This window comes from Littorina saxatilis, unplaced genomic scaffold (genome assembly GCF_037325665.1).
Source record: "Littorina saxatilis isolate snail1 unplaced genomic scaffold, US_GU_Lsax_2.0 scaffold_436, whole genome shotgun sequence".
Taxonomy (NCBI): domain Eukaryota; kingdom Metazoa; phylum Mollusca; class Gastropoda; order Littorinimorpha; family Littorinidae; genus Littorina; species Littorina saxatilis.
Window position 1 is genome coordinate 15,527 of NW_027128747.1, and position 72,089 is coordinate 87,615.

At 40.7% G+C, this 72,089-nt stretch overlaps 2 protein-coding genes across 2 annotated transcripts in view; both read right to left on the bottom strand.

Annotated features, from left to right (window-relative positions):
* Positions 1–15,140: 15,140 nt before the first annotated feature.
* LOC138957071 (serine/threonine-protein phosphatase 6 regulatory ankyrin repeat subunit C-like) lies at positions 15,141–18,744 on the bottom strand. Its single transcript, XM_070328244.1, has 2 exons — positions 18,663–18,744; positions 15,141–16,504 (listed from the first exon to the last, which is right to left on the bottom strand). Exons 1-2 carry the CDS (start codon positions 18,742–18,744, stop codon positions 15,141–15,143), a joined length of 1,446 nt encoding a protein of 481 aa, XP_070184345.1.
* Positions 18,745–42,370: 23,626 nt separating this feature from the next.
* The window catches only part of LOC138957072 (uncharacterized), a 39,080-nt gene continuing 9,361 nt past the window's right edge, over positions 42,371–72,089 (bottom strand). Inside the window, exons 4-6 of the mRNA XM_070328245.1 lie at positions 58,313–58,601; positions 57,574–58,009; positions 42,371–57,474 (exon numbers count right to left, since the gene is read on the bottom strand). Coding sequence (XP_070184346.1) covers positions 46,996–57,474; positions 57,574–58,009; positions 58,313–58,601 — 11,204 coding nt within the window. The 3' untranslated portion in view covers positions 42,371–46,995. The remainder of the gene's footprint in view (positions 57,475–57,573; positions 58,010–58,312; positions 58,602–72,089) is intronic.

Below are 72,089 nucleotides of genomic sequence, written 5' to 3' on the forward strand. Positions count from 1 at the left end.
CTTCTTACAAAAGAAATAGAAGGGTACTCTGACACAAAATCAGAATACATCAACATTCTGTATACAATTCTTCAGTATGTATGAAATACAAAGGTCAACACAGTTTTGCATGGTCATACTTATATTGTATTCTATCTTCAGGACTATATACACAACAATTCAACAGAGAAATTGCAAGGCATCATATTCAATGCAATTGCTCTCAAAACCTCTGTGCAAAAAGGTGGAAAAACATCATCAAATCAATTTCAACATTGTGTGTACTATTGTCAAGGTTTATTAAAAAAATTAAGGTAAAATGACCCTCTGCATAGCAACATAAAATATGTATTACTCCTTCAGCATACAAATCTCAAAACACAAAAACATACAAATAAATTGCATTACAAAATGGTATTGTCTTTAAAAAACATCCAGAGAAAATGTGGATAAAATGTGGTGAACAAAGTAACAACATAAAAACTCATTTTACAATACAACATATCTTCCTGCAGAATCAAAATCTTGCATAAAAACGCTACACTTCTCAAAAAGAAATATAAGGGAACATGGACATAAAATCAGAATACATCAACATTCTGTATACACGCCTTCAGCATGTAGGAAATACAAAGGTCAACAAAACTCTGCATTGTATTACTACCATTGTATTCTGCCTCCATGACTTAATCACATTAATAGTAAATTAAACAGATCAATCGCAAGGCAACCCAATATCAACATCAACATTATGTGTACTTTTTTCAAGGCTAATCAAATATAAAGGTAGAACAAAACTCTGCATGACAACATAAACACTGTATTACTCCTTCAGCATAAAAAATAACATACAAAAAGAGCATACATATACATCACATTACAAAATTGTGGTGTTTTAAAAAAATCATCTAAAGACATTTGATAACATATCAGCATATCCGAGTTAATATTATGGCACATTTGCTACTTCAGCGTTAACCTGCTGACAATGAGGATTTAACACACATTGCATGTCACCATAAGCACTGTATTTTCTTTCGAACTAATCCAGAGAATACCTGCACAAATGTATATCGGATATAACACTGCATTGTTAAATATGAAATAAAAACCACAGAACAATATTTACATTGTATCTGTATGTCGACTGAAAATGATTTGGAAAAAATATTGTAGAAAGCCAAGCTTGGTGTCATCAATAAATGGCAGCATTCTTTGGTGGCAGTGAATACCCCATACAAACCGTATGTGCACAAATTTGTTTGATACACAAACTAGTGTTTAAACTATTCTAATGTAGCATAAATCAAATACTATTTTGTGAACGATTTTAACAGGTTTTCACAGAGCTTTAAACCACAAATTTACATTGATGCACAAATCAACCATGAGCATGCATTAAGCAATTTCATAGGCCAAAGAAACCTTCCAAATCCGTGATTAACCTGTTTTCCTGATGAGGAAAAATAGAGACAAAAACACGTAGTCAGCATCAACTTTACTTGCATTCTCTTTAGGCTGCAAACTATCTGACAAGAAGACCACACACCAAAGTGTAGCTGAGTGAAATCAACACTGCTTGTATCTGCCTCAAGGATCCCAATAGCATGTCAAAAACATCGACATAAAATCATACATGGCTCTCTTATTATGAGCACCTTTTTGCAGAGTGAACGAAAATGTAATAAAACTGTAAACCAAAATTCATCTTACAATACAACATAATCTTACTGCAGAATCCAAAGTATGGATAATAACATAGCAGGACAAAACTAACATGGTGTACTTTCCTTCAAGACTAAACTTACACATAGGGAGGTTGTAGGTTCCCGCAGTGGGGCACTGCGGTTATGAAATTAAAGGCCCCTCCTGTTTTTGGAACCGCAGGAGCTTTCTAGTTTGCTTTTAGGTAGATTTTTGGTTCCTCTTTCCTGTCATGCTCTCTTTTTCTTCATGAATTCTTTTCTTTTTTCTGCCTTCTTGCTCATTCACCTGCATTTTTTCCAAAAATCTCTTCTCTTGCCGCTTGTCTCGCGATTCATGTATAGTTTAATCTGTTAGTGTTCTGATGTAAGTCCAGCAGTAGATAGGTTAAGCCTATTTTAACATACTGGAAACTGGTAATCTTCCAGTAGGTATTAATTTAGTTTTACTAAAGCCTGCTGGGACACAAGTAATGGGTTAGTGCATTTGTAAACAGGAATCGCTTGACAAGTGGCCCCCTTCATCCCCCCCTTCCTCGTCCTGATATGGCTCTGCGTAGTCGGCTGGACGTTAAGCAACAAATAAACAAACAAACAAACAAACAGGTTGTAGGTTAAATTATATGACACAAATGCTTCACTTCTCACAAATATAGAAGGGACAATGGACACAATCAGAATATATCAACATCCTGTATACACTTCTTTAGCAATAAACGAGAAACAAAGGTTTACAACACTCTGAATTGTATTATACACATTTTATCCTGCCTTCTTGACTAAATCACATGCAAAAAAATCACATAGAGAAATCAAATGGCATCATAATCATTACATCTTCTTCCAAAACTCTCTGTAAAAAGGTGGACAAAAATTCATCCTATCAAATTCACTATTGTACTATTATCTATTTTAAGGTTTATTAGATATTAAAGTTAAAACAACTCTGCATGGCAACATGAAAATTGTGTAACTCCTTCAGCATAAAAATTACATTCAAAAATGCATACGAAAAAAGTACATTACACAATTGTGTTGTCTTGTGAATTCATCCAGAAAAAATGTGAATAAAATACATGTATCAGCATATCAGATTTAATATTATGGCATACTTACAACTTCAGCGTTAATCTGCTGACAAGGAGGATTTAACAACAGTTGCATGTCACCATAAGTACTGTATTTTCTTGCGAACTTATAAAGAGAAAAAGTGCAACAGATATATATCGGATGTAACGCTGCATGGTTAAAGGTGAAATAACAACCACAGAACGATATGTACATGGTATCTATTTTTAGAATGAAAAAAGATTGTAGAAAAACAAAGACTGGCATGGCGTGTTCAAGCAATACAATTTCACCATTCTTTGGTAGCATTAAATACACTCATACAAACGTTATGTTCACACATTTGTTTTTATGCCCAAATTTGTTGTTTGAAACATTTGAATGCAGCAGAGAGCAAATACACTTTTAACAATAGCTTTGGGGAGGCTGGTTCAAAGCTTGAAAGACAAATTTACGTTGAGGTGCATGTATTTACCATGAACATGCATAATGCAATTTCATAAGCCAATACGACCTTCCAAAGCTGTAAGGAACCTACTTACCAGTCGCGGAATGTGTTTCTACCTATCACATAAAAGCATTGAAGTAGGATATTGGTTATTCTCCAATGGAAACCATGTTACGAAGTTAACATTTCTTTTCTCAACTAGGACATTTCAACCATACAAATAGATTTCATAATAAGAACTGCTTAAGTTTATATCCTTGGCCTACAGATAAAGAATTACAAAATTAATGCTTGCACATTTTGTTTGTCTACATTCAGTAAATTACACGGGGTTTCAAGTACGTCAACTTCGTAACATGGAAACCAAATTTTAACACTAACAACTATTTATTTTTAAAAAGGCAAACACAAATCCTATGCTTTTTTAATAATACACACTTTGCATCACAAACTCAACATACTGTCAAGTCCTGTCAGGATTAGCTGTAAGTCCTCAAAAGCATACACACACACATGGCAAGGTATGAAAGGCATTGATATTTGAGTGTGGCTTATCTTGATAGAGCTTGGCAAGCTACCACAGTTCTCCCCTTTGATATAATCAACTTGCCTAGACTTGGACTTGATTTGTGTGAAGGTAACTAACTGAATGGGGCTGCTTGCTCTGATCTAAAACGCACGTTTTACATGTTAAAATGTACACGGGTCAGTGTGTGTTTGTGTGAGTGGGGTGGGTCTTTTCAAGATCATCAAAAGCAAACTTTGCACACAAAAACACCAACAAAAAATATGTCTAACTCAACAACTTTCTTTGCAATAAGTGTGAAATAATGGTTGGTCAAATTAAACATGGCAACCTTAACATAATATCTTCCCATCAAAATGACATGATAAAACATTGCAAATACATTCATTTAATCAATAAGAACCGTTGTTGTTTGGGTGGGGGAGGGGGGTAAAGAAAACATGCACAAAACTCAGAATATCTAAATCAACATAGTGTGTATCCTCCTTTGGCATCAATGACATATTAAGATAAGTGCAAATCTGCACGCCAACATTAAATTCCGTCGCGATATAACCTTCGTGGTTGAAAACGACGTTAAACACCAAATAAAGTAAAGAAAGTAAACATTAAATTCACACTTAAACCAGATGCAGAAAAGTATATACATAGTCATACTGCATCCAAAATAGTGCATTTCTTTACAGTCATCAATGAAAAGGCTACAAAATAAAGTATACATTAAAGGTTGACAAAACATTCAAATCAAAACCAATATTCTCTGTACCTTCCTTTTAGAGTAATGAGATACAAATGATGAACTCCTGATGACAACATTTAGATTTCATCCCTCCTGCAGGATAGAAATTATATGCAGACAAATCTAATAGTTGCATTTCATTGTAAATCGTGTATTTTCTTGGAAAAGGGCACACGCATTAAATTGACAAAAACTCAGCACCTCAAAACTAACATTTGTGTGTTCTCCTTCAGGATTTATGCAATATTAAGGCCATAAAAAGCAAGCAAGGCAAAACAAACATTGCATCGTTTCCTTCAAGATTCAAGAAAGGCTCACAGGAAGTTGTATATGCACATGAGTTTTGTAATTTCTTGCAAAAAGAGATTGAACATTCTGAGGGGAAAAAACAGCATGGCAAAACCAATATTATACATATCTCCCTTTAAGATAAACATAACAAACGGTCGACAAAAAATCTGGACCAACATGTTATCTTTCTACACAATAAAAGGTGGGGTAAAACTCATCATATTGACATGAGCCCTAAGCTTAGCAAGACACAAGGTTTCCTTCCGCTAAAGTGTCACATTCCTATACAAATATGTGATTATACGGCATCGTTTGGGTAGAGTGTTGTGAAGCCTGTCTGCGCTTAGCATATACTGTTTTTTTGGTGTTTTTTTGTTTGCTTAACGCCCAGCCGACCACGAAGGGCCATATCAGGGCGGTGCTGCTTTGACATATAACGTGCGCCACACACAAAACAGAAATCGCAGCACAGGCTTCATATCTCACCCAGTCACATTATTCTGACACCGGACCAACCAGTCCTTGTACTAACCCCATAACGCCAGACGCCAGGCGGAGCAGCCACTAGATTGCCAATTTTAAAGTCTTAGGTATGACCCGGCCGGGGTTCGAACCCACGACCTCCCGCTCACTGGGCGGACGCCTTACCACTAGGCCGCCGTGTTGCGGTCTTAGCATATACTCAAATCAATATTCTTAAGTCATGCTTTAACACTACCCACTCCATGTCGTCGTCCGACAGAGAACTTGGCCAGAGCCTATGAAAGAAAAGCTTTTCAACAACATGTAAAGTATACTACAGGCTCTCTCATTTGCGTTAGTTTGCCCGAAACACGTTTGTCAAAATGGTACATGAGGGAATGAATCGTCAGTCACGCAATTCTTTAAAAAACAAAACAAATAAAACATCATAATAAAACAAAAGCACAAACACATCTCAGGACAATGTTTTCAATTCATGAACATATAGCTTCCCTTCAAACGCAAAAGTCGCTTGTTCATTTCAATGCCTGTTATTCTGTTGAAAGTGAGGAGGCCGGTCTGTCGTGACAATCACGCACTGAAGTTGTCTGTACTGAGAACATTTACTTTCATTTGATTCTTGGAAAAAAATACGGGCTTTCATACAGACTATCAAAGATTAGAATGCAACCACTCTTTTACATGTTCTTTTGGGCATTTGTTGTTTATTAGCAAGATCTAGATGTGGCACTTTTCAGGACCTGTAGGAACCTGAACGGGTTTCTAGTTTTTACGTCACGCGTTTGCCAAGATCTGCAGCCTTGGTGGGAACAAAACAACCTATGCATTTGGAACATTTGGGAAAAAAGCGAGTCACGTACACGAACAGGTTTTTGCTACATGTTCGACCATTTAGAACACTGTATTGTCTCAAGAACCCAGGTTGGTATGCGAGACCAACTTACCACAGTTAATTTCTTTTGACTTTATAGCAAGAATGTCAGAAAAGAAAAAAACCCGTTAACATTGAATTTTGTTAAGAGCAAATGTAAAATGGTCATTCCATAGTTTTAACTGTTCTTTCTTATGCACGTTACATTTACATGTTGCAGTTGTCAAACAATGGTCTACTGATCAATTCTCAAAGCTGTAAGACGGACAGCTTTCATAACCCCTTGCTCAATGGTACACAGCAGTTATGTTATCAATCTAACGGTAAATCCTCAATGCTTGAAGGCGGACAGCTTTCCTCAACACCTGCTTCATGGAACATTGCAGTTATGTTATCCAGCTGTTTATTCCTTGCCAAATGGTACGCCGTTCTCCCCGCATTGTCCCTGGTGGTGGGCCTGACACCATGTGACAACAGCAGCTTCACTACTTGCTCTTGGTTGTTTGTGCAGGCTATGTGCAGTGGTGTTTGGCCACGGTTGGACGCAATGTCTGTGTCTGCTCCTTTCTCCAGCAACATCTTGACAGTAGCCACTCTTCCTTGCCAGCATGCTTTGTAGAGGGCAGTGTGTCCAGCTGGATCTGTCTTATCAATATCAATTCCTTTGTCAATCAGCATCGATGCTACTTTGGCGTGTCCCTGGTTACAAGCACAATGTAATGCATTTTCGCCAAACATGTTTACAACGTTTGTGTCAGCACCTGTTTCAAGCAACATTTTGACTGTTTGCTCCTGTCCATACTCGGAAGCTCGGGTTAATGCAGTTTCTCCATCCAAACCTTTCCCATTAATATCAACTCCTTCACTGATCAGCATCAGCGCCACTTCGGTATTCCCTTCACCACACGCTTCCACAACGTGTCCAGCTTCTTTGTCAGCACCCTTATCAAGCAACAACTTCACTGTCTCAACATTCCCTTTACTGCATGCAAAGCTTAGAGCACTTCTCCCAAAATCGTCTTTCTTATTAACGTCAGCTCCGTTGATGAGCAGCTTCCTGGCCATGTCAGTGTGTCCAAGAGTACAAGCATACATTAATGAGGTTTTACCTTTTTGATCCTGTATTTGAACTCCGGGAAATAAGGACTGAAAAGGATTGTAATTGTACGTGTCAGCAGCATTGACATCGACACCAGTCTTAAGCAACAGGTCAAGCACAGTGTCATTGCCTGTAAGACATGTCCAGTGCAGTGGGCGACGTCTGTTGTTACCCTCTGCCTCAACATCAGCACCAGCAGCAACAAGTACAGACACCACTTTGTCATGGCCATTCATGCATGCCAAGTGCAGAGGGAGATCTTTGTTTTTGTCTTCTGCCTTTATGTCAGCACCAGCAGCAAGAAGTACTGACACAACCTTATCATGGCCCATTAAACATGCAAAGTGCAGTGGACGGTGTTTGTCTTTGTCTTCTGCCTCAACATCAGCACCAGCACCAAGAAGCACAGACACCACCTTGTCATGGTTTTTCATACATGCTAAATGCAGCGGTTGTTTTTTCTCTTTGTTCTCTGCGTTGATATTGGCTCCAGAATTGAGAAGTACGGACACCACCTTATCATGGCCATTCTCAACGGCACAGTGCAATGGGTGGTTTTTATCTTTGTCCTCTGCCTTGATATCAGCACCAGCATCAAGAAGAATGGACACCACCTTGTCATGGCCTATATAACATGCCAAGTGCAGTGGGCGACGTTTGTCTTTATTCTCTGTCTTAACATCAGCACCTGCAACAAGAAGAACCGACACCACTTTGTCATGGCCATTCATACACGCCAAGTGCAGAGGGAGATCTCCGTCTTTGTCTTCTGCCTTAACTCCAGCCCCAGCAGCAAGAAGCACAGACACCACCCTGTCATGGCCAATTAAACATGCAAAATGCAGTGGGCGACGTTTGTTTTTGTCTTTTGCCTTAACATCAGCACCAGCATCAAGAAGTACAGACACCACCTTGTCATGGCCACACAAACATGCCCAGTGCAGTGGACGGCGTTTGTCTTTGTCTTCTGCCTCAACATTAGCACCAGCACCAAGAAGCACAGACACCACCTTGTCCTGATTTTCTACGCATGCCAAATGCAGCGGTTGTTTTTTCTCTTTGTTCTCTGCGTTGATATTGGCTCCAGAATTGAGAAGTACGGACACCGCCTTATCATGGCCATTCTCAACCGCACAGTGCAATGGGTGGTTCTTCTCTTGATTTTCTGCCTGCATGCTTGCGCCAGCAGCAAGAAGTACAGACACCACTTTGTCATGGCCATTCATGCATGCCAAGTGCAGAGGGAGATCTTTGTCTTTGTCTTCTGCCTTTATGTCAGCACCAGCATCAAGAAGCAAAGACACCGCCTTATCATGGCCCATGAGACATGCATAGAACAGTGGGCGGAATTTGCCTTTATCTTCTGCTTCAATGTCAGCACCAGCACCAAGAAGTACAGACACCACCTTGTCATGGTCATTCTCAACGGCACAGTGCAATGGGTGGTTTTTATCTTTGTCCTCTGCCTTGATATCAGCACCAGCAGCAAGAAGTACAGACACCACCTTATCATGGCCACACAAACATGCCCAGTGCAGTGGACGGCATTTGTCTCTGTCTTCTGTCTCAACATCGGCACCAGCATCAAGAAGCACAGATACCACCTTGTCCTGATTTTCTATGCATGCCAAATGCAGCGGTTGTTTTTTCTCTTTGTTCTCTGCGTTGATATTGGCACCAGAATTGAGAAGTACGGACACCGCCTTATAATGGCCATTCTCAACCGCACAGTGCAATGGGTGGTTCTTCTCTTGATTTTCTGCCTGCATGCTTGCGCCAGCAGCAAGAAGTATAGACACCACCTTGTCATGGCCTTTCATGCTTGCCAAGTGAAGCGCGCGGTTTTGGTATTTATTCACTGCCTCAACATCAGCACCAGCAGAAAGAAGTACAGACACCACCTTGTCATGGCCCATCTTACATGCTAAGTGCAATGGACGGCGTTTGTCTTTGTCTTCTGCCTTAACATCACCACCAGCAGCAAGAAGTAATGACACCACCCTGTCATGGCCTTTCATGCATGCTAAGTGAAGCGCGCGGTTTTGGTATTTATTCACTGCCTCAACATCAGCACCAGCAGCAAGAAGTACTGACACCACCTTGTCATGGCCACACGAACATGCCCAGTGCAATGGACGGCGTTTGTCTTTGTCTTCTGTCTCAACATTAGCACCAGCACCAAGAAGCACAGACACCACCTTGTCCTGATTTTTTATGCATGCCAAATGCAGCGGTTCATTTTTCTCTTTGTTCTCTGCGTTGATATTGGCACCAGAATTGAGAAGTACGGACACCACCTTATAATGGCCATTCTCAACCGCACAGTGCAATGGGTGGTTCTTCTCTTGATTTTCTGCCTGCATGCTTGCGCCAGCATCAAGAAGTACAGACACCACATTGTCATGGCCCATCATACATGCATAGTGCAGTGGGTGGGATTTGTGTTCCTCCTCTGCCTCAACATCAGCACCAGCATCAAGAAGTACAGACACCACCTTGTCATGGCCCATCATACATGCATAGTGCAGTGGGTGGGATTTGTGTTCCTCCTCTGCCTCAACATCAGCACCAGCATCAAGAATTACAGACACCACCTTGTCATGACCTTTGATGCATGACACTTCTAGGACGGTAAGATATTCTGGCTCATCCTCCTCATCCTCATCGTCTTTACATATTTGTGATAGTATGGGCTCAGCAAGGTTCTTTCTTGCGCACTTTAAAATTAAGCTGTGTAAATCGAACTTTGCCTTTACATCTGTAGCTGCGCCTTTCTTTATCAGAAACTGGACCAAGTCCGCATGCCCCTCTTCACAAGCTATATACAGTGCCGTCTTGTCTGTATCGTTTTGTGTTTGTGTTCGTTGAATGTTTATGGACGCATTCGCTCCGGGTTCCATGTACAGAAACGGACACTGCAGTAACAGTTGAAGAGATAATGGCTTCACTTTATTGTTTGGCTTCTAGGCCATCTTGGCGGTAACATCGTACAACCTGCGCATGTCTCGCGCGTACATTCACACACATAATAGTGACGTAGTTCACAGTCTATTAATATGTATCATGTGACGATCACATGATAGCAATATCGACACATCCCCTTTTCTTTACATAAACAAGTCCAAAGACTTTTACTGTCCAAACTTCACGGGAAAATGAATTCTCTGCACATAAAATTCTCATTCTCACCATAGTCCAATAGGCTGAGATTATTTTTACGCCTAGATTAATTTCACACATTCACACTGACTGGACATCTTGACTAGAGCATCATTTCACAACTCCAATAATAACAACACATTCTCTCTCTGGACAATGAAACTTTACTGGACAATAATTCAACGCCTTGAATTAAATTTATCACATTCGCTCACAACGCGGGACATAAACAATACCACCAAATGTTTACTTTCTTCACTGTCTATCTTTTCTCTTCAAACAAAACACACAAACAACAAATACTGAACTGTCTCCTACAGTCTTCAGTCTTTAGGTTTTGACATAGTCATTCAGGTAAGCTGGTGGTTTAACCTGACGTCCACGAGAAGTGATTTGACTTTGACCTGTGTCTGTTTTACCTGCGGTTTGTGACTTCATGAACTTGACTTTGATGCGTTCAGTTTTCTTTTCATTTGGCTGAATCTTCACAGGTGTTTTATTTTCAGGTGTGTTTGTCGCACTCACAGGAGTACTGACTTTGGTCACCTGAGTCTGACTATCAGCTACTGCTCTGTAGTTTTTCACTGCTTGGTCATTTAGCTGTCTCTGCCTATCAAGGTCTGTTTTTCGAGTGATTGTCTCCCTTGGACCAGTGTTGGTCAGTGTTTCTCCAGTTGTTCTGATTTGACGCCTGTTGCGTCTGTATGCTTTACCATTTTCTGTGTGCAGTTTGTAAGACCTGACATCTACCTGTTGCTCTACTTTTGCTTTTGTCCAAGTTTTGCCTAACTTCACCCTCACGGTTTGACCTGGTTGTAGGGTTTCTAGTTCTGCTGTACCTTTGTTATAGCACTTTGTCTGTTTTTCTTTTCTTTTGATCAGATTGCCAGTCACGTTTGTGCACGTCTGCGGTTTTAGCAGAGTTTTGGCTGTAGGAATTCTGGTTTTGGTTCTTCTGCTGAACAGTCTTTGCACTGGAGAGGTTTTCATCACCTCCGATGGTATGTTCCTTAACTCTAGTAGAGCCAAGTACGGATCTGTTTTGCTTTCTACAGCTTTCATGATCAGAGTTTTTGCTTGTTTGACCGCATTTTCTGCCTTTCCGTTGGATTGCGGATAATATGGCGAACTGGTTATGTGTTCGAATCCCCAAGCCTCAGCGAAATCTCTGTATTTGTCTGAGCTATACGGCGGACCGTTATCAGAGATGATCTTATCAGGGATTCCATGTCTGGCTAAATGGGCTTTTGTCTTGTAGATGACTTCTTCTGCTGTTTTGTTCTCAAGGCGATCGACTTCAAAGAAATCAGAGTAGTAGTCTACCACTACCAGGTACGACTTCTCTTGAAAGTCAAAGAGATCACACCCTAGCGTTTCCCAGGGCCTTTCAGGTATTGGGTGGGAAATCATGGGCTCTTTCTGTTGGTTGCTTTGGTGTGTCTGACAAGTTGCACATTTGCTCACCAACTTTTCTATGTCTGCGTTCATTCCTGGCCAATAGACCAGTTCTCTTGCCCTTCTCATGCAACCCTGAATCCCAGTATGAGCCTGATGGAGCAAGTGTAGGACTTTCTCCCTCATTTCTGTTGGTACAATGATCCTTTCTGCCTTGAAACAAAGACCGTTCTGAGTCGATACTTCCTCTCTGAATGGAAAGTAAGGTTGAAGACCTAGCGGTAAGCTTTGTCTCGACTCAGGCCAACCTTCTTGTGTTATTTGCATCAGCCGACACAAATCTTTATCACGTTTTGTTGCCTCTTTCAACTCTTCGAGTCGCCCTTCAGACACGGACACATGCGCGGCCATGTCAATGCTCTCGATTTCCTGCTCTATTTCTGTCTGGAAAATCTGTTCGCTCTTCATTTTCCCTGCTTTGTGTGACCTGACCACAGCTCTGCTGAGCGTGTCAGCGAGATACATCTCTGTACCTTTCTTGTACACCACAGTGTAGTCAAACTTTTGCGTTCTCAGCAACATGCGTTGCAGACGTTTTGGCGCTGCCAACAAGGTTTTGTTGTGAATGGGAATCAACGGCTTGTGATCAGACTCCACCTCAACATGTCTACCATACACATAGCGCTCGAAACGTTCCAGCCCGAAGAGAATCGCAAGCATTTCCTTCTCTATTTGCGCATAGTTGCGTTCAGTTTGGGTCAGCGCTCGCGACGCGAACTGTACCGGTTGTCCATCTGACAACAAACACGCCCCCAGACCGAACTCAGATGCATCACACTGAAGAGTAGTTTTCGCACCAGGGTCAAAAAATCGCAAAACCGGTGGTTCAGTCAACATGCGCTTGATCTCATCAAACGCTTTCCCGTGCAGGTTCTCATCCCAGCGGAAATGCACGTCTTTTTTCACCAGCTCACGCAGAGGCGCTGCGACCTCCGACAGACGTGGTGCAAACTTCTGGAGATACCCTACCATCCCCAGAAGTCTCTGAACCGCCGCTTTGTCTTCTGGCTGCGGAAACGACTTGATTGCATCGACTTTCTTCATGTCACACTTCAACCCGTCCTTTGAGATCACGTGACCCAGATACGAGACCTCAGTTTTCCTGTACTCGACCTTCTCTTTGTTCAGTTTGATGTTCTTCTCGCGACATCTCTGCAAGAACAACCGAACGTTCTGGTCATGGTCTTTTGCTGCTTCTTTCTCTGTGTCTCCCGACCCCCACACAATGACATCATCATGGACTGCGAACACGCCCGGCAGTCCGTTCAGCGCATCATCGACACGGCGCTGAAATTCCTCTGGACATACCGACGCACCGAACGGCATTCTAGTCCAGCGAAATTTTCCGAAAGGGGTTTCAAACGTTGTCAAGAGACTGCTTTCGTCGTCCAGGACAACGTGCCAGAAGCCATTGCGCATGTCGAAATGCGAGAAAATCTTTGCGCCTACCATCGACTCTAACGCGTCATCAATGCTCTTCATGGGGTAATCATTTCTTTTCAATGCCTTGTTCAAGGGTTTTGGATCTATGCACAACCTAGCCTGACCATTGGGCTTCAACGTCACAACTACGCTGCTAATCCAATCAGTTGGTGTGTTCACCGGAACGAGGACCCCTAACTCAAGCAGACGATCAATTTCTGCTTTGACCTTCTCTTTGACAGCTATGGGCCACTGACGACATGGAAGCTTCACTGGAGGAACCGATGGGTCTGTTTCAAACGTTAGCTTTCCGTCCAGAGCCCCAACCTCCCCTTTGAATACGTCATCAAACCCTGTGAGAACATGCTTATCCCCTGTGCCTATGGCTGAAATGTTCTCGACATTGACCGTGATCAACTGCATGTGTTGGCTTGCTCTACAGCCCAAGATATCCTTCACTTTGGCGTTCACTACCACAAAGCGCACTTTGTAGCTTTTGCCGTTCTTTGGATTGACCACAGGCAGAATACGCTCACCTAGAGGAGTTACTGGTCTTTTGTCATACATCAACAAGCGTTTGTTGCTTTTGGTCAGCTTTGTCAACGCTACGTCTCCCGTCACAGTCTTGTACGTCTCTACGGACAAACTGTTGATAGTGGCTCCACTGTCAAGTTGCAACGATGTCGTCACTCTGTCATGTCCAACAAGCATTTTTGCATGCACAGATTTATCAACATCATCAACAGACAAAACATGTTCATCATCATTTTCACTCATCGTCAGAACAAAATGACCATCATCATCATCACTCTCATCATCAGACATTTCATGCACTTGCCTATCTGAGCTTTGTTTGCACTGACGAGCAAAATGGTTTTTCTTTTTGCAACGATTGCAAGTCTTGCCATATGCGAAACAGTGTTCCTTGCCTTTCTTGTGCGATTTGCCACAATACACACACGCTTTCACACCACTGTCTCTTTCGCCCATACCTCTACCATCATGACGATCATGCTTCGACTTCGGGGTAGCACCCTTGTCCTTCTGACTGTTTGTCTTTTTTCTCACATGCACACCGACACGATGTAGGGCTTCATCACCAGCCATACTCTTGGCCTGCTGGGCTGCTGCCTCACTCACTCTGCAGATCTCAATGCACTTTTTCAAAGTTAGACCTGACTCTTGCAAGAGTTTTTCCCGAACCGTGTCATCTGACAGTCCAATAACGACTTGATCGCGTAGCATCCTTTCTTCGAATGTCTTGAAGTTACAGGAGCTAGCTAGTTGTCGGAGTGCTCCGATGTACGTGTCGATCGTTTCCCCCTTCTCTTGCTTTCGCTGGTGAAACTTGTAAGTCTCGTAGACTTCTGATGTCTCCCCCACACAGTAGGCTTCGAACAAGGGAATTATCTTCGTAATTTTGTCCTTGTCGTCTGCAGCCTCGAAAGGCAAACCTTCGAACACGTCCCTTGCACCATCACTGAGACAAGTCTTGAATACTGCGGCTCGATACTTCTCATCCTGAGAATCAAGACGCGATGCTAGTTCGTATGTCTCCCACGACCGCTTGAACTTGCGCCAAGTCGCCTCCAAACCTTGTGCTGACAGCTCAAGTCTCTGAGGTAACGGAACTTTGACGGTTACCGACCTCGGCTGCGCTGCTACTCCGTCTTCTGCCATGATGATTCTGACACCATGTATCGTTTTGTGTTTGTGTTCGTTGAATGTTTATGGACGCATTCGCTCCGGGTTCCATGTACAGAAACGGACACTGCAGTAACAGTTGAAGAGATAATGGCTTCACTTTATTGTTTGGCTTCTAGGCCATCTTGGCGGTAACATCGTACAACCTGCGCATGTCTCGCGCGTACATTCACACACATAATAGTGACGTAGTTCACAGTCTATTAATATGTATCATGTGACGATCACATGATAGCAATATCGACACATTGTCAAGCTTGTCTTTTGCTTCTAAGCTAGCTCCATACTGCATCAAGACATATGCAATATCAATACAGCCATGAAAACAAGCAGTGTGCAGAGGTGTTTTTCCATCTTGGTCAGAAGCATGAGGATCAGCCCCACTTTGCAGCAGCATCTTGACAGTGCCAAGCTGCCTTGATGTGCACGCAACATGCAGTGGAGTGTCACCGGTAACTGTTGGTACGTTGACTGCATTGTTTGACTGTGTCGCATTATTTGTGATCAGTAACTCAAGGATGCCAGTATGCCCTTTGCTTGCAGCGAGGTGAACTGCAGTCCAGCCATCCTTCTCTGCAACATTTATATCAGCTCCTTTCTTCAGCAAGAAACAAACAACATCCTTATGTCCCATAGAACTGGCATAATGCAGGGCCGTGTGCATCCGGAAATCTACTGCGTTAACATCTGCGTTCCAAGCCACAAGGATTCTCGCAACCTCCACGTTTCCACACTTGCTGGCCTGGTGCAGGGGATGGTTCCCATCGTCGTCCTTAGACATGGCGCTGACTCCGCGGTGAAGCAAGTCACGAAGACTGTCCGCATCACCAGCCTTAACCGCGTTCATTAATTCGTCAACACGTGCTGGAGCATCATGTTCAACATATGGTGTTGACATGACTGAAGTTCCATCCGTGAATATGTCCTTCAGCAATACATTTGTATCAACACTTTGAACGAAGTCTTTGCAGCATTTTGGGAACATATGTTTGCTCGTGTCAACCACAAGAATATCCTGTAAAATCGATTCTGTCAGCGTCTTTCCTGCTTTGTGGACGTGTTTCTCGAGCATATCACTTTTTTCAGTTGCCGTCAATGCATCTGATTTTTTCAAGTCTAAGACAGGCGAATCTGTAAACTTTTCTTCAAAGTTACATTTTTCTTTCAGTTCAGTGATGACAGTATCGTGAATGGTAATGATAGCAATGCATTTTTTCTGCTCGCAGAACACTCTCAGAACTGTAAGTGCTTGCGACCATTTCTTATACCGTTTATATAGAAACTCTCCATCCCCAAAAATGTCCTCCAACAGGATTACCTGCCTGCGGTCCCCTCCCACGTGCTGTCTGAACTCACCGTAGCGGTGAAGAACGAGGGGCGTCCTGTCCTGCTGCTGGTAGTGACGCAGTAAGGCCGTGGCGATGGATGTTTTACCGCTGCATGCAGGTCCTGTGATGAAGAGCAGTCCACTGACTTCCAGTAGCTGCAAGGCATGCCTGTAGGCTGGAGTAGATATGAACACACTGGCTTCGTGGTCGATCTCCACTTTACTCTGATCTGAACAACAAAACAATAATCTGTTTCACAAGAGATTAAAAAAAACGCCTTTGAAACCTTCAGATACAGAGTGAAAATTAATTAAATGACTACATGTCAATATAGGAGTTTGATACAGTCATTAAATTCATGCTGATCCCTAACCTTGCAATATAACACCAAAAGGAAAAACATTAGTTAAGATAAAAAAAAAAAGAAATTTAAACATCTGTTTCAAAGCTTGGAAAACACTTTTTTGTGCGCAAAAATGTTCCTTTTATTACAAGGGTGGATGGTGAGGTTTGTGTGTGGCTGTTTGTCTGTGTGTATGTAAAGCACACGTGCCGTTTTTCTCAGATTTTTCATAGGGCTTGTAAAATGTTGTCATATTTGCTCATTTGCAAAAGTTGAGGCGGCAATGTCACGAATACATCTTTGTTGTCAGACAGTCTCTGGCTCGGTCCGGACTGTGGGATTGCATTTCAGATTGGTACCTTAAACATTCGTTTATGGAATTATCATTCAAAATGTGCCGATTTTTTCACTTTTTTTGAAATTCAGATGTTGAATCAAAAAAAAGATATCATTGTACTCCTTGTTGCCTCCTGTATCCGAAAGTAAATAGTTTTGTTGTGGTTGATTGAAAAATGGGCTTACATTGGAGAAAAAAACACCAAATAATCGGCAGGTTCTTTGTTGTTGGAGGAAAACACATAACATTATCAAATCTATTGTTTTGTTCTTCCTTTTTTCGTATTTTTTATAAACACATGTTTACAAATATACATTGGCACATACATATAGCATACATATATTTCATTTATATGGGCGACGGTTTGTGAACAGAGAGAGGGGAGTAAGAAAAGAGAGAGAGACAGAGACAGAGAGAGAGATGGTGGTGGTGGTTATCTTTATTTCTCTATTTCTTAAAATTTGCCAATTCCAGTGTTTAACGTTGAAAACATGCTTAAAAGGAAGAAATTTATTGAAAAGGAATAAATGCTTCAAAACTTTGTCTTCAAAGCTCTAGCTGTTAGGGTTTACCCGACGAATAGATAAGACACCGTCATATCGAGTCTGGAACACACTCCAAATTCACTAACTCCGGAAAAGTATGTGTGTGTGTGTTTGTGTGTGTGTGTGTGTGTGTGTGTGTGTGTGTGTGTGTGTGTGTGTGTGTGTGTGCGCGTGCGTACATGCGTGCGTGCATGAGTGCGTGCGTGCGTGCGTGCTTGTGTGTGTGTGTGTGTGTGTGTGTGTGTGTGTGTGTGTGTGTGTGTTTGGAAGGTACACGAGAAGCGGACGTAATTCAGTTCAACTTATTGACATAAGCGTTCTTCCTTCCTTTTTGTGTATCGCAGATGATAGTATTCCATATTCCAATATTCATATATATATATATATAAATCTTAAGCCGACTTAGGTCAACCAAATGTCCCCATTTTACAACACTTTCGATTTAGGGCGACCAAAAGTCGGTCGCCCTAAGTTTTGGCGTCTTTTCTCCAATTCTATTGGCCGGACAACATTGACCACATGCGCTATCGAGGAGACAGTGCCTAACGTTTCTTGCTTGTAAATCGCACGAAGTTGGGATTTACCGTTTGAGCACAAAATTGAATAAGTGATTTTGAGACTTAGGCCGTCCTTTGCAAAAAAGGGTCTTTAGACAACCACGATACTTATACAAATATTTTTTTAACTGAGTGTAAACATATCATCATCATTAAGGCGACGATGTTAAACACCTATATCTTAATCTTGACTGATTTTTACAGTCAATTCTTGACTGTTGGGTGTAGGTCACTTAGCAAATGTAATTACAAAATTTAGTTAATATTGCTTTAATTAAAAACAACGGATATAGCACTGGTAGCCATAAAACCCCTTTTTACAATGGTCGCCCTATAGGCGGATTTATATATATATATATATATATATGAGATGAAAACAACAATTGTTGTTTGAGAGAAAAACATCCAGTAAAAGATTGTCTATTTGTATCTTTGAATGAGTCAATCCCCTTTTGTTGTTTACTGGTGAGACTTGTTTGTTTGATTGTGTGATTTGAAAAACAGTCTCTTCAATGATCATTGATCTGAATGTTTGGCTCAAGATAAACTTACCCCCCTCCCCCCCCCCCCCCTCCAACCCCTGACCCACCTTGGAGTTCACTCACCTTTTATCTGTGTATAACCGTCATCCATAGTCAGGTTGTGATACACTTTCATTTTTGCTGCAACATGAATGTTGCCCGCCATCTTGGCAGCTAAGCCTGCTGGCAAACACAAACAGTACAAATTAACAAGGTCGAAGGTGCCTTGTAAAAAAGGGGCAGATTTCAAATCTGTATCAATGCCCATTTCCCTGCCCAGTAGTAAGTAGTTCATAAAATTATGAAAATGAGAACCATCCAAGGGAAAATCACAATTTGCTTACTTTCTCAAAAGTATTCTCACCTGCATGGAATGTGTATTATAATGTTAGTTATGCTTCAGGGATTTATTAGACATAAGTTAAATCTTTGTAAGCAAACACTTTGAGATGCAACCCCCCCCCCCCCCCCCCCCCCCCCCCACCTGATTTCATAATTCGACGACAAGACTCATGGATAACAGTGATTCAGATGAAACATTCTCATTCATGAACCGTGTCTGTGGTCATGTAAGAACAGTCAGAATACAGTCACAACAACTGCATTGTTTTAAGGCCTGAGGTAATGGTCTTGCGGCTGGAAGGCTGTAACCTCCGATCCAGCTATTCGTCTTAAGCATATATCGACTACCACTACGGTGATATCATCCTAAAGGGATCAGACATAACGCACCTAATGTGTACGTGACAACTGACCTATAACCATGGCCTGTACTGAACGCGCAGCTTTTCATCTATATTAATTTGCCATTGCTGAACTGCTCTGCCTTTGTCTGCCTGACTCTCTCTCTCTCTCTCTCTCTCTCTCTCTCTCTCTCTCTCTCTCTCTCTCTCTCTCTCTCTCTCTCTCTTTGTCTCTCTCCCCTCTCTCTCCCCCCCTCTCTCTCTCTCCCCTCTCTCTCTCTCTCTCTCTCTCTCTCTCTCACTCTCTCTCTCTTTTTATGTTCATCTGTCCATTGTTGGCATTTTCAAACGTAGAACTGATCTTGAAGATGACAATGTTGAATGCCAAAAGACCCAGATGATAAAAACGCTATTTTTCGACGAGAAAAGTTAAAATTGAATTTGGAACTTATTGAAAAAACAGAATTGCACAGCGCCCAGACAAGATCACGAGTAAAATGGATCGAAGAAGGAGAAACAAATACAAAGTATTTTCTTAACTTAGAAAAATCACGTGCACATTCAAAATTAATGCCAAGATTAGAACTGGAGAATGGTGAAGTCATTACAGATCAATTTGATATACTGGAAGCTCAGAGAGAGTATTTTCAAACTCTTTATTCACGAAAAATACCTGATGAAAATTTAGACAATAATATTACAAGATTTTTTGCAAAATTGCGATGTTCCTCAGTTAAGTGATGAGGAGAAGGCAGAGTGTGAAGGAAATGTAACGGTTGAAGAGGCATCATCGGCACTTAAATTGAAAAACGGTTCCTCACCAGGCATGGACGGCCTTACCACAGAATTTATTAAGTTGTTTTGGTCAAAGTTAAGAATTCTTATTGTTGATTCATTTAACAAATCATTTGAGAATGGAAGTCTGTCCTTCACCCAAGCATCGGCGGTTATTACCCTGATCCACAAAGGGAAAGACTTATCAAAACACAGTTTATCAAACTGGAGACCAATTTCTTTGACAAATACAGACTATAAGATTTTAGCTAAATGTCTAGCAAATAGGCTAAGCCCAGTTATTCAAAACATAATACACAAAGATCAAGTTGGTTTCATTAAAGGTAGAAACGTCTCTCATACGCTGAGAACAATAGATGATGTTATTGAACATTTTAGATTACAAGAAAAACCTGGTTTGGTACTTGCTTTAGACTTCAAAAAAGCATTTGACAGCATATCGAAAGAGTTTATGTTATATGCCTTTAAGAGATACGGATTTGGAACAGATTTTTTACGTTGGGTAGAAGTATTGTTCAGTAGCACAAGAAGCTGCATTGGATACAACGGTTGGCTCTCAAGTGATTTTGAAGCCAGCTGTGGGGTGCGACAAGGTTGTCCTTTCTCACCACTAGCTTTTGTTATTGGAATTGAGCTGCTTGCAACCCGATTTCGAAAAGGTTCTGAAGTAAAAGGTTTGGAAATTGAAACTGACGATTCAGAAGAATTGCATATGTTTAAAAAGATTCTGAAGGCACTTCTGTATGCCGATGATGTTACCATGTTTCTGCGTGATAAAGATGACATTAAAGTTGTTTTGGGGATATTAGACGAGTTTACAATTATATCCGGTTTGAAGATAAATAGACTAAAATCAGAAGCAATGTGGATTGGATCAAAACGGAATAGCAACGAGGGAGGATACGGATTAAGATGGGTTAAACGAATGAAGATTTTGGGAATATATTTTTGCAATACATCCAGTGCCTCCCTCGTGGATGAAAACTGGACACAACGAATTAAGAGTATTAAACAGGTGATTTTAAACTGGGAAAAACGGAATCTTGGCATATTTGGTAAAATGTGCGTAATAAAAAGTGTTTTGATTTCTCAGTTCGTTCATGTTATGCAGGCAATATGCATCCCTGAACCTGTGTTGAAAGAAATTAATACGTTATTGTTTCGTTTTCTTTGGGGGAAAATTAATTGTAATAAGAAAGCGTTTGAGAAAGTGAAGAGAAGTGTTATGTGTAGTGGAATAGGAACAGGAGGAATCCAAATGATTAATATGCAAATATTGCAAGAATCTATTCTGTGCGGGTGGCTTGCTCAGCTTTCGAATATGAATAACAATAGTACATGGACTTGGATTCCTAGATTATATTTCCGTAATTTTGGAACAGATTTATCATGTTTTAATTCAATTATTGGTCCTAAAAAGTTTAAAGGGTTAGATAGTCTTCAGTCCTCCTTCTGGAGCAAAGTACTGCGAGTCTGGTTGGAACATAATACACTGCACTCTTCTTCATCTCTGAAGATGGCATGCATATGGAATAATGTCGATATAAAATATCAAAATAATGTAATTTATTTTGACAACTGGGCAAAAAAAGGAATAACACATGTCAATGACCTTTTAGAAAACAATTCCATTTTGTCATTTCAAAATGTACAGAACCTAATTGGTACTTCACCAGAACTCTATTTACAGTACATTGTTGTTCACTCGGCGTTGTCTCGTTATTTAAAGAACAATACGGATTATGTATATGCTGTTACTGAAGAATTTTCGAAATTGTATTTTAATAATAAAGTGATGTTAAAAGCTAGAGATTTTCGAAATTTTATGACAGATATGAAATATAGTCCACCCTGCTGTGTTCGATTTTGGCTGAACAAACTTGGTATTAATATTGAAGAAAAAGTTTGGCTTAATGCAAAAGAGACAACAACAGAAACCAGACTAAAAGAATTACAGTGGAAGATATTACAAAATATATACCCAACCAATATTCTTCTCTTAAAAATGGGACTCGCAAATAATGATAAATGTCCATATTGTATTGAACAAGTTGATTATATTGAACATTTCTTTTTCTATTGCAGTAAAATTCACCATTTGTGGAAGCATGTTGAAACATTGTTCTACAATCGATATAACATAGCAATTATTTTACAAGCAACAGATGTGCTGATTTATGTGCGAGATAAGAATGGTTTGACACATGAAATGTTTAAATATCTTACCCATCTAATCTTGATTGGAAAAATGTGTATAAGTAAATTTAGATATGGGACACCCCTTGAAATATTAATTATTTTTCAAAGGGACTTAACCCTCAGGGGCCTGGTATAAAACAAGTGTATGTTTAAGTTATGATTATTTTTATTTATTTAAACATATTAGTTTACTGATAAGGTTTATTGATTTAAAAATTGTACACATTTGAAAAGAAAAGACCTATGAAGAAGGTTTGCCCCAAGCCACAAAAAAAAAATTAAAAAAAATAAAAAAATTAAAAAAAATATAATAAAAAGGCAAAAAATAATCGTAGTAGCAAACCTGCATGCAACTGAGATTAAAAAAAAAATTTAAAAAAAAAGACAATGTTGAATGCATGTGGGTGGGACTGAAACATGACAAATCCTCTCCCTTGCTTATTGGCTATGTGTATCGCAACTCTGCTGAAACGTCAAGGTGGATTGATGATTTTGTTTCCATGATGGACAGAGTGAAAACTCGTGACGAGAATGTTGTATTGCTTTGCGATTTTAACATTAACCTACTCAGGCTTCAAACAACTTTGTGCTCAACCACTGCTCTCTTTGGTCTTTATCAGCTGGTTAAAACCCATACAAGAGAAACAAATACTTCATCAACCCTGATTGATCATAATTATACTGATAGTTATGTTATATGAAGTCTTATATCGCGCGCGTATCTCCAGACTCGGACTAGGCGCAGGGATCTATTTATGCCGTGTGAGAATATCGTTGCAAATGCGCAAGAAGTGCATTTCAGTTTTAATGACCATCATTCTGGTTTTTGCTCGATTTCTCTTAGATTGCCAAAATCACGTCATAAAGGCCACACAACAATCGAATACAGAAGTTTCAAATATTTTGATGAATCTGCCTTTTTTGGATCTTAACCAAGCCCCGTTTTATAGCGTATTCAATTGCAGTGACGCAGAGGGCGCTTGCAATGTTTTTAACGTTTTTTTATGTTCCAAAATTTATAAACACGCACCACTACGTCAGCATAGAGTGAAACACCCCCAGCTCCCCCCTTGGTTAACCACAGACATTATCGAGGCTATGGCGATGCGTGATTATTTTAAAGAGCGCAACATAAAAACAGTATAAACTGCAAACAAATAAAGGTTTGGACACAGTGAGATACGCAAAGGCAGAATATTATAACAAACTGATTTCTGATAACAAGAATACAGCTGCAATCTGGCGGGCAGTAAATGAAATTATTGAAAAATCTAGGAAGGGATCAACCAATTCTCATTCACAAATATCTCCAAGTGATTTTAACAGACACTTCATTTCGCTTGCAGACAACCTAAAAACTTGTCTCAATAAGAATGATTCCCTCCATAGGGATGATTGTTTTGAAAAATTAAAAACATTCTGTGGACAAAAGTTGACTCAAACTGACACGTTTTCTATTCCTCCAATCTCAGTGCACGAGGTTGGAAAACTGGTGGAACAAATGGCGAATAAGAAGTCGATAGGTGCAGACAAGATTCCAGTCAAGTTGCTAAAACTTGCTTAACCATACATTGTTGATTCCCTAACTTATGTTTATAACCTAAGCATACAACAAAACGTGTTCCTGTTAGGAAACGCTGCCGTTGCTGAGCTTTGGTTCGGTTTTGTGTGTTGCATGTAGTTGACTTATTTGTACTTTGTGGGAAAGTACCGATATTATATTTTGTAAACACAATATTTATGTTTGGACAAGAATGCAGGTGAACTTTCTAGTCCTGTCAAAACAAGTTGTTTACCACGTGTTTTGAGTCGTGGGTTCGTGGCGTTCGCTCGGATTAAGTGCGTCGGCGCTTTTGATGTACGTCACAGAGAATGTCACTGTTCTAGTCCATGGACGGTTCCTATAATGTAGTTCTATCATGTTCGGTCTAGAATATTCTCGAGATTGAGTACTTACTATATAGGCCAGCGCGATTTGTATGTTAAAAAGCTTCTACTTTGAGTTCTGCTACGATGTGCAGTTGTATGTATGGAATGCTAAATAAATCCTCGAACTCAATTTGACGAGTTGTTTTCTGCTGCTGCGAAGACGGGCGACGTAGAATAAAAGAACACAACTATACGACATTTGAGAACTTGTGGCAATCTCAAGTGTCGTGTAACAGTTCCCTTCTATTTTAAAGTGTGCAAAGGTGTTACCACTTCCAAAAAATAAGGATCTTACAGACCCAAACAACTTTAGACCTACTTCCCTCTTACCTGTTCTATCTAAACCCTTAGAAAAGCACATACAAAAACACCTACTGCCATATATGGAACAAATGAATCTATTTCATCCTTTTTAGTCTGGATTCCGCTCTAAGCATTCTTGCCACACCGCCTTAAGCTCTTTATTCAAGACTTGGCTGTTAGCAATAAACAAAGCAGAAATAACGAGAGCGTTGTTTCTGGACTTTAAGAAAGCATTTGACCTTGTAGATCACTCACTTCTGTTAAAGAAATTAAAGTGCTTTTTAAAAAACGACTCCGCCTGTGCCTTTTTTTAATCGTATCTTTTAAAGCGGACACAGTATGTATCCATTAATTGTAAAACTTCGTCAAACGAGTTTGTCAGGAGTGGTGTCTTTCACGGGTCTGTATTAGGACCTATCTTGTTCTGTATTTATATAAATGATGTACCCCTTTCTGTGTCAGATGATAAAGTAAGATCTGAGTTTTTCGCGGATGACTCTTCTGTTCACACCAGTCAAAAATCGTTGAAATCCGTCAACTCTTTTCTTCAAGTAAGTGTGGATGAAATCACTGAGTGGTGCGTTTCTAATGCAATGGTTATTCATCTGATTAAAACAAAGAGTATGGTGATTACCACGAGACAAAAACATCAATTAAGTCCTTTGCAATTACAACTGTAGGTTGGTTCAGCTCAAGTGCAGCAAGTTAAGAAACATTGGGTCATTGATCAAGAGTTGAAATGCCAAACTCATTTGAGTAATATTTGCAAATTAGTGTAAAAGAATCTGTACCTGTTATCAAAATTATGGCATTACGCAGATTCTGAAGCACTCAAAATGTTCTATTATATAAACTTCGCTTCGACATTTTGGGAAAATTGCAGTGATGTTAATTTAAAAAGACTCAATTCCATGCACCGCCGAGCTGCAAAACTTGTTCTGCATGAGTCAAATAGTAATTGGAAGGTGTTAAACAGCAAGTGAAAAAATATTGTTTTCGTGCAACTCATAGGAGCACCAGGAGGCCTTGCATGTCAGAAATTGAGTTACGTCACGTCACTATCACTTCTGGGTAATGTCAAATCTCATCAAGCCCCCCGCGGGTTAGGGGGAGTCCCATATTGGTTGGGACGAGAAAAAATTTACCCGATGCTCCCCAGCATGTCGTAAGAGGCGACTAACGGATTCTGTTTCTCCTTTTACCCTTGTTAAGTGTTTCTTGTATAGAATATAGTCAATGTTTGTAAAGATTTTAGTCAAGCAGTATGTAAGAAATGTTAAGTCCTTTGTACTGGAAACTTGCATTCTCCCAGTAAGGTAATATATTGTACTACGTTGCAAGCCCCATTTATCTCGGGTAATGGTATCATATTTCATCTTTGAAGACTCCGATTAGTGGGCATTACATCATTCCGTCCAGATGCTTAGTGGAAGTGATTATATTTCAACAACAAAACACATACCGCACACACTCACAAAAGCATCCCATTATATATAAGATAGTATAAGATAAAATGCTGCAGACCAATAAACATTTATAAAACAAATATGTTGCATACAACAACCTGGGTTCTGTTTATCATATCTGGGGAAGAAGCTGATTGCAAGTGGGCGTTGACTGAGACAATTAGGTAGTGCTTAAAATTTACGATAATTCCCAGGTACAGTACCCGGCGAAAGAAACGCAACTTATTCGCGCCCACTGTTGCATGTGATCTATGCTCATTTGTTGGAGTATTAAACGCTTTGGCGAATAATTCTAATTAAATGATCTTGTTGAGAAATGAATTGCCTACACAAGTGTTAAAACCTTGTTAGAAAATATGCATTTTTACGATTTTTGTAGCGTGTTGAAGTGACACGTTTGCCTGCAATCACCACTCGCTTGACCCCTACCCTGTATAACACAGTTTATGAATAAGTAAAAAACAAAAACGATTAAATAATTTGCATTAATCCTAGAGCCAGTTAATTATCCTCCACGTTTCTGATTTTCTGTTTGATTTGACCTATTTGGTTAATATTTTACGACAATTTAAAAATGATGAAAATCACTTGCAACAGTGGGTGCGAATAAGTTGCGTTTCTTTTGCCGTGTACTGTAAACTACCTTGTATACGCCCAGTATCGAGTAAACGCCCACCCCCTACTTTGGGCCGAGAGCTGTGCATATGGCATACTACCTAGTAAACGCCCATCCCCCACTTCTTGATTAATGATGTCACACACACACACAAAATCAGTGTTTGTAAACTTCCGCATGCAGTACAGAGTATTCATCCGAGTGTATAATGCCAAGATGCTGTTATAAAGGCATACCGTTGATTACTCTCACCGCAGTGCAGCTGAGTAATACAAGAGAGTTGAAATGTTCAAAGCTCTTCTGAAGTTTTTGATCACGATATTTGTTTCAAGAGATTGTCCCTCGAATTTGATGGCTTGAATCGGTGCAACTGCAGACATGGGTCAATCTTTTCAAGTTATAAACTTGTTTACAGACGATAAACCAACTCGATTTCCTTTGTGGTTTGCTTGCAAAATCCCTTGTGTGTGTGTGTGTGTGTGTGTGTGTGTGTGTGTGTGTGTGTGTGTGTGTGTGTGTGTGTGTGTGTGTGTGTGTGTGTGTGAATGTGTGACACAAGTCACCTAGAAATTAGATGAAGGCCACTCAAGTTTGTGTACAAGCTAGGAACACAAATTGCTTTATGTATGTCATATAACAAGCAAACACAAGCAAACGTGCAGCTAGTAGTACTACATAAAGCTTGCAACACAAAACGACCTCTTTTTTTTTTAGACATCGAAGGGGTAATTAATTTCTGACGTTAAAATTTCAGCTACCAACAGTTGGGTCCCTCCCAGCAGATATCCAACTGTAAATATTGACCATTACCAATGACAACAAACATGCGCGAAGCAGGGCCGGACTAGGCGAAGAGGAGGGGAGGGGGGGTTGCCAGTGGTGGCCCAGGGGGATGTCCCCCGTGGCGGCAGGGGCGGATCAGTTCATTTTATGGGTGTTGTTTTTCAAAAGTATATTGTGAAGATATGGGTGTGAAGGCGCGAAGCGCCGAGCCGACGGCGCGAAGCGCCTAGCTTGCTAGGGGGGTCCGGGGGCATGCCCCCCCGGAAAATTTTGAAAAAAAGGATGCAAAATGGTGCAATCTGGTGCATTCTGAGGATGATCATTACCAGTTTCAGGCAGCAGATTTTGTCACTGATTAATACCCCAAAAATTGAAACTCAATGTAAAATAAAGAAATGCATACCTCATTCAATATTTTTCTTTTTTGGCTGGGGGGGGGGGGTCCGGAAACCCTAGAACCCCCCCCCCCCCTCGTTGTGGGGGTCAGGGGGCAAAGCCCCCTGAAGCTGATGGGTAGGTCATATTCTGAGATAGAAAAATGGTCGCTCCTTGCATGAAACGGCATACAATAAGCAATAATAAAAAAAAATTAAATAAGTAAGGTACATGTTTAGGCTAGGGGGGGGGTTGCGCAACCCCCATAACCCCCCCGGTAGTCCGGCCCTGCCAAGAACTCCTCATGACTAGTCTGAGTTTAAATGCAATGACATTTCTACTCATGCACTGACATTTAAACACAACATTTATTGATATCATATAACCAAAGGGAAGTAATCGCTCTTTATGCATACGACATGTGGTAAGCGAGAGTTGTACGGAACCTTATCTCCTGAGATTCTAAACGACATTTATTGATAATGAATTATAATACTTTCCACCAACTCGCATGAAAAGAAGTATAGTAATTCTTCAATGCAGCACAAACCATCGACCCATAATCGACCCTTCATTATCAGGAAGATTGAAAGCTTGTAGACGAGCCATCAAAAAATACTAATTGTTACGCTCACATTTAGTTTTTGGCTCACGTAAGTGTAGCCTATGCGATCGTAACTTTGTCTGTCTGTGCGTGCGTGCGTATGTGCGTATGTGCGTGCGTGTGTATGTCTTTGGTAGAAACTCTAACATTTGAAGACGTCACATTACATTGACGTCACATTATGACGTAAGAGGGTTAGACGTCACGCGAAGGAAGTACTGAAAGTCTCGGTCATTATTATTTTGAGCGGGCCGAGACTAGTTGGCAGTCGTGTCCCTGTAAGTAGGCTACATGCAGACAAACAGATCTAGATCTAGTGTCTCGCTTTCTTGCACAGTTTCACCTATGCTCTTTCTGTGTGTATCGTGTGTGTGTGTGTGTGTGTGTGTGTGTGTGTGTGTGTGTGTGTGTGTGTGTGTGTGTGTGTGTGTGTGTGTGTGTGTGTTACTGTTTGTCGATTTCTTACGTGAGCCTTGAAGGCTTCGCCTCTTGTTTTCAATGGACTTGAATACCCTTCATTTGGGCAATGTGTGAAGAGCTTTCATAAATCAGAAAGGCTTTATTATAACTCCTGGCAGTTAAGCTTGATGTTTTTCATTTATTTTTTCTTTCGCATACGATGTCTGTGTGTAGCTGGCACACTTTTCGGATCAAAGATTTCTGTTGTAGGTATCACGTGATGGCTGCCGAAATAAGGGTACCCCCAAAATCAGGTACCGATTACAAAATCGACAAAAATGTATAATAGGCGCGACTTGGCAACCTGTTAAACGAGGAGAAAGTCAAATAATTTATCTATCGAGAACAGGTTTTGCTATCTTACGTATCTCTTCAGTTCTGTCATTTCTACTGATGTAGGTGTGCCGCGCACAAGCAGTAGAAAACGAGAATTTTTTGCGTTAATTCACAGGGTACCATGACAAAAAGCTTAGTATTTCAGCGATGACTGAATGGATTGCTTCGAAACTCTCAGGATCTCATGCCTCTATACGAGACGTACTTCCGGTAAAGTGGTTGCAATTGAGAAGCTTTTTTCTCTCCAGAAATCCTCGATCCCAGAAGCATGCCAAATTGCCAAAACAAGCACCTTTGAGGGAATAGAACATTGTTGTTTAATAAAAGGACTATGGTCTTTTTGTAGTTGAGGCACACATATTTTGCATTTTTTTGTGTTTTTGCCAAGTTTACCTTCTTTCACATATAGGCCTAAATATTTTAAAAAGTAGACTGCGCACATTTGGTCCACAAACTTGTTCTGTTCTGCGCTTTCTTACATTTTGCTTTGTAGGATTTTTCACCAAAGAACTAAAGCAAGAGCAAAATCATGGTAAGAAAGTTCTGCGTGCATCAGCATGCGTGTATTGATACGTGCATTGCGTATGTTCCAATGCCAACCGGAGTCTCAGTCGGTTTCCTTGAAGGATTCTAGATTTTGAAAATGTACAAGTAGGTTGATTCAAGTTGTGAATAATAAATAAACACAATTGAAAAGGAAAGGAGAAAGAACTGAATGAAATAAGCATAACTAGATTATTTCATCTAGGTTCCAGGTTTATATACTAAATGAACAGTAAGTGCGGAGAAATGGACTGAATGAGTACTAACCTGACACACAAAACGTCAGTCTTCAATCCTTTAAGGACGTCTTAGTGGTTAGGTTGCCGTCAAATCCACAGCTGTCCGCAGTGTGGTCTCTTCTAGAAGGTACCCGATTGATGTTTACCTTTGCCAATGGCAACAGACATGTCCCAGCGCCCTTCGTGACTAACATTTAATGACAGGTTCTACTCATGTACTGAGATCAAGCCACAACCGTCATTGCACAGCCAGGAGGTCTACTACTTTCCACGGGTTCGTATGCAAAGAAATCTTTAACATCAAACGCATGAATACTCCCCTTTGTATTATTACCACAGATCAGAATTTGAAAAGGTTCTCTTGTAACTCCCAAAAATAGTGACGCTCAGGTGGGTTTTTTTTACAACTCATACAAGTTTGTTATGTACACAGTGCCGGTGGTGTGTTGACATGAATCGAGATAGGGATTGGCAATACTGACAGTTAGGAATAGAACTGTGTACCAGTACGAATTCTCACACCGGTTTTATTTCGGTTTTCTTGGGCCATACTGATTTTTTGTACGGGTATAACAAAATTGTATCATGAGGTTCTGGCTAGGTAGCTTTCAATAAATACCGTGAAGTCATACATAGCCCCAATGAGACTGCTCCCTTCATGTTTTTCTCGAGAAAAATGAGTCTTCCTGTTCTATCAGTTTTCACTGATGCTTTCTGGTCTGTTAAAATGTCCTTAACAGTGGATGATGCACACTATAATTGCACGCTATGATTGCACACTGACTCGTTGCAATTCCTGTATTCGGGTATTTCTGACAAAAGCTACACAAATGCACAAGGAATACCGGTTCAAACGGTATGGAGAACGTGAACCGGCATCTTGTCTTTTCATTGTCCAGCTTTAGCAGTACTTATAATATAATAATAATAATAAATGAGCATTTATATAGCGCAACATCATAACTTTACAATTATGCTCTTTGCGCTTTACACATTTAAAATTAAAACACAGTTATACAAGCATTTACATCTACATTCATAGTCAACAACGCTTAATTAAAAGCATACACCATCAAACATACATTACAATGAATCTTTGTCCCAAGACGAGCGCGAAGCTTAGTGGACAGAACGTCATTCTTCCATGCGGAAGGTTCGGGGTTCGAATCACCGCCGCGCTTGGTGGAGACTGTTTTCCGATCTCCAAAGGTCAACTTATGTGCAGACTTGCTGTAACTATCCCCTTCCTGTACACGCAAGCACAGACCAAGTGCGCATGGAGCAGATCCTGTGATCCTCGTCAGAGTTCGGTGTGTTATAAAAACACAAAAACTCCCAGCAGGCATTCACCGGAATATGAATACGACTACCGAAATGGCGGGGGAAAAACAGGCATACACATCAAAGCCCACTCGTGCTTAAACGTGTATGTGGGAGTCGCAGTCCACGAGCGCAAAAAATACCACCCCCATCACCATGGTTCCGAGCTATTCTCAAACAAAAACAAACACGGCAAACCGGCTGCCTGCTAATAAAGTCCTTCGCGGTCTGTTCCTCCACAACTCCACATAATTATCGGCAAAGCTTTTCTCAAGCGTTGAATCTGCGTTATTTTCACTGCTCCATAATGTTTGTCATAGAAAAAAACACCAGGCTGATTGGTTTCTCTGTATATTATGTTTGTAATAACCTGAAGGCGTATAATTATGCTAAAACTCAGGTTATAGCTAGAAAGGAAATTCATTCACCTTAGTAGAACAGACACCCCTGAATTCACAAAAGTCAAGCCCCCCCCCACACACACACACAAGTCTGAATAGACTTAATCCCAGAAGGGTTGAAAACTTAACAGGTTTAACATGTCAATGTAAATAACAAAACATTTCAAAAAGGTCCATTCTGGTGTGCGTCTCGTCTAGCAATAATGCTATTGCGTGCTGAACGATGGTGGTGTATTTCTTGTCAGAAGTCACACAAGGCAACAAGGCGCAAGTCACCTCCCCGCTCCTCTCTCCTATCTAGCTCTCTCTCTGTCTCTCTGTCTGTCTGTCTGTCTGTCAGTCTGTATGTCTGTCTGTCTCTCTCTCTCTCTATCTATCTCTCTCTCTCTCTCTCTCTGTCTGTCTCTCTGTCTGTCTCTCGGTCTGTCTCTCTGTCTCTGTTTCTCTCTCTCTCTCTCTCACTCTCTCTCTATGTCTGTCTCTATGTCTGTCTCTCTGTCTCTGTCTGTCTGTCTGTCTGTCTCTCTCTCTCTCTCCGAGTCTCTCTCTCTCTTGTGTTTGTTTGTGTTTGTCAGTGTGTGTGTGTGTGTGTGTGTGTGTGTGTGAGTTTGACTCGAGCAAAGTCATTTTAAATACGAATCCCGCACAGCGCAATTCATAGACCTTCACTCAACCCTACAGTGTCAAGATTCAAATGTTGCACAGGTTGGGTGTCAAAAGAGACTTCTCACATTCACTTTTGACTTCTTTTACCCGACTGAATAGGCTTTTATTTTCCTGTTCAATGTGTTAACAGCATTCAATACTGAATTCTATTGTAACCCCCAACTTGTTTCTTTGCATATATTTGGCACACAGTCCCTTTGGTCTGCAGTAATAAATTGACATGGGGATTACACAAATATGGCTTGTTTGTGCCAGGACAAGTTTTTTCCCTGACAAGCAAAAACAACAAACACTCCAACAACAACAACAACAACAACCAAGAACAACAACCGACCACGTCCATATGTGGCCCTTCGTTTTCTTCTTCTTCTTCTTCTGACGTTCTGTGTTCGTTTAGCCCGTTTCTAAATTTGCAAAGATTGGTAGTGTAACTAAGAAGGGAGTAACATAAACTATTCCAACTGAACTGATCTGTTGAACACCGCATGTTGCAGACAGCTTTGATGATATCCAAACCGTGGCTGTGTTGGCTTACTGGTAGAAAAAACTCTATATTATTAATGGTCGTTTCTTTGAATCTGTCTGAAACTTCTTATGGCTTGTTTTGCTCGTGATAAAATAGTTGTAAAAATGTTTCACCAAGTCTGTATATATTATCAAGTTAACTTTAAATGTACCCTTCGTTCGCCATTCGCCTCGGTCAAAACAAATGAAACAGAAAAAAAAGAAAAAGAGAATGCTTCATGTCCTACAGGCTAAATGTTTCGCCTCACAAGGACTAGATAATTATATTATAATTTGAGTTTTACGCCATCACGGTTTTGATGAGATACACAAGTGTATGCGTGTTTAGGGGGTATCAGCCATCTGCATTTATGGCAGAATGACCGAGGTCTTTTACGTGCCATTGTGGTGACACGGGGGTGAGATATGGCTTCCATCTCTGGGTCTCTCCGTTTCTCTCTCTCTCTTTTTTTTTTCTGGCAGTCCAAGAAAATTCTGTCTGTCTGTCTGTCTGTCTGTCTGTCTGTCTGTCAGTCTGTCTCGGTCTCTCTCTCTTTCTCCCTCTCTCTCTCCCTCTCTCTCTATCTCTTTCTTTCTCCCTCTCTTTCTCCCTCTCTTTCTCCCTCTCTCTCTCTCCCTTTCCCTCTCTTTCTCTCTCTTTCCCTCTCTCTCTCTCACTCTCTCTCTCTCTCTCTCTCTCTCTCTCTTTTTCTCTCTCTCTCTCTCTCTCTCTCTTTGCGTGCACACGCGCGTGTGCCTGTTCGTGTGTCTGTGTGTCTGTGTCTGTGTGTCTGTGTGTGAGTGAGTTTGAGGAAAGTCCTTTTGAATACGAAACCCGCACAGCGCAAACCATCGACCCTTCAATGTCAAGATTCACATTTTGCACAAGTTGGGTGTCAAAAGAGACTTGTCACATTCGCTTTTGATTTCTTTAACCCGACTGAATAGGCTTTGCTATACTCAACGTGTTAAGAGCATGCAATACCATATAGAGTTCAGGTTCTTCTGTAACCCCCAACGGTTAAAGCCAGAGTCCTCCCCGTAAAAACAGTTCCGTTTACCGCACATCCCTCCACTTGGACACATACCTTGATTCAACAGCCTGGCTGTGTAGAGTTGGATTAATATTTGACTCACGTTTGAAACCCCCGACACAGGTTTTGATCTAAAAAGCACTGGTTGCTAGTGCAAAAGCCTGCCGGGCGATTTCAGTGGCGAACGAAAACAGTGACGCAGATCCAGCTACTTGGCAATGGGAAAAAAATCGCACCATCACCGACCAATAGAGTGAGATGCTGTAAGACAGATAAGGACTTGCTCATCGATATCATACCATTTGAAACTTCGAGGTAATGATTGTGGATAGGTGCCCGACAAAAGCCGAATTGAAGACCGACGGAGATAGAAAAAAAATTGTAATCGTTTTTTGTCTTTAAAACCGGCACCTATATATTTATGCAATAGGGGCCTTAACTGCGAACGTGATTTTAAGATGTGAAAGAACTTCTTGAGACAACGTATGTCTATTTGGTAGGCGTCTCAGCTTACTTCTTGAGGTCGCCGGAGTGAACTGAAAAGAACTTTGTGAGCGTGAATAGAACTAGTGCCAATTCTATTCATTGTTCGTCAAACGAGACGCGACGACCTCACCTAACACAGACGCATTACTAACGACAATTTTGAGTATCTGCGTGAAACAATAATATTAGTGTAATTCTTCCTATGTCCTCAGCGAAGTAAATACTATGCAAAGTAGAGGAGAGCGGAATAAGTTGTAATACCTTTTACTCTAACCTATACTTGACTGAATGTATAAATCACTCTATGTGCACAAGAACGCAAAGCATTCAATTTGAACCTCACCAACATAGTCATACAAGTTAGTACCACCTGGAACCGTTGATAAGGAATTATCCCATGACCTGCCTCTTTGTCTCTGTTAGCTGAGGAGGTGATTATTCTGAATTATCCATCACAACCATATGGATAACCCATCACAACCGAGTTTTGATCTCAACTGTCATTGGTCATTGTCTTTGATTTCAGAGTACAATTGAATAATTTATAGAGGTCATCTGCATTATTCAGAGTTTACAGATGGACTACTTTTTTCAACATACGACTGAAATATGTTATGGTGTCAAAGTCAATATCACGTATAGGTACAGGCCTACATGTGTCAATATTGAGAAAATAAAGAATACTTCATACGATACGCACATTCTGCATGGATTTAAAGAGCGGAGTCGAGATATTTCGCTGGCTGAAGCGACTGCATGGTCAAAGGCATGTTCAACGAGTATCGCGAGTGGGATCAAGGGACGATACTCCCTAATTTTTACACAGACAGCCATCTACACAGAACCGTGAGAGAGAGAGAGAGAGAGAGAGAGAGAGAGAGAGAGAGAGAGAGAGTGAGTGAGAGAGAGAGAGTTGGGAAGAGCACATTGTGTTCATAAAAAATGGGGGGGGGGGGGGGGCGGGGGGTGAATAACTAAAAAAAATCTAGTGTTAATACTGTCGAGTTCTAGTTGCCTGACAGGCACGGCTTCTACCTGTGAAAGGGCGTGTGCCGCACATGTCACGATAAGAATGTTAGAACCTAGGAAGGCAAATAATGCGGTAAACGTCCATAAAGTTCTTCCACTGACGCTGTCACGCCACTGATAACAAACCAGTGCATGTTTTATTTTAAATTCCATCCCGGCTGTTGCATTTCAGTCCAGAATGTGTGTGTGTGTGTGTGTGTGTGTGTGTGTGTGTGTGTGTGCGTGTGTGTGTGTGTGCTTTGTGTTTTCACGTTCAGTAAGAAGGGAAGTAACTTGTCCTTTGCCCGTGAGAATAAAGACATCCGTGATTATCGTCCCTGATTCTTGCTGGGTTGTTCATGCCCTTGGCAGGCCTTGGTTAAAGTCGGTGACTGGCCGGTGTTAAAGTTTATTGATTTGTAGAAGTGTTGTGTTAATTAGTGATTGGGATTGCAATACCGGTACTAACTGAATTTTGTTTGTTTGTTTGTTTGCTTAACGCCCAGCCGACCACGAAGGGCCATATCAGGGCGGTGCTGCTTTGACATATAACGTGCGCCACACAGAAGACAGAAGTTGCAGCACAGACTAACTGAATATTTTATTGGACTCTAATTGATTATTCCCAAGATGTCCGCTATCTATCTGGTGACGCGAGAGTGGCAAGCTTTCTCAGGACTAACTAAACTTTCCTTTTTTCTAAAAGACATAGGCCTATTCTGTTTACGGTCATGAAAAAGATCACCAAAGGGAGAGAGGGAGTGACAGAGAATACAAGTTTTAAATGTATGTATTAGGACTATGCAAAATTAAAAGATCGCTGTTTTCCCATATCGCATTTTTTCCGTATCCATTTACTTGCACCAGTATTGTAAAAATCGAATAAGACTCAGTGTGCAACCGCTGCTATTTTATCGTTAACTTTGACATTGTCAAACTGTTGGAGTACTTACCTTCTGAATACGTCAGTGCAAAGATTAGTCAGGTGTCAAACACAAACACACACACACACACACACACACACACACTCACTCACACACACAACACACACAACAACAACAACAACAACAACAACAACAACAACAACAACAACAACAACTACAACAACAACAACAACAAGTACATTGGTGTACTGGGATAAACAAGCAGGACAAACAAAGCTGTGTTTCTTTTGTTTGTTTTAAACCCTTTGTCCATTAAAAAAAATGCTTCTGTTCCTTCGTCTTATAACTGATTTTGTACAAAATAATGTCATCTTGAACAAGATGCCTGCAGTTTCGTTTTCGTATTCCAGGGCCGGACCCAGGGGGGGGTTCCAGGGGTTCCGGAACCCCACCCCTGGAAAAAGCATGTACCTTGCTTTGAGTGGTTTTTTTGTTTTTTTTTTACTAGTTTTAGCACCAAAACAATGCTGCTCTTAAACCCTCAAAACAAGGCCCAGAATGCACCAGATTGCACAGATTTTAACCGTTTTTCAAACATTTTCCGGGGGAGCATGCCCCCGGACCCCCCTAGTTCGCGCGCCTGCGCACTTGTGGCTTTGCCACTTCGCTGATTTGCCCCCCCAAAAAAGGAGGACCCCCCCCCCCCCCCTTACAACTCATTTGGTCCGGCCCTGTATTCAAACAAAACGTAGCGCGCGCGTGTGTGTATGTGTGATTGGGTGTGTGAGTGTGTGAGTGCGTGTGTGCGTGTGTGTGTGTGTGTGTGTGTGTGTGTGTGTTTGGGTGTGTGTGTGAGCCTATGTGTGTGTTTGGATGTGTGTGAGTGGATGTGTGTGAGTGGGTGTGTGTGAGTGCGTATGTGTGTGTATGTGCGCGCACGTGTGTGTGTGTGTGTGTGTGTGTGTGTGTATGTGTATGTGTGTGCGTGTGACACACAGACGGACAGATACAGAAGGACAAAGAGAAACAGATACAGAGACAAAGAGAGAGAGACATACAGACAGAAAGGGAAGAGAGATAGTGACAGAGAATATAAGTCATGGTTTCAGGGCAGGTTTTAAATTGATAAACTCTTGACTTCGCAAAAGTAAAGATCAATGTATTCAGTATGCAGTGAGTGGTTTGCTTTGTATGTATTATGTATGTTTGTCATTGTAAAGCGCTTTGAGAATGTAAAGCGCTCTATAAATCTCCCATATTATTATTATTATTATTATTATTAAGGAATAACGAGTGATGTATGCGAATTTGCAGATGCACGATTTTAAACTGGTTGAAACATTATTGCGACACTTTTTCCCACATCAAAACTTCACATTTCATTCAAACTTTCTCTGTCTTTGAATGCTCTTGACGTGACTATCTTGCACAACTTTTTTGGCCAAAGAGGTTTTTCACAAGGGCCATATAGAACACTTGTTTAAATGAGGGTACCCATAAAATCGACCCGATGAAAATGTCAGGTAGCAATTACATTTAACAAGTCCACCAAAAAAGTGTCGAAACAGTTTTTGTTTGTTTTATTTTGTTGTCGAGTTTAGTTGCTGATTCCTGCCTAAAATTTCGCATATTAAAGTATGTAATGCCGATTTCGTGACATGACATTTCAGAAAACCACGACGAAAGAGAACTGTAGAGAATGGCATAAGGTGTATGGATGGAGACACACACATGACATTTCATAAACAACGCTCACCGTGGTAAATAAGCAGTATATTTTATTGCTGGAAAAAAGCTATAACCTTCACAGCTGGTCAATCTACAAACAATACGCTGGTTTAGTAATAGTGTCCGCATAAACATGTTCATATACAATCAAACAGTGTAAAATAATATACAGTTCCTTGTACTAAACTTAGGCACACTCTGTTTTGACTTAACATCAGATCTGGCCAGGCGTTTACATGAGCTGAGATAAGACCACCCCTCCACTTGGTCACATACTAAAAATGAGAAAAGACCACCCATCTTCTTGGTCACATGTCAAACATGAACAACCTGGCACGTTCTCGTGAAGATTTGGAATTTGTTGATGGATGAAATTCTTTGAAAGCCACTATTGACTTTTACGACATTAACTCTTATCATTTAGCCTTATCTGCTCAAAGAAAATCCAGACAGTTGAGTTTTGGTATGTGTTTACGTGGAGGGAGGATCTAATTATCTCTGGCTAGGTCTGAGGTAGTCAGCAAAACTGTTTAGATGAGAAGGAGTTTGCCTTTAAGTAACCTTTAATCCCAAAACAACTTGATACCAGAGAATCATGTTTTTAGGTACTTCAAGCCTTTCTCTTGGTAAATGCTCAGACCTTCAAAATAAACTTTCGCATTTTGATATCACGGAATCACATATTCAGATGATATCCGCTTTTCTCAGATTGGTCACATGGAGCTTTAAACGTACCATCGTTCCCATGAATACTATCGCTGTTCGTGCCTTGAATGATCACGGTATACGAGCATCCATCCACTTGGACAGGTACCATAATTAAACATTCCAAGTTCTTCTTGTGCAGAGCGGGATTTATTTCAATGAATGAATTTTGCAGATTGACACTCGTGTCAGTTGTGAAATTAATTCATACATTGAATATCAAATATTTAATTTAATTTATAAAGAATTCCCACCCTGCAGAGAAAGCAGACAGGAAGTTAACTTTTAATGGTGTGTGACCAAGTGGAAGGATGCTCTTATCCCATGTAAAAGCCTGGAGATGAGATGTTAGTTTTAATGGTGTGTGACCAAGTGGCAGGAAGCTCTTATCCCTTGTCAAAGCCTGGAGATGAGATGTTAGTTTTAATGGTGTGTGACCAAGTGGCAGGAAGCTCTTATCCCTTGTCAAAGCCTGGAGATGAGATGTTGAAAAAGAAGTTAAGAGTGATTTCGCACCTCCGAATTCATGCTCACAATGCGTATAATTTATTCCCGAATATTTGCCTGTGGTTGCTGGAGTTCTTTGAATGTCTTCATCAATAATGGTTAGGCTGTTTTTGGTCTTTGTCGCAGCAAACAAGCCTGAATTTCCAATTATCAATATATTTTAATTTTTCTTGTATTAATGTAGACAACGTATTATTGAACTTGTTTCGAAAATGTTGCTGAAGTACAAGGAACGGCCTAGGGCATAGTGTGCTCTATTTTAAATAACCCCACTACACAAACATTCTCATTGACAAAGGGGAAAAACGGCGACGGAATGGTTATGTTCAGAGCACTAAAATGCATTAGACTATAATAAGCGCTTTATCATACACAAGGGAAAAACATTAACGTGAGTATGCAGCAACAACAAAAACTCAAGCCAATAAACTCTAACTAATATCTTTTACACAGACGTTTGAGGACATATTCTGAATAAAAATCAATTTATATAAATGAAAAACTGGTTAGGTGCGTTTCCCAGGCAGTGGACAGTGAAATTCTTGATTTTCAGTCGCGGTCCATGTACTTGAGAGAAAATGTTAATACAGGAGACAAGTTCTAACTTTCTGTAAAAGTAGAATTATTGTTGTAGTTTTACCTGTACAGTGGACAACCCTAACTTTTCTTCGACAAAGGATATTCTTTTCTTTCCCTTTCAGAGAATCCGTGACGTCAGTTGGAATCGAGCTACAAAACTCAGTGATGATCAGAGGGAAGGGTATGAAATGAGTCAAAGAGGCTCTGTGTGGGTTGAGAGAAATGGCATCTTGGGTCAGCTAACTTGTGCGGAGCTTAAACGGAATGTGCAGATAATGTGTCAGTGAAACAAAAAGACCCGACCTCTTGGACATACCATTTTCTTAGAGTGGTGCCAAAACAAAACAAGACCCGTTGTAGTCTTGTAAATCCAAATGTGTTACTGTCCACACCGTTGGAAATAGAAAGATATACACATTCAAAACAAGCTATACAAATAAGATGTATTCCATAGTACAATTTAGAGGAGCGTTAATCGTATTTTTAAAATATAATTTTTCACACAAAAACTGAATAAACACAATACGATCATATAAAAGATTATTTGATAAATAATGTAACTAAGATTGTAATGAGAAGCTATCCAGTCTCTGGGAATGTCTTCAGAGAGGCTTTCGCTGCTTTTTATTTCTTTCTTTATATGTAACACATATAGAAATCATAAACAACATAAACCACACAAGTTAAATTAATCCCATGATACAAGCCAGAGAAGTGCTAAACTATTAAAAGGTAAAACATTTCATACATAAGCAATATAAATTTCCTTTCTCAATAACAACATAGTTTAAGTCATCGAGCAGGAAACAATCAAATACCTTTTAGAATATTCAAATGTTAAAACAGAGGTTAAATACATGCATATTAATGAACTGCAAATAATCAAATGATTTTTTGTAATTGCACTTAAAAGAATTAAAATATACATGAATAAAAGAAGCAGCAGAATATCAAAACATCACTATTCATCACGTTTCATCTCTAAACGATAATGAAATACAAAATAACATCAATGAGAACTGTCCTGCTCTTAATTACAATGTTTTCTGGCAGCAGATTCCAACAATATACTCCTCACCAAAAGACACTCGACGAGTGCTTTTGTGAAGACCTTTGCTGTGGTGCAAATTACACTGTAACAAATGTTTATAACAAATTCCGATTCACAAATAATCGACAGGCTGAAGTCAACCTTGAACTGTTCTGATGATTATTTGCTATACTGCAAACAACATAATCAATAAAATACATACTCTTTTTTTGTTGCAAGAAAGTGTTTGTCTCAACCATAAGACCAAGGGCATGTCAAAATGTCTAGCAAGTATATTCTTTTTGTTGCACAATCAAATAACGGTATGACAAGAACTAGACAAAAAGGCACATAGTCAGCGTCAATTTTACTTGCATCCTCTTTAGGCTGCAAACTACCCGACAAAAAGACCTCACACCAAAGTGTATCTGGGTGACATCAACACTGCTTCTATCTGCCTGAAGGATCGGAACATTATGACAAAATCATGGACATAAAATTATACATGGCACTATTATTCTGAGCACCTTTTTGCAGAGTAAAAAGCAGAGTAAAAACAAATTAACAAAACCGTAAAACCAAAATTCATTTTACAATACAAAATATCTTCCTGCAGAACCAAAGCATGGATAAAAACCTAGCAGGACAGGAAAGCTTTCAGATACAGTATATGGCAAACTAACTCCCCTTCTTACAAAAGAAATAGAAGGGTACTTTGACACAAAATCAGAATACATCAACATTCTGTATACAATTCTTCAGTATGTATGAAATACAAAGGTCAACACAGTTTTGCATGATCATACGTATATTGTATTCTATCTTCAGGACTATCTACAAAACAATTCGACAGAGAAATTGCAAGGTATCATATTCATTGCAATTGCTCTCAAAACCTCTGTGCAAAAAGGTGGAAAAACATCATCAAATCAATTTCAACATTGTGTGTACTATTGTCAAGGTTTATAAAAACATTAAGGTAAAATGACCCTCTGCATGGCAACATAAAATATGTATTACTCGGTCAGCATACAAATCCGAAACACAAAAGCATACAAATAAATTGCATTACAAAATGGTACTGTCTTGAAAAATCATCTAGAGAAAATGTGGATAAAATGTGGTGAAAAAAGTAACAAGATTATGAACTAAATGTTATTTTACAATACAACATATCTTCCTGCAGAATCAAAATCATGCATAAAAACGCTTCACTTCTCAAAAATATAGAAGGGAAAATCAACATTCTGAAAATACACTCCTTCAGCATGTAGGAAATGCAAAGGTCAAAAAAACTCTGCATCGTAATACTACCTTTGTATTCTGCCTTCATGACGAAATCACATTAAAAGTAAATCAGACTGATAAATCGCAAGGCATCCTAATATCAACATCAACATTATGTGTACTTTTTTCAGGGCGAACCAAATATAAAGGTAGAACAAAATCCGACATGGCAACATAAAAATTGTATTACTCCTTCAGCATAAAAATCACATACAAAAAGAGCATACAAATAAATCGCATTACAAAATTGCGGTGTCTTGAAAAATGATATCAGCATATCCGAGTTAATGTTATGGTACATATGCTACTTCAGTGTTAACCTGCTTCCAAGGAGGATTTGACAAAAATTGCAAGTCACCAGGAGCACTGTATTTTCTTGCGAACTCCTGCACAGAGAATACCTGCACAAATGTATATCGGATATAACACTGCATTGTTAAATATGAAATAAAAACCACAGAACAATATTTACATTGTTTCCATTTGAAGGCTGAACATGTTTTGACATTTTTGTGTAGAAAACCAATCTTGGCGTCATCAAGAAATAGCATTCCCTGGTGTCAGTGAATAACCTATACACACGTTATGTTCACAAATTTGTTTGATACACAAACTATTCTAATGTAGCATAAATCAAACACTATTTTGTGAACGATTTTAACAGGTTGGCACAGAGCTTTGAACCACAAATTTACATTGATGCACAAATCAACCATGAGCATGCATAAAGCAATTTCATAGGCCAAAGAAACCTTCCAAATCCGTGATTAACCTGTTTTCCTAATGGCGAAAAATAGAGACAAAAACACGTAGTCAGCATCAACTTTACTTGCATTCTCTTTAGGCTGCAAACTATCTGGCAAGAAGACCACACACCAAAGTGTAGCTGAGTGAAATCAACACTGCTTGTATCTGCCTCAAGGATCCCAATAGCATGTCAAAAACATCGACATAAAATCATACATGGCTCTCTTATTATGAGCACCTTTTTGCAGAGTGAACAAAAATGTAATAAAACTGTAAACCAAAATTCATCTTACAATACAACATAATCTTACTGCAGAATCCAAAGTATGGATAATAACCCAGCAGGACAAAACTAACATGGTGTACTTTCCTTCAAGACTAAACTTACAGGTTAAATTATATGACACAAATGCTTCACTTCTCACAAATATAGAAGGGACAATGGACACAATCAAAATATATCAACATCCTGTATACACTTCTTTAGCAATAAACGAGATACAAAGGTTTACAACACTCTGAATTGTATTATACACATTTTATCCTGCCTTCATGACTACATCACATGCAAAAAAATCATATAGAGAAATCAAATGGCATCATAATCATTACATCTTCTTCCAAAACTCTCTGTAAAAAGGTGGACAAAAATTCATCCTATCAAATTCACTATTGTACTATTATTTATTTTAAGGTTTATTAGATATTAAGGTTAAAACAACTCTGCATGGCAACATGAAAATTGTGTAACTCTTTCAGCATAAAAGTTACATACAAAAAAGCATACGAAAAAAGTGCATTACACAATTGTGTTGTCTTGTGAATTCATCCAGAAAAAAATGTGAATAAAATACATGTATCAGCATTTCGGAGTTAATATTGTGGCATACTTACAACTTCAGCGTTAATCTGCTGACAAGGAGGATTTAACAACAGTTGCATGTCACTATAAGTACTGTATTTTCTTGCGAACTTATAAAGAGAAAAAGTGCAACAGATATATATCGGATGTAAAGCTGCATGGTTAAAGGTGAAATAACAACCACAGAACGATATGTACATGGTATCTATTTTTAGAATGAAAAAAGATTGTAGAAAAACAAAGACTGGCATGGCGTGTTCAAGCAATACAATTTCACCATTCTTTGGTAGCATTAAATACACTCATACAAACGTTATGTTCACACATTTGTTTTTATGCCCAAATTTGTTGTTTGAAACATTTGAATGCAGCAGAGAGCAAATACACTTTTAACAATAGCTTTGGGGAGGCTGGTTCAAAGCTTGAAAGACAAATTTACGTTGAGGTGCATGTATTTACCATGAACATGCATAATGCAATTTCATAAGCCAATACGACCTTCCAAAGCTGTAAGGAACCTACTTACCAGTCGAGGAATGTGTTTCTACCTATCACATAAAAGCATTGAAGTAGGATATTGGTTATTCTCCAATGGAAACCATGTTACGAAGTTAACATTTCTTTTCTCAACTAGGACATTTCAACCATACAAATAGATTTCATAATAAGAACTGCTTAAGTTTATATCCTTGGCCTGCAGATAAAGAATTAGAAATACGTGCACGTTTTGTTTGTCTACGTTCAGTAAATTACAAGGGGTTTAAAGTACGTCAACTTCGTAACATGGAAACGAAATTTTAACACTAACAACTATTCATTTTTAAAAAGGCAAACACAAATCCTATGCTTTTTGAATAATCCGCACTTTGCATCACAAACTCAACATACTGTCAAGTCCTGTCAGGATTAGCTGTATGTCCTCAAAAGCACACACACATGGCAAGGTATGAAAGGCATTGATATTTGAGTGTGGCTTATCTTGATAGAGCCTGGCAAGCTACCACAGTTCTCCCCTTTGATATAATCAACTTGCCTAGACTTGGACTTTTTTGTGTGAAGGTAACTAACTGAATGGGGCTGCTTGCTCTGATCTAAAACGCACGTTTTACATGTTAAAATGTACACGGGTCAGTGTGTGTTTGTGTGAGTGGGGTGGGTCTTTTCAAGATCATCAAAAGCAAACTTTGCACACAAAAACACCAACAAAAAATATGTCTAACTCAACAACTTTCTTTGCAATAAGTGTGAAATAATGGTTGGTCAAATTAAACATGGCAACCTTAACATAATATCTTCCCATCAAAATGACATGATAAAACATTGCAAATACATTCATTTAATCAATAAGAACCGTTGTTGTTTGGGTGGGGGAGGGGGGGTAAAGAAAACATGCACAAAACTCAGAATATCTAAATCAACATAGTGTGTATCCTCCTTTGGCATCAATGACATATTAAGATAAGTGCAAATCTGCACGCCAACATTAAATTCCGTCGCGATATAACCTTCGTGGTTGAAAACGACGTTAAACACCAAATAAAGTAAAGAAAGTAAACATTAAATTTACACTTAAACCAGATGCAGAAAAGTATATACATAGTCATACTGCATCCAAAATAGTGCATTTCTTTACAGTCATCAATGAAAAGGCTACAAAATAAAGTATACATTAAAGGTTGACAAAACATTCAAGTCAAAACCAATATTCTCTGTGCCTTCCTTTTGGAGTAATGAGATACAAATGATGAACTCCTGATGACAACATTTAGATTTCATCCCTCCTGCAGGATAGAAATTATATGCAGACAAATCTAATAGTTGCATTTCATTGTAAATAGTGTATTTTCTCGGAAAAGGGCACACGCATTAAATTGACAAAAACTCAGCACCTCAAAACTAACATTTGTGTGTTCTCCTTCAGGATTTATGCAATATTAAGGCCATAAAAAGCAAGCAAGACAAAACAAACATTGCATCGTTTCCTTCAAGATTCAAGAAAGGCTCACAGGAAGTTGTATATGCACATGAGTTTTGTAATTTCTTGCAAAAAGAGATTGAACATTCTGAGGGGAAAAAACAGCATGGCAAAACCAATATTATACATATCTCCCTTTAAGATAAACATAACAAACGGTCGACAAAAAATCTGGACTAACATTTTATCTTTCTACACAATAAAAGGTGGGGTAAAACTCATCATACTGACATGAGCCCTAAGCTTAGCAAGACACAAGGTTTCCTTCCGCTGAAATGTCACATTCCTATACAAATATGTGATTATACGGCATCGTTTGAGTAGAGTGCTGGTAAGCCTGTCTGCGCTTAGCATATTATACTTCAAATCAACATTCTTAAGTCATGGTTCAACACTACCCAGTACAAGTCAGCATCCGACAGGCAACTTGGCCAGAGCCTATGAAGGAGAAGCTTTTTAGTAACCTGAAAAGTGCACTACATGTTGCGTTAGTTTGTCCGAAACACGTCTGTCAAAATGTTACATGAGGTAATGAATCGTCAGTCACACAATTCTTTTCAAAAAAACAACAAATAAAACATCATAATAAAACAAAAGCACAAACACATCTCAGGACAATGTTTTCAATTCATGAACATATAGCTTCCCTTCAAACGCAAAAGTCGTTTGTTCATTTCAATGCCTGTTATTCTGTTGAAAGTGGGGAGGCCGGTCTGTCGTGACAATAAGGCACTGAAGTTGTCTATACTGAGAACATTTACTTTCATTTGATTCTTGGAAAAAATACGGGCTTTTATACAGACTATCAAAGATTAGAATTCAACCACTCTTTTACGTGTTCTTTTGGGCATTTGTTGTTTATTAGCAAGATCTAGATGTGGCACTTTTCAGGACCTGTCCTGTACGGGTAACGTCATCAAATCTAGTTTTTACGTCACGCGTTTGCCAAGATCTGCAGCCTTGGTGGGAACAAAACAACCTATGCATTTGGAACATTTGGGAAAAAAGCGAGTCACGGGTGACGCAATATCTACACGTACACATACAGGTTTTTGCTACATGTTCGACCATTTAGAACACTGTATTGTCTCAAGAACCCAGGGGGGTATGCGAGACCAACTTACCATAGTTAATTTCTTTTGATTTTATAGCAAGAATGTAAGAAAAGAAAAAAAAACCGTTAACATTGAATTTTAAAGCAAATGTAAAATGGTCATTCAATAGTTTTAACTGTTCTTTCCTATGCACGTTACATTAATTTACATGTTGCAGTTGTCAAACAATGGTCTACTGATCAATTCTCAAAGCTGTAAGACGGACAGCTTTCATAACCCCTTGCTCAATGGTACACAGCAGTTATGTTATCAATCTAACGGTAAATCCTCAATGCCTGAAGGCGGACAGCTTTCCTCAACACCTGCTTCATGGAACATTGCAGTTATGTTATCCAGCTGTTTATTCCTTGCCAAATGGTACGCCGTTCTCCCCGCATTGTCCCTGGTGGTGGGCCTGACACCATGTGACAACAGCAGCTTCACTACTTGCTCTTGGTTGTTTATGCAGGCTATGTGCAGTGGTGTTTGGCCACGGTTGGACGCAATGTCTGTGTCTGCTCCTTTCTCCAGCAACATCTTGACAGTAGCCACTCTTCCTTGCCAGCATGCTTTGTAGAGGGCAGTGTGTCCAGCTGGATCTGTCTTATCAATACCAATTCCTTTGTCAATCAGCATCGATGCTACTTTGGCGTGTCCCTGGTTACAAGCACAATGTAATGCATTTTCGCCAAGCATGTTTAAAACGTTTGTGTCAGCACCTTTTTCAAGCAACATTTTGACTGTTTGCACCTTTCCATAGTAGGAAGCTTGGGTTAACGCAGTTTCTCCACCCAAACCTTTCCCATTAATATCAACTCCTTCACTGATCAGCATCAGCGCCACTTCGGTATTCCCTTCAACACACGCAGCCACATTGTCTCCAGGTTCTTTGTCAGCACCGTTATCAAGCAACAACTTCACTGTCTCAACATTCCCTTTACTGCATGCAAAGCTGAGAGCGCTTTTCCCAACAGCGTTTTTCTTATTAACGTCAGCTCCGTTGATGAGCAGCTTCCTGGCCATGTTAGTGTGTCCAAGAGCACAAGCATACATTAATGAGGTTTTACCTTTTTTATCCTTTATTTCTACTCCGGGAAGGAAGGACTGAACAAGATTGTCAGCAGCATTGACATCGACACCAGTCTTAAGCAACAGGTCAAGCACAGTTTCATTGCCTGCAAGACATGTCAAGTGCAGTGGGCGACGTCTGTTGTTACCCTCTGCCTCAACATCAGCACCAGCAGCGACAAGTACAGACACCACTTTGTCATGGCCATTCATGCATGCCAAGTGCAGAGGAAGATCTTTGTCTTTGTCTTCTGCCTTTATGTCAGCACCAGCAGCAAGAAGTACAGATACCACCTTATCATGGCCCATTAAACATGCAAAGTGCAGTGGACGGTGTTTGTCTTTGTCTTCTGCCTCAACATCAGCACCAGCACCAAGAAGCACAGACACCACCTTGTCATGGTTTTTCATACATGCCAAATGCAGCGGTTGTTTTTTCTCTTTGTTATCTGCGTTGATATTGGCACCAGAGTTGAGAAGTACGGACACCGCCTTATCATGGCCATTCTCAACCGCACAGTGCAATGGGTGGTTTTTATCTTTGTCCTCTGCCTTGATATCAGCACCAGCATCCAAAAGAATGGATACCACCTTGTCATTGCCTATATAACATGCCAAGTGCAGTGGGCGACGTTTGTCTTTATTCTCTGTCTTAACATCAGCACCTGCACCAAGAAGAACCGACACCACTTTGTCATGACCTTTCATACACGCCAAGTGCAGAGGGAGATCTCCGGCTTTGTTTTCTGCCTTAACTCCAGCACCAGCAGCAAGAAGTACAGACACCACCTTTTCATGGCCCATTAAACATGCAAAATGCAGTGGGTGGCTTTTGTCTTTGTCTTCTGCCTTAACTCCAGCCCCAGCAGCAAGAAGTACAGACACCACACAGTCATGGCCAAACCAACATGCAAAGTGCAGTGGACGGCGTTTGTCTGTGTCTTCTGCCTCAACATCAGCACCAGCAGCAAGAAGTACAGACACCACCTTGTCATGGCCATTTGAACATGCAAAATGCAATGGACGGCGTTTGTCTTTGTATTCTGTCTCAACATCAGCACCAGCAGCAAGAAGTACAGACACCACCTTGTCATGGCCCTTTGAACATGCAAAATGCAATGGACGGAGTTTGTATTTGTCTTCTGCATCAACATCAGCACCAGCATCAAGAAGAACCGACACCACTTTGTCATGACCTTTCATACACGCCAAGTGCAGAGGGAGATCTCCGTCTTTGTCTTCTGCCTTAACTCCAGCCCCAGCATCAAGAAGTACAGACACCACCCTGTCATGGCCAAACCAACATGCAGAGTGCAGTGGACGGCGTTTGTCTCTGTCTTCTGTCTCAACATCAGCACCAGCACCAAGAAGCACAGACACCACCTTGTCCTGATTTTTTATGCTTGCTAAATGCAGCGGTTGATTTTTCTCTTTGTTCTCTGCGTTGATATTGGCACCAGAATTGAGAAGTACGGACACCACCTTATCATGGCCATTCTCAACCGCACAGTGCAGTGGGTGGTTCTTCTCATGATTTTCTGCCTGCATGCTTGCGCCAGCAGCAAGAAGTAATGACACCACCTTGTCGTGGCCTTTCATGCTTGCCAAGTGAAGCGCGCGGTTTTGGTATTTATTCACTGCCTCAACATCAGCACCAGCGTCAAGAAGTACGGAAGCAACCTTGTCATGGCCCATCAAACATGCCAAGTGCAGTGGATGGCTCTTGTCTGTATTTTCTTCCTCGACATCAGCACCAGCTTTGAGAAGAACGGAAACTAATTCCCAATGGCCATTCTGACATGCAAGGTGCAACGTATGGTCTTTGTCTTCATTCTCTGACTTGATATTTGCACCAGCATCAAGTAGTACGGACACAACCCTCTCATGGCCCTTTATACAAGCCAGGTGTAACAGGTGGTTTTTGTATTTACTGTCTACCTCACGGCCAGCGACAGCAAGAAGTGCAGACACAACCTTGTCATGACCCAGTTGACATGCAATGTGCAGTGGATGGTTCTGTTCTTGATTTTCTACCTGAAAATCAGCGCCACCATCAAGAAGTATGGAAACCAACTTGTCATGACCTTTTATACATGCCAAATGCAGCGGGTGGTTTTTATCTTTGCCTTCTGCCCTAACATCCGCACCAGCAGTAAGAAGTACAGATACAACCTTGTCATGGCCCATTATACATGCTAAGTGCAACGGGTGGTTTTTATCTATGCCTTTTGCCTTAACATCAGCACCTGAATCAAGAAGTGCAGACACCACCTTGTCGTGGCCCACCATGCATGCTACGTGCAGTGGGCGGTGTTTGTCTTTGTCTTCTGCCTCAACAACAGCACCAGCACGAAGAAGTACTGACACCACCTTACCATGGCCCTTTGAACATGCAAAATGCAATGGACGGTGTTTGTCTTTGTCTTGTGCCTCAACATCAGCACCAGCATCAAGAAGTACAGACACCACCTTGTCATGGCCCATTCGACATGCAACGTGCAGTGGGCGGCGTTTGTGTTTAGCCTCTGCCTCAACATCAGCACCAGCACCAAGAAGTACAGACACCACCTTGTCATGACCTTTAATGCATGCTAAGTGAAGAGGCCGGTGTTTGTCTTTTTCTTCTGCCTTAAAATCAGCATCAGCATTGAGAAGTTCGAGCACACACCTATCATGGCCAAACCAACATGCAAAGTGCAGTGGGCGGTGTTTGTCTCTGTTTTCTGCCTCAACATCAGCACCAGCACCAAGAAGCACAGACACCACCTTGTCCTGATTTTTTATGCATGCCAAATGAAGAGGTCGATTTTTCTCTTCGTTCTCTGCGTTGATATTGGCACCAGAATTGAGAAGTACGGACACCACCTTATCATGGCCATTCTCAACCGCACAGTGCAGTGGGTGGTTCTTCTCATGATTTTCTGCCTGCATGCTTGCGCCAGCAGCAAGAAGTAATGACACCACCTTGTCGTGGCCTTTCATGCTTGCCAAGTGAAGCGCGCGGTTTTGGTATTTATTCACTGCCTCAACATCAGCACCAGCGTCAAGAAGTACGGAAGCAACCTTGTCATGGCCCATCAAACATGCCAAGTGCAGTGGATGGCTCTTGTCTGTATTTTCTTCCTCGACATCAGCACCAGCTTTGAGAAGAACGGAAACTAATTCCCAATGGCCATTCTGACATGCAAGGTGCAACGGATGGTCTTTGTCTTCATTCTCTGACTTGATATTTGCACCAGTATCAAGTAGTACGGACACAACCCTCTCATGGCCCTTTATACAAGCCAGGTGTAACAGGTGGTTTTTGTATTTACTGTCTACCTCACGGCCAGCGACAGCAAGAAGTGCAGACACAACCTTGTCATGACCCAGCTGACATGCAATGTGCAGTGGATGGTTCTGTTCTTGATTTTCTACCTGAAAATCAGCGCCACCATCAAGAAGTATGGAAACCAACTTGTCATGACCTTTTATACATGCCAAATGCAGCGGGTGTTTTTTATCTTTGCCTTCTGCCCTAACATCCGCACCAGCAGTAAGAAGTACAGACACAATCTTGTCATGGCCCATTATACATGCTAAGTGCAACGGGTGGTTTTTATCAATGTCTTTTGCCTTAACATCAGCACCTGAATCAAGAAGTGCAGACACCACCTTGTCGTGGCCCACCATGCATGCTACGTGCAGTGGGCGGTGTTTGTCTTTGTCTTCTGCCTCAACAACAGCACCAGCACGAAGAAGTACTGACACCACCTTACCATGGCCCTTTGAACATGCAAAATGCAATGGACGGTGTTTGTCTTTGTCTTGTGCCTCAACATCAGCACCAGCAACAAGAAGTACAGACACCACCTTGTCATGGCCCATCTTACATGCACAGTGCAGTGGGCGGTGTTTGTCTTCAGCCTCTGCCTCAACACCAGCATCAAGAAGTACAGACACCACCTGGTCATGGCCCATCATACAAGCTAAGTGCAGTGGGCGGAGTTTGTTTTCAGCCTCTGCCTCAACATCAGCACCAGCATCAAGAAGTACAGACACCACCTTGTCATGACCTTTAATGCATGCTAAGTGAAGAGGCCGGTGTTTGTCTTTTTCTTCTGCCTTAAAATCAGCATCAGCATTGAGAAGTTCGAGCACACACCTATCATGGCCAAACCAACATGCAAAGTGCAGTGGGCGGTGTTTGTCTCTGTTTTCTGCCTCAACATCAGCACCAGCACCAAGAAGCACAGACACCACCTTGTCCTGATTTTTTATGCATGCCAAATGAAGAGGTCGATTTTTCTCTTCGTTCTCTGCGTTGATATTGGCACCAGAATTGAGAAGTACGGACACCACCTTATCATGGCCATTCTCAACCGCACAGTGCAGTGGGTGGTTCTTCTCATGATTTTCTGCCTGCATGCTTGCGCCAGCAGCAAGAAGTAATGACACCACCTTGTCGTGGCCTTTCATGCTTGCCAAGTGAAGCGCGCGGTTTTGGTATTTATTCACTGCCTCAACATCAGCACCAGCGTCAAGAAGTACGGAAGCAACCTTGTCATGGCCCATCAAACATGCCAAGTGCAGTGGATGGCTCTTGTCTGTATTTTCTTCCTCGACATCAGCACCAGCTTTGAGAAGAACGGAAACTAATTCCCAATGGCCATTCTGACATGCAAGGTGCAACGGATGGTCTTTGTCTTCATTCTCTGACTTGATATTTGCACCAGCATCAAGTAGTACGGACACAACCCTCTCATGGCCCTTTATACAAGCCAGGTGTAACAGGTGGTTTTTGTATTTACTGTCTACCTCACGGCCAGCGACAGCAAGAAGTGCAGACACAACCTTGTCATGACCCAGCTGACATGCAATGTGCAGTGGATGGTTCTGTTCTTGATTTTCTACCTGAAAATCAGCGCCACCATCAAGAAGTATGGAAACCAACTTGTCATGACCTTTTATACATGCCAAATGCAGCGGGTGTTTTTTATCTTTGCCTTCTGCCCTAACATCCGCACCAGCAGTAAGAAGTACAGACACAATCTTGTCATGGCCCATTATACATGCTAAGTGCAACGGGTGGTTTTTATCAATGTCTTTTGCCTTAACATCAGCACCTGAATCAAGAAGTGCAGACACCACCTTGTCGTGGCCCACCATGCATGCTACGTGCAGTGGGCGGTGTTTGTCTTTGTCCTCTGCCTCAACATCAGCACCAGCACCAAGAAGTACAGACACCACCTTTTCATGGCCCATCATACATGCATAGTGCAGTGGGTGGAATTTGTATCTATCCTCTGCCTCAACATCAGCACCAGCATCAAGAAGTACAGACACCACATTGTCATGGCCATTCATGCTTGCTAAGTGAAGAGGCCGGTGTTTGTCTTTGTCTTCTGCCTTAAAATCAGCATCAGCATTGAGAAGTTCGAGCATACACCTATCATGGCCAAACCAACATGCCAAGTGCAGTGGGCGGTGTTTGTCTCTGTTTTCTGCCTCAACATCAGCACCAGCACCAAGAAGCACAGACACCACCTTGTCCTGATTGGTTATGCATGCCAAATGAAGAGGTCGATTTTTCTCTTCGTTTTCTGCGTTGATATTGGCTCCAGAATTGAGAAGTACGGACACCACCTTGTCCTGATTGGTTATGCATGCCAAATGCAGCGGTTGATTTTTCTCTTTGTTCTCTGCGTTGATATTGGCACCAGAATTGAGAAGTACGGACACCACCTTGTCCTGATTGGTTATGCATGCCAAATGCAGCGGTTGATTTTTCTCTTTGTTCTCTGCGTTGATATTGGCACCAGAATTGAGAAGTACGGACACCACCTTATCATGGCCATTCTCAACCGCACAGTGCAGTGGGTGGTTCTTCTCATGATTTTCTGCCTGCATGCTTGCGCCAGCAGCAAGAAGTAATGACACCACCTTGTCGTGGCCTTTCATGCTTGCCAAGTGAAGCGCGCGGTTTTGGTATTTATTCACTGCCTCAACATCAGCACCAGCGTCAAGAAGTACGGAAGCAACCTTGTCATGGCCCATCAAACATGCCAAGTGCAGTGGATGGCTCTTGTCTGTATTTTCTTCCTCGACATCAGCACCAGCTTTGAGAAGAACGGAAACTAATTCCCAATGGCCATTCTGACATGCAAGGTGCAACGGATGGTCTTTGTCTTCATTTTCTGACTTGATATTTGCACCAGCATCAAGTAGTACGGACACAACCCTCTCGTGGCCCTTTATACAAGCCAGGTGTAGCAGGTGGTTTTTGTATTTTATGTCTACCTCACGGCCAGTAACAGCAAGAATAACAGACACAGCCTTGTCATGACCCATCTGACATGCCAAATGCAACGGATGGTTTTTATCTTTGTCCTCTGCCTTGATATCAGCACCAGCATCAAGAAGAATGGATACCACCTTGTCATGGCCTGTACAACATGCAAAGTGCAAAGGGCGACGTTTGTCTTTATTCTCTGCCTTAACATCAGCACCTGCACCAAGAAGAACCGACACCACTTTGTCATGACCTTTCATACACGCCAAGTGCAGAGGGAGATCTCCGTCTTTGTCTTCTGCCTTAACTCCAGCCCCAGCAGCAAGAAGTACAGACACCACCTTGCCATGGCCCATAACACATGCTAAGTGCAGTGGGCGGCATTTGTCTTTGTCTTCTGCATCAACATCAGCACCAGCAGCAAGAAGTAAAGACACCACACTGTCAATGCCTCTTATACATGCAAAGTGCAGTGGGTTTTTTCTTTCTTTATTCTCTGCCTTCACGTTAGCCCCTGCACCAAGAAGTACAGACACCACCTTGTCATGGCCATTCATGCATGCTAGGTGCAGTGGGCGGTGTTTGACTTTGTCTTCTGCCTCAAAATCAGCATCAGCAGCAAGAAGTACAGACACCACCTTGTCATGGCCATACATGCATGCTAAGTGCAGTAGGCCGCGTTCGTATTGGTCTCCTGCCTTGCTGCTTGCACCAGCATTTAAAAGTAAGGACAACAACAGATCATGGCCCTTTATACATGCCAAATGTAGTGGTCGGTGTTGGTATTGATTCTCTGCCTCGACAAAAGCGCCTTTATCAAGAAGTACTGACACTACCTTGTCATGACCGTTCTTGCATGCCAAGTGCAGTGGGCGGTTTTTGTTTTTGTTTTCTGCCTCAAAGATAGCACCAGCATTGAGAAGAACTGACACCACCTTGTCATGGCCCACCAAACATGCTAAGTGCAGTGGGCGGTTTGTGTCTACATTTTCTGCCTCGATGTCAGCACCAGCTTCAAGAAGTCTTGACACTACCTTGTCATGGTCCATTAAACATGCTAAGTGCAGTGGGCGGTTCTGGTTTTGGTTTTCTCTCTCAAAGATAGCACCAGCATCAAGAAGAGACACAACCTTATCATGGCCATTGCCCACCAAACATGCTAAGTGCAGCGGGTTGGTTTTGTCTTTATTTTGTGCCTTGATGTCAGCATCAGCTTCCAGAAGTTTTGAAACCACCTTGTCATGGCCCATTAAACATGCGAAGTGTAGGGGCTGGTTTTTGTCTTTATCCTCTGCCCTGATATTAGCACCACTTTCAAGAAGTACAGACACGACCTTATTATGGCCCATTTCACATGCCAAGTGCAGTGGTTGGGTCTTGTCTTTATTTTCGACCTGAACACTAGCACCAGCTTTGAGAAGTTCCAACACCAACCTAACATGGCCAATCCAACATGCCAAATGCAGTGGGTAGTTCTGGTTGTTATTCTCCACCTCAATATCAGCACCAGCATTTAGAAGTACGGACACAACCTTGTCATGGCCCATCCAACATGCCATGTGAAGAGGGCGGCTTTTCTCTTTGTCATCTGCCTCAATATCAGCATCAGCTTCAAGAAGCACAGGCACAACCTTGTCTTGGCCCATCAAACAAGCGATATGCAGTGGATGCCTTTTTTCTTCATTTTCTGTCTTGCTTTTAGCCCCGGCATGAATGAGTACGGACACCACCTTGTCATGGCCCATCTGACATGCCAAATGCAGAGGGTGGTTTTTGTCTTTATTTTCTGCCTCAACGTCAGCGCCGGCTTCAACAAGTACGGACACCACCTTGTCATGGCCCATCTGACATGCCAAATGCAGAGGGTGGTTTTTGTCTTTATTTTCTGCCTCAACGTCAGCGCCGGCTTCAACAAGTACAGACACCACCTTGTCATGGCCCGTCTTACATGCTAAGTGCAATGGTTGTTCATAGTCTGTATTCTCAGCCTTAACATTAGCATTAGCTTTGAGAAGCATGGACACTACCTTATCGTTGCCTATCGCACTTGCAAAATGCAAGGGGAAGTTCTTGTCTTCAGTCTCTGCCGCAACATCTGCATGAGCATCTAGAAGCACAGACACCACCTGATCAGGGCCCAGTCCTACTACACCTTCTAGCAGGCCGCATTTTGTTTTCTCCTCTACTTCAAATTCAACAAGAGCTTCAAGAAATAAAGACACAAACTTGTCATTGCCTGTTCCAAATGCACCTTGCAGTAGGCTGAGTTTCTCTTCATCCCCTTCCTTAACCTGAGTAGCAATATGACGAATGTTGGATACCAACTTGTCAGGATCCATCGCGCATGCCAAATGCAGTGGGCGGAGATTGTTTTCAACTTTTGCCTCAACATCAGCACTTGCACGAACAAGCACAGACACAACCTTGTCATGGCCCATCATACATGCCAAGTGCAGTGGACGAAATCGGTTTCTAGGCTCTGCTTTAATGTCAGCACCAGAATCAAGAAGGACAGACACCACCTTGTCATGGCCCGTCGAACATGCCAAGTGCAGTGGGCGTAGTTTAAGTGCTGCACTCTGTGCCTCATATTTAGCACCAGAATCAAGAAGTACAGTTACCACCTTATCATGGCCCATCTCACATGCCCCGTGCAGTGGGCGGAATTGAAGTGCATTCTCGGCTTCAATATCTGCACCAGCCCTAAGAAGTACGGACACCAATTTGGCATGACCCATCGTACATGCTAAGTGCAGAGGGCGGGTTTTGTTTTCCTCCTCTGCCTCAACATCAGCACCAGCAACAAGAAGTACAGACACCACCTTGTCATGGCCCATCTTACATGCTAAGTGCAGTGGGCGGTGTTTGTCTTCATCCTCTGCCTCAACATCAGCACCAGCAGCAAGAAGTACAGACACCACCTTGTCATGGCCCATCAAAGAGGCATAATGTAACGCAAACAAATGTTGGTTTTTTATTTCATTATGTACAGCTGTTTTCAACAGAACAGACACTACCTTGTTGTGACCTTTGATGCATGCCAATTCCATTGGGGTAACATGATGCAGCTCAACCTGGCCATCCTTTTTAAACGTCTTTGACACTAAGGGCTCAGTCATTTTCATTTTTGCACACTGCAAAAGCAGGCTGTGCAAATCCAACTTGGCCTCTACATCTGTAGCTGCACCTTTATCAATTAAAAACTTGACCAAGTCGGCATATCCCTCTTCACAAGCTGTATGCAGTGAAGTCCTCTCAAACTCGTCTTTTGCCTCCAAGTCAGCTATGTGCTGAATGAAGACTTCTGCAATATCAATACACCCGTGAAAACATGCAATGTGCAGAGGTGTCTTGCCATCTTTGTCTGAGGCATGAGGATCAGCACCATTGTCCAGCAGTGTCTGCACAATGTCAACTCGCCTTAAAGTGCATGCTAGATGGAGTGCAGTGTCACCACTGACTGTTGGTTTATTGATTGCAGGTTTATGACCAATCAGTAACTCAAGGATGTCAGCGTGTCCTTTGCTTGCAGCAAAATGAACTGCAGTCCAGCCATCCTTCTCTGCAACATCCACATCAGCTCCTTTCTTCAACAACAATTGTACGGCATTGATCAGTCCCAGGGAACTAGCATAATGCAATGCTGTACAGTTGTGACAGTCAACTGCGTTCACATCTGCTCCCGAGGTCAGTAGGAGCAAAACAACGTGCATGTTGCCAGACTTACTGGCCTGGTGAAGGGGAAGGTTTACATCGCGGTCATTAGACTCTGTACTCACATCACGCTTCAGTAAGTCACGGAGTTTATTCAAGTCATCAGTCTCTACAGCCTTCATTAGTTCCTCAACAACACCACTAGGTTCATGATCAGTGAAATGCTTTGACATTCTAATTTGGAATACATTCTTCAACAGGATGTTAGGGTCCTCATTCTGAGCATACTCTCTGCAACAGTTTGGGAACATATATTTGCTCTTGTCAACGTCCCGAATATTCTGTAAAACTGATTCTGTCAGCGTTTTCCCGGCTTCGGTAACGTGTTTTGTCAGAATTTCAGTTTGTTCAACTTCTGTTAATGCCTCCGACTTTTCTATTTCCAAAAAGGGGGAGTTTGAAAAGACTTCCTTATAGTTGCATTTTTTCTTTAGACCAAGATAAACAGTGTCTCGGATTGTAATGACAAAAAAAAACCTGCCCTTCTCTTTATATCCCTTCAATAAATCAGAGGCACGTGTCCATTTCTTATACCGTTTATACAGAAACTCTTCATCCCCAAAAATGTCCTCCAACAAGATTACCTGCTTCTGTTCCTTTCCCAAATGCTGTCTGAACTCATTGTAGCTGTGAAGAACGAGGGGAGTCCTACCCTGCTGCTGGTAGTGACGGAGTAAAGCAGTGGCAATGGTTGTCTTACCGCTGCCGGAAGGTCCGGTGATGAAGAGCAGTCCGTTGTCTTTTAGAAGCTCCAAGGCGTCCCTGTAGGCTGGGGTAGATGTGAACAGGCTGGCTTCACGGTCGATCTCTACTTTACTCTGATCTAAAACAAATATTAAAAAAAACTTTACACAACAACAAAGGCATCTTTAACAAAAAACAAGTCGCGTGAAGCCATATAAAAACATTTAGTCAAGCTGTCGGCATCAAAGTAATAACAGATAAACACAATAAACAGTCATCGCCGAGACTATGTTTAAAATAGTCTCGACTAACCACACCCCAAAATACCCAGTCAGCACGGAGTATTGAGGCAATGTTGTCTCAACATTGGTTTATTGTTGGATATCAAGCTCACTCTCACAAACGGTGTTTCTTCCATCGCCACACCGCGATCGGCAATCTCTTGCTGCGCCGCGGGCGCAGCTGTCACCGAGTGTTGCTCGATCGAGACAGTAAACGTTGGCTCACAGCGAATTGCAGGCTCGCGCAAGATTGTGATGTCAGACGACTTTCGACGCATGCGCCAATCAAGGAAATCGCCAATCTCTCGTGCAGCCGGTCCCTTCTGCGGGATGGGTTACACCTTGGAGTAGCGTGTTCGGCGGATGGGTCGGGCTGCACGTGAGAGGGGTCCTGTATCGTGTGGCAGTTGTGTGTGTAGGGCCTATTGAGTAAAATATTCCTACGCCTAGATATGTGATTGTCAGCTTTTGTACACCGGCGTAGCAGCAGCAAAGTTTTTTGCCAGCAAAGCTGACTTGAACATTTTTACTCAGTTCTTTTTACTTCAAAAATTGTATACGCAGCAGTGCAAAATGACTGACAGAGACAGTTCCAAATTCAAGTTTGACAAGTGGGTAAAACAGCTCCCTTCTACGGTGGCAGAAATTTTGGTGGAGGCCGGTTTTGACACGCACATCGCACTGGTAAATGCCACGAGGGCCAGTGTGACTGAACTCAAACTAAAGCCGGGCCACCATGTTGCTACTTTGGCTCTGATACGTGAACTTCAGGGCGACGATGGGCCACTGTCAAGAGAGCAGGCAGCGGCGACATCACCGGCGACGACAGCGGCTACGGCAGCAACGTCCCTCGACGAGTTATTGCAGAGGTCAACGACCGGCACGGGCGCCGCGACGCCGCTGGACGGAGGCCGTGTAGACCTGGATCCTACAGTTTTTCTGAACACACAGCGTGTGTGTGATGGGGTCGGGGGTGTCTGTAGCTTTCCCATTCCTGAATTAAATTGAACCTTGAAAATCGACTCTTTCTACATACACGAAATTATATAAATTTAAGAAGGCTATTAAAATTATACTGCTCATTGATCTGAATACGGTTCTTAAAAATTGAGTGAGACTTGCGTGTGTGCTTGATAGTATATTTGAAGGTGTGTTTTCTGGAATATTGTATGTGTATTTGAAATGTTACATGCTTGTGGTTATATGCGTGCATGTGTGAGGCCTCGTGAGTATGTACGGGTTTGTGTGTTGGTGTGTGTGTGTGTGTGTGTGTGTGTGTGAACGTCGCTAAAGTACTGACGCCTTCCCTGTCAATTATTTGTTATATTTTTCACCACGTGTTGTCCATAGTATGAATGAATTCTTGACACACACATTCAACTTTTCAAATGCCGGATGCAAATGCAACACATTTGAAATAGTTTTAATCTTAAAGAGTATGTGAATAGGTTTTAAAAGTTATATAAAATGCTAGGGGCAATATTGGTGCAATGTTGTGATAGTGTTGATAGTATTTGTTTTCATTGACATGCTCACAATTAATCCTGTGAAAAAAGTTCATTTTTGAAAGAACAAAATAGAATGAACTTTTTTCACAGGCTTAATTGTGAGCATGTCAATGAAAACAAATACTGTCAACGCTATCACCATATTGCCCCAACATTGTCTCAACATTGAAATCCAACATTGTTCCAACATTGAAATCCAACATTGATCCAACATTGATTGTTCCAACATTGAAATCCAACATTGTTCCAACATTGAAATCCAACATTGATCCAACATTGAAATCCAACATTGATCCAACATTGAATTCCAACATTGCCTCAATATTGCAAAAATGTGCACTTCCAATGTTGATCCAATATTGACTTTCAATATTGAGCCACTGTGACCGGCAATGTTGCCTCAATATTAGGGCAATGTTGATGTGCTGACTGGGTAGAGACGGGTCACGCTCGTCTCCGCGTAGCGCGCGAACGCAGTACTTACTTAAAGCCATATGTACTCGATGACTATACACGCTAATTGCTTTACCAACAGCTGGAGACATGCTAAATTAAGTTCCCTGCAAAATATTGTGGTCTAGGACCCCTTCAATGTTGAGATATGTTAATTTTCATTTTGATCTGGATCGTCCTATTTATAGATTTGCCAACAGAGGTAGCGTTGACGCAAGGGAAATAACTCCGCGTCTTTGTTTACATCCAAAGTTTTTGAGACTCTAAAACAAGCTGTAATGCATGTATATGGTCCGCGCATGGCGACATATCGTCATTACATGGTCTTATGGTGCGTTTGACATCGATTATGGGCAAACTACACTTTGTAAACACGGGAGCGCGTACATATGCCTTTAAACCTATTTTCTGTCATTCTGAGCACAGTTTTAGAGTAAACATGACATATGTATATATTTTTGAATTCAAGAGAAATTGAGGAACACGATGCACTCATTTGTACATTTGTTGGTGAAAATTCGATTGTAATGACAACTTTAATGTGCAAACTAATTAAATAGTTTTTAAGCCTCCAAGCTGAAATGCAATACCATGGTCCGGGAATTGTCGAAGATTACTTCACCAAACTTTTAACCAATTTGGTGGAAAATGAGGGCGTGACAGTGCTGCCTCAACTTTCACAAAAAGCCGGATATGACGTCATCAAGGACATTAATCGAAAAAATGTTAAAAAAAAGGCTGGAGATATTATACCCACGAACTCTCATGTGAAATTTCATGAAGATTGGTCCAGTAGTTTTCTCTGAATCGCTCTACACACACACACACACACACACACACACACACACACACACACACACACACACACACACACACACATACACACATACACATCCACCCTCGTCTCGATTCCCCCCGTCTATGTTAAAACATTTAGTCAAAACTTGACCAAATGTAAAAACGATTTGAACCTTCAGATAGACATAACCAAGCTAAGGAAAAGTCACTCTCGCGGAAAATCGGGAGTCCCGAAAACAGTGATACAATTAAATAACACGCTTTCACCTTGTGCAGTCAGGCAATTCAAACGTGTCTTTTGTGTTGTTTTTGGTGTTAAAAACTGACCTACGATTAAAGAGCAGATATCGGCTTCGAGGAGCACCGCAATTTTGAAGAATTCGTAGCCTTTTTGTATTGAGAATTTTTTCTGCAAAACATATTCAGGATCAAGACTTGAAAAATAAAGTGCGCCCTACTGAAAATACGATTTTTGTGTGGTTCGTTTGTTACTCTTACCGTCTTGATCACTTACATTATCACCAGAGTGTGCGAAAAAACATGCAGATGAAACACACCAACCTCGCTACTTTGGAGCCATTTTGAGTGATGTCAGTCACTAGCTACATGTATTTTTCGATCAAATGGTTACCTAAACTCATGACGTCAAAAGTTGTTGGAATTTGTTTTTCCAACAATGTTCATCAAGTGATTTTACAAACAACGAAACCACTTTAATTGGGAAAATGTCTTAATTCGCTGAATTACAATACCCGCTATTACGAGCTAGTCGTGTGACAGCTAGAGAGTTTTCTTGCACACGAGACTGTAGATGTTTCACGACGGCTTTAGCCGGAGTGAAACAGCAGCAGTCGAGTGTGCAAGAAAACTCTCTGTCACACGACTAGCTCGTAATGGCGATTATGTCTCACAGCTTCAACAGAGGAGAGAACAAACACGTTTTGCGTACTCACGCTTGATAAACCTAAACACAGGAGCAGCCATTGTGGAGAGATCTACTTTTTGACGAAAGTGACCGAACAACTATAAATGACGTCTCGGTATATGTGAATGACGTCACAGTCATCGTCACAGTCTGTATCTTTTGAATCATTGCAATCTTCATGACGTCTTTCTGTGTCTGCATCCGCGACATGTTTGTTCTTTCCGGGATCTTTGTCATCTATGTTCATAACTCTGTCCTTATAGTGTCAGACTAACAAGCCTCGTGAGCAAGCCACTTTCCAAGGGCAGCTAAATTCGCGTATGGAAACAGTACTGTCGTCTGGGATGCCGTTTTCAGTATTCTGAGCGTTGAAGAATTTGTAAAGAGAAGAAACGATAACAGCAGGAGAAATACAAGTCGTGTGTGCATTTTGGGGCTTTTGGGAGGGACGATTTCGAGTTTGAATCCGTTCTTGCACATGCTCCAAAGCGTGTAACATACATTATTCCCCCCTCTGCTTCTTTACCTCTGTAAACTTGTAGAGCTAGTTATTTTTCGATAATGACCCAGCAACCAAACAAATAACGAGCCAGCAACAGCCTGAATCCTCGATAGTGCAATGGGTTGAGAAGCTGTTCTGTTTTGGTACTACTTTTGCGACTGAAAAGTTCCGAACGCTCTATACGTACGAAATATACATCTCTGGAGCAAACAATACAAACATACCGCATTTAAATTAACAACTACAGGCCTGAACACATGAATCTCCATATAAAATCCATGAGTTAGGTTGTTTTCTGAATCTAGATCTGCCGTGCATACACGGTTCATCACAAGCAAATTCCCAAGGCAAGTAACTCATACTCTTGCCGACAAGAGTAGTTCCCCTTCTTTTAACGCAGTTTCTTCGACAACACTGACTGCAATCCGACGGTCAGTTTTCAACAATATTTCATTTTATAAACAGATCACACGCAACCAAATGCACACATCTCATCAATTTAAACAACATAAAGCGGTTTCATACACTATTTTCCCCAGAAAACTGAACTTCATGCAGTAATTAACGTTGGAACACGGGTGCAAAAGTTCGTCTGCTAGTCCCATTTGACGAAAGAACGATACTAAAACATAAACAGAACACACAATATCTGCCTTTACCGCCACAGCAGAATAACAGCATATCTGTGTACTTGATTTTAGTCTAAAACAGGGAAACTGACAAGAAGTGTTAACAGAATGGAATGATTTGCACGGAACTATACAACCGCGCATTAATCGATCGCCTGCGCAGGTTGACTGGTTGAGTGATTCGGATTCGATCAAACTTTCGCACAAAAACTCCTGTTTTCTTTGAATAACTGAAGAAAGGAGGAATAAAGAGGTTACACACCTCGTCTCAGTGATTATTAAAAATAATGGTCTCAGTTCGCGGTCATGAAAAAGCTCGCTGAAGCTCGCATTTTTCATGATCCGCCAACTTCGACCATTATTTTTAATAATCACTGAGACTCGGCATGTAACCTCTACATCTTGCACACGTTTGCTTTAGTAGTGGCAAAGAAGGAAAGCGTGTGACATTGGGTTCTTTCACACGTTAGATCGGGAAAGCCATATCATACAGAATTTGTTCATAACCTAAAAATACACTAAAGTCTTTTTCAAAAACAATAGTTTGTTTTAATGACTTTCAGCAATTTTCAACATTATAAATCGAGAAAACAGGACACTTTGAAAGAAATTTGGTGCACAAAACAGTGTTTCTGATCACGAATCATTGTGTGAAACTTTCTTTACAACTTTCTTTCATGAAGTGTACGTATTATTTTAGCAATAGGCGTTTCCCCGGTTTTGGGCAAACATTGTTTTCGTGGTGCGCTACCTCTGGGTTGTTTTTAAATTGAAACAAGTCGCGTAAGGCGAAAATGCAACATTTAGTCAAGTAGCTGTCGAACTCACAGAATGAAACTGAACGCAATGCAACGCAGCAAGACCGTATACTCGTAGCATCGTCAGTCCACCGCTCACGGCATAGGCAGTGAAATTGACAAGAAGAGCGGGGTAGTAGTTGCGCTGGGAAGGATAGCACTTTTTTTCAAAACCTTCTGATACTGCGACCACCAAGCTCTGAACACCCCCCCCCCCCCCACCCATCCTCCCACCCCATGTATGTTGTCCTTTTACAATGCCCAATTACAACATACATGGGGTGGGAGGATGGGTGGGGGGGGGGTGTTCAGAGCTTGGTGGTCGCAGTATCAGAAGGTTTTGAAAAAAACAAAAAACAAAATATATATATATATATATATATATATATAAAAGGGTTACATCAAAATATGCATATACAGGCGCCAATCCTTGTAAAATTTATCTACTGTATTATTTACAACTGCGTTATACTTTTCACAAATAAATCTTTGCTTAAAATTTCTACTAAACGTCTGAAAATGAGGGGTCTTTTTGTTCATTTTGGAAATATATACATGGTGTTTGGCACAGATTACTAACACATCAAAAGCTTTATCGGTGACAACATTGTTCGCAACTCCAAGAAGAACCAGTTCTTTAGACAGTTTTAAATTGTCACAATGGGTGCAGTTCGCCTTTAGCCAATTTACAAATTCTATCCAAAAAGTCTGCACTTTATCACACTCCCAAAACATATGTAAAAGGGTTTCTTCATTTCTACCACAAAATGTACACAATGACGTATCCACAATTTTTCGCAAAAATAGAAACCGTTCTGTGGGCAAAATTCTGTACAATAGTCGGTACTGGAACCATCTCAGACAAGTGTCTTTTGTTGTTTTAAAAACATGTTGAAAAATAGCCTTCTTATCTAACAAACAGTCTAAGGATTCAGACCATTTTTGGATACATTTTGGGACCGTAACATGTTCATTCAGCTTTTTGTAAATAAGTTGTGTCTTACCTTTACAAATACATTTCCACACATTGGACTCTGTCATAATAAAATGTTTATCAAATTCTAAGCCGATTTTTCTCTGATATTTTTTAACAGCCTGGATTACACCTTGGTACAATACAAAATCTCCTCGCACATTTGGATATTTAATTTTAAATGCATTATAGGATAAGTATCCATTTTGTCCCAAAATATGACCAATCTGAGCAATTCCATTGTCGATCCAGTTTTTAATGTACACTGTCTTTTTATCTCTGCGAATATTAACATTATAATGTAAACATTCTGATACAAAATCGTTAAAGGTTGTAGGGTCACATTTTCCGTGTAGTTTCTTATAATGTTTAAAAACATCGGTCCAAAACGGGTTTTCTATTCTCTGCATCAAAACATTTGCAAATTCCTCTCCTTTCGTATTAATTGTTATAACAGATGGAAATGCTTTAGCCAATAATCTTGATATTAATCCAGTAAGACCAACAACTCTTTTTAACCAAACAATTTTTAGAGATGACAGAAAACTTTTCACGTCAACCATCTTTAATCCTCTATCTTCATAGGATTGGGTGACCGTAGTTCTTTTAATTTTATCTCTTTTTCCATCCCAAAGAAATTTGAAAAAAATATTATTTAACTCCATCATAAACTGTTCGTCTGGATCAGGTAAATTCGTAAACAAATGTGTCAATTTGGAAATAGCCAAGGTTTTTAGGACTGTTATTTTACCAAAAGGTGTCAGGTTCCTTCTGGTCCATGAATTCAGAAGTTTTTGAATTTCCTTTAACTTATTTTTATAGTTAAGAAAAACAACCTCGGATACATTTACTGAGAAAATAACACCAAGTGCTTTAAAGTTATCCGGGTTCCAGGTAAAATTCATATCAGGCAAAAATCTTCTTTTGCAAAACTTTAAAGGTCCTAACCAAACTACATTTGTTTTATCATAATTCATTCTCAGACCTGATAGTGATGCAAAAAAGTGTAACACTTTTATACTTTCGCAAAATGATTGCTCTGTACCATCAAGAAATAGACTGGTATCATCGGCGAATTGTGACAATAAAATATTTTCGCCAAGAATATTCATACCACAAATCTTTTTGTTCTGGCGTACCATAAGAGACAATATTTCGGCACAAATCAAGAATAAATAAGGTGACAGCGGATCCCCTTGCCGGGTGCCTCGACCTACGTTAAACCATGCTGAATACCGACCATTAACTGAAACACAGGACTTAATTTTGCAATAAAAAGTATAAATCCATCGTTTCATGTCATTTCCAAAGTTGAATTTGCTCAAAGATTTTTCAATAAATGACCAGGCAACACTGTCGAAAGCCTTTTCAAAGTCGACCATCAAAAGTAGGCCAGGTATATTATGTTTATTTGAGTAGAACAGGGTATCATATATATATTAATCTGACGTTTTCACCAATATATCTTCCCTTCAAGAAGCCTTTTTGATCATCATGAATCAAATTTGGCAAAACACGTTTAAACCGTTCTGCAATGCACGTTGATGCAACCTTATAAACCGTATTTAGTAGAGTAATTGGTCTCCAATTTTTCAAAAGTGTTTTATTTTTTCCCTCCTTTGGAATACATACTATAACGCCCTGTCTCTGAGTCACTGACATTTCTCCTTTCTCAAATCCACAATTTATAGACCGTAACATAAACTTTCCTAAGTCGGAATAGAAAAACTTGAAGAATTCCGCAGTGTACCCATCTGATCCTGGGCTTTTGTCGTTGTTTAATTTTTTAACAGCTTTGAGTAGCTCACATTGAGTAAGTCTACCTTCTAATTGTTTACTCTCATCATCTGTTAATACAGGATGAGCAAGGTTTTCATCAATCTCTTGATTTACCAGTTCGGCTTCTCTTGAAGTATATAACTCCTCGTAAAAAGTCTGTGCTTCTTTAACAATCAAGGCATTATCATGAATAACTTCACCATCTTCTTTCTGCAAAAAACACATGGACTTCTGGACAAACTGTCTTTTCTCCAAATTACAAAAATATTTTGTATTTTTTTCCCCTTCTCCAATCCACTTAGCACGGGATCTAATTATCATACCATCCACTTTTTTCTGTCTTATTTGACTTAACTCCTGTCGTGTTTGCTCTAAAAGTTGTATATTATACTCTGTCAAATTGCTTTCCAAAGTGTATATTTGAGAAAGAAGATCTTTTTCTTTTCTGTTATTTTCCTTTTTTTTATATGAGGAATATGAAATGCATTTACCTCTTATTTCCATCAATAACATCTCAAAAAACAACTGATCATCAATCAATAACTGTAAATCATCATCGTCAATCACATCAATATTATCCACATTATAAACAGGTAAAGCATATTGTATCTTTACATCAACAATAACCTTCTTCACTATATTTACAAATTCCATATCTGTCAACAGTGAATTATTAAACTTCCAAAAGGGTCTATCACGTTTAACAACATCAGTTCTAAAACTTACACCAACAATTGAGTGATCAGAATAATAACCTGGTGTAATATCAGCTTTCACAATCTCAAAACCTAACTGCTCTGACACAAGAAAATAATCAAGTCTGCTTCGCTGCGAACTATGGAACCGCCTCCATGTATACTGTCTCACATTAGCATGTAAGGATCTATATATGTCAATGAGATCAAACTGCTCCATAAAATCGACAACTTTTCTCCTACTATTGACTTTATAAGATTTGGCCGGGTAGTTTGTATCAACATTGGGGTTTATAACAACATTCCAATCTCCTCCGATAATAATTAACTCATTATCCATCTGCACAATTGTCTCAAACAGTTTATCAGATTTTTAATGACCAAAGTCATTAATTAATTTTTAAGCCACCACGCTGAAATGCAAAACCGAAGTCCGGGCTTCGTCGAACATTACTTGACCAAAATTTCAACCAATTTGGTTGAAAAATGAGGGCGTGACAGTGCCGCCTCAACTTTCACGAAAAGCCGGATATGACGTCATCAAAGACATTTATCAAAAAAATGAAAAAAACGTCTGAGGATGTCATACCCAGGAACTCTCATGTCACATTTCATAAAGATCGGTCCAGTAGTTTAGTCTGAATCGCTCTACACGCACGCACACACACACACACACACACACACACACACACACACACACACACACACACACACACACACACACACACACACACACACACATACACCACGACCCTCGTCTCGATTCCCCCCTCGATGTTAAAACATTTAGTCATAACTTGACTAAATGTAAAAACAGTTGGTTATACCTACTTCAGATACAAAGTGAAAAGTAATGCAATGACTACATGTCAATATATAGGAGTTTAAAACGGTCATTTAATTCATGCTGATCTCTAACTTTGCAATAGGTCACCAAGAGAAAGATTTTTCATTTTAGAAAGCTTGTGAAATACTTTTCTCTTTTCTTTTTCTTTTTTGTGTGTGCAAAAATGTTCCTTTATTTGCATTGATTCAATACTTGACTGAATGATTAACCAAGGGTGGAGAAGGAGGTTTGTCTTTCACGAAATTGTGTGTGTGCATGTTTATCTGTCTGTGTGTGCAAAGCATATATCAAAAACAACCGAACGGATTTTTATGTAAATTGATATACACAAATGTTGATGTCATTTGCTTGAGCGATTTTTCTCCGATTTCGACAAAGTTGCTTAATGACGTCATATTTGCCAAATTTAAAAAGTTGAGGCGACACTCTCACGGCTACATTTATTCATCAATTAAATTGAAATTGTCAGACAATTTTTGACCTTTAGGCTTGGTACCTTCAAATGTGATAATGAAATTGTCATTCAAAATTTGCCGATTGTTTTCTCCTCGCTTTTTTGAGAATCAGATACTGTAGAGTACACACAGACAACTCACGCTGTGCAAACAATTGAGACAGGAAGCCCTTGACGCCACCACCATGAACTCGGTAAACTGCCTGCTTTTGCTTCCAGCTGCAGTAGCACCAACGTGCAGCACATACCATGGCCGCGATAACACGAAAGCGTAGTGTTGACTTGTGTGCAGCCATCACTAATTCAAAAGAATTCAGATTGTTGGAAAATGAAAGCGGTGACGTGGCGATCTGCGTGTATTCTACCGGAGCAGATTGTACAAGTTGCTTCAGTCACCGAACAGTCCAGGCTATGCATGTCACAAGTTAATAATAGTTTCACATGCATTACATTTATTTCTCTTCTACTTCGTCTCATTTCTGCATGCAAAGTCGGCTGATTCTGTCCGATTAAACTGATTTCGCTTGCATCAGCCGAAGCAATCACATTGCTTTCATTTTAGATCACAGATCTGGGCCTTACCAGAATTTTACAACGATTTTCTCAAGAGCACAACTATAAAGACCCTTTTTCTTTTTCCCTTTTTTCCAAAAAATGTGTTAACCACAACAAAGGATCACATTTGCAACACTGTTCCAGAGCATTTTTATCTAATTGGTTGATGGTACTGGGAAGACACAAAATTGACTAATTGCCTCACTTTCGATTTAACCGGGAACTATTTCGTCAAAAGCTTAGACTGAGAGTATGTGTTGATATCTAAATGAAATTCACAAAAACAACAAAGGTTAGTTTGTGAAAAGACACGGACTTGAAACTTTGTGCAGTTCTACAGTGGTGTACCCATATTTTTTAACAAATTGTAATTTAATTTAATAATTATAATGTGTGTTCTGGGTTGTTTTTTTCCCGGGTTATTTAGTAAGGATGTTAACAGCTATTGTGTTTTCAGCGTAGCAATAGGGTCCGATATTTAGACGAGACAAGTATAATGCGACGAGTCGAAGACGAGTCGCATTATACTTGTTCGAGTCTAAATATCGGACCCTATTGCTACGCTGAAAACATAATAGCGATTATATAGCTGTTATGACCTTGATTTGTTGTTCCAAACTTACAAAATGACAGTTTTTGCGTCGATGCGTTGATCTCAGGTTTTGATAGCAGACAAACTTCTTACGCGCATCATGTTCGCGCAGACATGCACACCGCTACACGCTTTCTGACTTTGGAAGAAAAACTGACTCCAAGTGCATTCGATTTCACAACACAGTTGTTGAAACAGCTTTTTAAGTTGTCAGTGTATGCTGTTGTCGATAGAAACATCGCCGCGTGGTACAGATGTGTAAACCGGAACCATGCGTCGGCCATTTTTCTCAATATGCTTTTGGATATTGAGAAAAATGGCCGACTTCGGCAGCAATATGCTTTGATGATCGGGAGAGACCATCCAATCACAGCCCCCGAATTCCCCCACGTGTTCATCAGAATAGCTATATTGTAACATATTTTCACAGTAGCAGTGGAATGCGTGTATTCCGTGAGCACGGGAATTTAGAGAATATAGTGTTTTATGAGAACACCAACTGTGGGAGCTCACATCTTAGCGTCATTATTTCACTGACCGAGCAGCTGCAAAGACGTCGCTCTGCTAGCGGGTTGGTTTATCCTGACCGTACTATGGTCAGTTGCATATCGGCTAGCTATGTTGGGTTATTGTCCTGTGTTAACAGGGCAAGTTACTTTTTTGCCTGATTGTAACGTGCTTCATTATGTTTTCATAATTTACAAGTTTGGTAGTTGCACGACATATTGTTGAATATAAGGTTTTGTCACTGTAATGTGCTGATTGCCGTTTAACGTCATTGGTATTTGAGAAGAGTTTAACATCAAGTATATTGATGTCAGTAAGGTGAAGATAAAGTTACGGAAATATTGTGATTTTGTTAAACTTGGCTTTAACGTACGTATGGGTTGGGGTAAGGTACTTTACGTCAAGGACATGGATGAACACGAAGTTTAATCATCGTCTTTATGAACAGTTCCGGTGCCGGGCTCAGCAATGATGCAAATCTTGGCCCGTATGCATGAGGAGGTAGTCAGAAACACTGGAAGTAAAGGCCTCTTTTGGAAGTGGGAACTCCAGAAGTTAACTTTTCAACTGTTCACTATGCATGAACGCCGGAGTGGTGACTTCGAGAGTATTCGGTCAATGTCGCGGAAATTGGGGGAATCCACATTAGTACGCATGCGTTTGTTAACGGTAAGCTTGGCGACCAGAAGACACAAATCTCATCGCTAGTTCAAAAAGGCGAACGTTGAGTGCGCTGTAGTACTAACAGCGTTATTGCTGTGGGTTTTTTTTAATGGTTAAACGAAAGGGTCGGTTCAAACCTGTGATGATTGTCTTGGAATCGAATGACTGCCTATGACAATGACTTTGTTGGCCTGAATGTTAGGGAGAAGAATAAATGATTATGTTGAACTATTTTCTTCTTTTTTTTCTTTTTTTATCTTAGTTGCACGCAGGCAGCTTCACCCTTTCTTTTTTTTTCTTTCTTGGCGGGGAGCATCCTTCATTGATTTTTTTTCTTTTCTTTTTTCCTGTTTTTTATATTAATGTTTCTACTTTAAATATACCTATATCATTAACAATACTGTTTCTAAATGTGTTTTAAACAACTTTTCTATGCAACAATTCCCTCTCAAAAATGCATACAATATCCAGAGGGAAACCATATCTATAAATACCAACACACATTTTGGCTATCACTATCCAACAATTCACATAACTTATTATTGCCTTGAAACTTTGTGAATGTTCAAACACGCCCCAAAAAACTTCCTTTACGGTAATTTTAATAATCATATTATATTTACAATTCACTTTATCCTCAACGCATTTCCAAAAGAACATACGTTTTGG

What these genes read in the sequence shown, in the direction of transcription:
- LOC138957071 (XM_070328244.1), bottom strand. Translation starts at nt 18,744, where the DNA reads ATGGCGGGCAACATTCATGTTGCAGCAAAAATGAAAGTGTATCACAAC. An exon ending in CGGTTATACACAGATAAAAG is followed by an intron (nt 16,505 to 18,662) that starts GTGAGTGAACTC and finishes TTTGTTGTTCAG; the next exon opens with ATCAGAGTAAAGTGGAGATC.